The sequence below is a fragment of the Carlito syrichta genome, unplaced genomic scaffold, assembly GCF_000164805.1.
Source record: "Carlito syrichta isolate Samal-C Ts95f unplaced genomic scaffold, Tarsius_syrichta-2.0.1 Scaffold308998, whole genome shotgun sequence".
NCBI lineage: Eukaryota > Metazoa > Chordata > Mammalia > Primates > Tarsiidae > Carlito > Carlito syrichta.
This window is the reverse complement of record NW_007253094.1, coordinates 51,785-123,873: the sequence shown is the minus strand read 5'-3', so window position 1 is coordinate 123,873 and position 72,089 is coordinate 51,785. Positions and strand designations below refer to the sequence as shown.

The 72,089-nt window shown below is 37.9% G+C and overlaps 3 protein-coding genes across 3 annotated transcripts in view; 1 reads left to right on the top strand and 2 right to left on the bottom strand.

The window, feature by feature from the left end:
* TRIM5 (tripartite motif containing 5) overlaps window positions 1-10,177 on the top strand; it is a 10,248-nt gene extending 71 nt beyond the window's left edge. The window contains exons 1-6 of the mRNA XM_008066531.2: window positions 1-406; window positions 803-898; window positions 1,544-1,774; window positions 8,512-8,534; window positions 9,702-9,802; window positions 10,104-10,177. The exon at window positions 1-406 is cut by the window's left edge and continues 71 nt beyond it. Coding sequence (XP_008064722.1) covers window positions 1-406; window positions 803-898; window positions 1,544-1,774; window positions 8,512-8,534; window positions 9,702-9,802; window positions 10,104-10,177 — 931 coding nt within the window. The remainder of the gene's footprint in view (window positions 407-802; window positions 899-1,543; window positions 1,775-8,511; window positions 8,535-9,701; window positions 9,803-10,103) is intronic.
* Window positions 10,178-30,362: 20,185 nt separating this feature from the next.
* LOC103268946 (tripartite motif-containing protein 34-like) lies at window positions 30,363-40,415 on the bottom strand. The gene is made up of 7 exons (XM_008066530.1): window positions 39,993-40,415; window positions 39,282-39,377; window positions 38,429-38,659; window positions 32,554-32,576; window positions 31,473-31,573; window positions 31,178-31,204; window positions 30,363-30,928 (listed from the first exon to the last, which is right to left on the bottom strand). Exons 1-7 carry the CDS (start codon window positions 40,413-40,415, stop codon window positions 30,363-30,365), a joined length of 1,467 nt encoding a protein of 488 aa, XP_008064721.1.
* Window positions 40,416-63,581: 23,166 nt separating this feature from the next.
* Window positions 63,582-72,089, bottom strand: part of TRIM6 (tripartite motif containing 6) — a 13,290-nt gene continuing 4,782 nt past the window's right edge. The window contains exons 2-8 of the mRNA XM_008066529.2: window positions 70,041-70,530; window positions 69,463-69,558; window positions 68,594-68,824; window positions 66,103-66,125; window positions 64,729-64,829; window positions 64,416-64,442; window positions 63,582-64,192 (exon numbers count right to left, since the gene is read on the bottom strand). Coding sequence (XP_008064720.1) covers window positions 63,627-64,192; window positions 64,416-64,442; window positions 64,729-64,829; window positions 66,103-66,125; window positions 68,594-68,824; window positions 69,463-69,558; window positions 70,041-70,463 — 1,467 coding nt within the window. The 5' untranslated portion in view covers window positions 70,464-70,530 and the 3' untranslated portion in view covers window positions 63,582-63,626. The remainder of the gene's footprint in view (window positions 64,193-64,415; window positions 64,443-64,728; window positions 64,830-66,102; window positions 66,126-68,593; window positions 68,825-69,462; window positions 69,559-70,040; window positions 70,531-72,089) is intronic.

Below are 72,089 nucleotides of genomic sequence, written 5' to 3'. Positions count from 1 at the left end.
GCAGAATATGAAGGAGGAGGTAACCTGCCCCATCTGCCTTGAACTCCTGAAAGAACCCTTAAGCCTACACTGTGGTCACAGTTTCTGCCAAGACTGCATCACTGCAAACCACAAGAAGTCCATGATGAGCCAAGAAGAGTGGAGCAGCTGCCCTGTGTGCCGAATCACTTACCAGCTCGAGAACCTGCGGCCTAATCGACATATATCCAACATAGTGGAGAGGATCAAGGAGGTCAAGTTGAGCTCAGAGGAGGAGCAGAAGGTAGATCATTGTGCACGCCATGGAGAGAAACTCCTACTCTTCTGTAAGGAAGATGGGAAGGTCATTTGCTGGCTTTGTGAGAGGTCTCAGGAGCACCGCGGTCACCACACGTTCCTCATTGAGGATGTTGCTCAGGAGTACCAGGTAGGAATCCAGGATGGAGAGAAGACAGGGGCAAAAATGGTATGTGATGGAAAGTCTCCACTTTGCTTTTTAGTTTGATTCCCTTGTTGTCATATATCTGAGGCCAGTGAGGAGAATCACTGGGGTGGGTTGAGATATAAGTTCTTTTTTTCCTTCAGAATTAGCTTTTTCTTCTAGGACAAAAAAAAAAAATCGGTCTAGGTGAAAGTATGGTAACTTCTGTTATTTGAAACTTGAACATATTTACCACCTCTGGTTTCTTTCAAGTCATAGATTCTAATCATGATTCTCACAGTTTCTGTACATCTTGATCTCTTCTGAGAGCAATCTTTTTCCATGCATCCTCTATCCAGGTGCTGAGAAAGCTTAACTCATAACGTAATTTCTTTCTCCCAGGAGAAGCTCCAGGTAGCTCTGAAGAAGCTAATGAATAAGCAGGAGGAAGCTAAGAAGTTGAAAGCTGACATCAGAGAAGAGGGAAATTTCTGGAAGGCAAGAGGAGATACTTCCTGAGGGAGTTAGCCAGAAATATGGGCAGGACTTTGGGGAGGAACTACCTTCCTCTTTATTTCCTGACAGTTGATGAATTCACAAGTCATTTGTTTACTTCTCTTCTTTATCCTTTCCCTGATGAGGGATGGGGGCTGAAGAATGTGTGTGTCACAGATGAACGTAGCTATCTGAAGGGAGCTATTTACATGGTGAGGATGGCTAGTGAATCCTGTGTTCCATTCTCGTGATGCTTTTTGAGTCTGTGACTCTACCAGAGGAAGACATTCAGCAATGGCTAATTGTTTTGTACTCAGTGTTCAACTTTTGGCAGAGGGGTTTAGGGTGGGGTAAGAAGTAATGCAGACAAACATGAGTGTCCTAGACAGCTGTGTGAAAGCTAAGCCATTCCCAGGTATCTCATTTTGGCTCAGCATTGGCCTCAATATGTCCATTTAAGATCATTGTTTTTAGAATATCATGAAGGGAAATGTATAGAAAAGAAAAAAAATCAGCTTCTCTAAGAATGGCTCCTCTGCTTCTGTTACCCTTCTTTGTGAAAACTCCCCAAAGAAAACAGTTCTTTTTCTGGATTGCAACCTCTGCCTGGTAGAGTAAGAGCCTCTCTTTTCTTTCTCATCCCTGAAGAATCAAATACTCAGTAACAGAGTAAACATCCAATCAGAGTTTGAGCAACTGAGAAATATTCTGAACTCTGAGGAGGACAACGAGCTGCAAAAGCTGGAGAAAGAGGAGGAAGATATTCTGAATAGCCTGGCAGAGTCTGAAAATAAATTGGATCAACAGAGCCAATTGTTGAGAGAGCTCATCTCAGACCTGGAGTATCGGTTGCAGGGGTCAGCGATGGAGCTGCTGCAGGTAAGCCTTGGAAATAAACTTCAGTATCTGAGATTCAGGTAATTGTGAAGACTGTTTTCTTCTCTGTGCTGCTGTGTTCTTTCTAGTGCTGACAGTAAAGTTCTTAGGACCCTGCAGTACCCCTTTCTGAATCAGGTTCAGAGGTTACAGGAATAATTGAATGTACAAGTAGCAAAGAAAAATCCCAGTTTAATTAATTTATCAAGAGGAGTACAACAATTTGAACTTGGAGAGAAGATCATTTATAGCCAGTGATACTTTATAGGCCCATGTTCTCTGTTATCTAGTGTTAAGGATTAATCAGACATCTTTTTGTTGCTCAGTGTAGTCACAGGCAAATAAATGCACTTCAGAATGCAAGAGCTATTTTTATTTTTTTCCCCTCAAGATGAGTTGAGACTTTTCTTTCTTTTTTTATTTCCTAAAAAAATTTTGTAAAGGACTGATATTATTTCTTTTCAAAATATTCAATAGAATTCACTGATAAAGCCATGTTTTTCTGTTTTCTTGTTTTTTGGAAAGGTGTAAAATTTTAAGTTTTTTTTTTTACATGTATTAGGTTTATTTAGGTTTTTTACACTTCTTGTATCTGTTCTTGGTAATATATGTCTCTGTAGGAATTTGTTCATTTCTTCTAAATTGTCAACTTTATAGGCCTACAGTTAGTCATAAGAATCTTTTATTTCTTTATTTTTAACTGTATTTATTTAAATTGTCAGATAAAAATTGTAAATATTGTGTACATCATGTGGTTTTGAAACATATATAAATTGTGGCATGGCTAAATCAAGCTAATTTATGCATTACCTCACATACTTGTTTTTTGTGTGTGGTAAGTTTATTTAAAATCTACTCCCTTTTTTATTTTCAAAAATATAATATATTGTTAACTATACTCACTACATTGTACAATAGATCTCTTGAAGATATTCCTCCCATCTATCTGAAATTGATATCTTTTGACCAATAGCTACCCCAGCTCCCCTCTTTCCCAGCCCCTAGTGACCCCTCTTCTACTCTCTACTTTTATGAGATTATCTGCTTTTACGTGCACATATCTAAGTGATATCATACACTATTTATCTTTTTGTCCCTAGCTTATTTCAGTTAACATCAAGTCCACTAGGTTTATCCCTGTTTTTTGGGCAAATAATAGGATTTCTTTCTTTTTAAAAACAGAATAGTATTCGTGTGTGTGTGTGTGTGTGTGTGTGTGTGTGTGTGTGTGTGTGTGTTCACACATTTTCTTTAGCCATTCAGTCGTTGATGGACACTTTGATTCCATTTCCTGGCTATTGTGAATAATGTTGCAATGAACATAGACTTGCAGATATTTCTTAACATTAATTTCATATCCTTTGCATTTCTACTCAGTAATGGGTTTGCTGGATCATATGATAGTTCTGTTGTTAAGTTTTTGAGGAACCTCCATATTGTACTAATATCTGTACTAATTTACATTCCCACCAACAATGTTCAAAGGATTCCCCTTTCTCCATTTTCTCTCCAACACTTATCTTTTTCTTTTTTATAATCGTGGTTTTAACAGGTACAAAGTAATATCTCATTGCAGTTTTAATATAAATTTCTCTGATAACAGGAATTTTGATCATTTTCATATACCTGTTGGCCATTTGTGTGTTTTCTTTTGAGAAAAACTTATTGAGATCCACTGCTCATTTTTATTAATTAAGATATTTATTTTTCTGCTGTTGAGTTTTTTATATATTTTGGTTATTAATTCATATCAGATATATGGTTTGCAAATATTTTCCTCCAAACCATAGGCTGCCTTTTCATTTTGTTGATTGTTACCTTTGCTGTGCAGAAGTTTTTTAGTATGATGTAATCCTTTTGTCTGTTTTTGCTTTGTTACCTGTGCTTTTGGGTTTGTAGCTAAACAATAATTGTCCTGAGCAATGTTTATAACTTTCCCCCTTATGCTTTCCTTTTGTAGTTTTCTTGTTCTAATTTTTTTTTTTTTTTTTTTTGAGTTGGAGTCTCACTCTGTCGCCCAGACTGGAGTGTATAAATCTTTTATTTAAGTATTTAATTAACTTTGAGTTGATTTTTTTATATGGTATGAGATAAGGATCTAATTTTATTCTTCATGTGGATGTCAAGTTGTTCTAACACAATTTTTTTTTTTGAGTTGGAGTCTCACTCTGTCACCCAGACTGGAGTGAGTGACCGCTCACGGCCACCGCAGCCTCGACCTGCTGGGCTCCGGCTATCCTTCCGCTTCAGCCTTCCAAGTAGCCGGAACTACAGGCATGCGCTACCACGTCCAGCTAACTTTTTGATTTATTGTAGAGATGAGGTCTCGCCATGTTTCCCAGGTGAGTCTCGAACCCGCGGGCTCAGGCAATCCACTCACCTCAGCCTCCCAAGGCGCGGGATTACAGGCTGAGCCACCGAGCCCAGCTATTTTTTTTTTAATTTGGGGTTATTTGTAAATATGTTGCTTAGTTTCAAAGTATTTAGGAATTTTTTAAATGTTTCTTCTGCTGTGGATTTTAACTTTAATTCCTTCGTAATCAAAGAACATGTTTTAATATTAAAACATTTTAAAATGTATTGAAACTTGTTTTATGGCCTAGAATATGATAAGTCCAGAAAAACATTCTATATGCATTTGAAAAGAATGTGCATTCTGCATTCATTGGGTAAAATGGTTTAAAAATGTAAGGTCAAGTTGTTTGATAGTGTTGTCCATGTCTTCAATATTCGTTATGGTTTTTGTACTAGCTGTCCTATTCATTTTGAGAGTAAATTGTTGAAATTTTCTTTTTTTTTTTTTTCAAGTGGTATCATTTCTCTATCATTTAAAAAATTTTTATTTTAAAGATGTAGGGTACAATTCAGGATTAAGTATACAAATGTTCATTATGCAGGTACCCTTGTTGATGAGGTGTGCCCCCCCACCCCCAGCAGAATCCCACTACTGCCAATTTGAAATTTTCAACTATTGTTATTGTTGTCTGTTTCTCTTTTTTAAATTCTTTAAAATTTTGTTTGGGGTGTTTTGAAGTTCTGTTATTAAGTGCAGATGCATTTATATTGTCATATCTTCTTGATGTATTGAAATTTTTTCATTATAAAATAGCCCTCTCATTATCTCATAGTAATTCCTGCCTTAAAATATATTTTGTCTAATATTAATATAGCCACTTGGGTTATCTTATGGTTAAGACTTGCTATATATATGTTTACTTTGGGTTTATTTGTGTCTTTGAATCTAATATATGTTTCTTATAAGTAGTGATAATTGAATCTTCCTTTTTTATCTAGTTTGCCTAACAATCTCTGCCTTTTGATTGGGTTATTAAGACTATAACATTTATTGCTATTATTTATATGGTTGTATTTGAAATATCATTTTGCTAGTTGTTGTCTATATTTCTCCTGTCTTTGTTGTTATTGTCATTCATTTCTTTCTTTTTCACTGACTTATTTTGCATTAAATAAATATCTTCCAGTGTAAGTTTTTAGTTTTTCTTTTTTTGAGTTCTACTATTTTAGCTATTTTCCCAGGGGTTGCTCCAGTGATTACAATATTCATTGTGTTCTATTACAGTCTACTTCAGATTCATACCAACTTAATTTCAGTATAACACAGAAACTTGCCTTCAATATTGCTTGATTTTCTTCATCTTTTGTAATCTTATTGTCATATGTATTATAGGCATATAGGTATATAGGTTATAAACTAGCAGTATAGTATTTGGTTATTGTGTTAATAAGCATATGCATTTTAAAGTTATTAAGACAGTGAAATATAAAATAAGCTATAGAGTATTATTAACTTTTCAATTTATAGCATTTTCTTATTCAGATTTATTTATGAATTTGAGTCTATCATTGGAAGAGTTTTTGTTTCAGCTAAAGAACTTTTGCCATCTGCAGCAATAAACTGTCTCAATCGTCATCTAAGAATATATATTTTTCTTCAGTTTTGAAGACGGTTTTTGCCTTATGAAATTCTGAGATGACAATTTTCTTTTAATGCTTTCAATATGTCAATTTAGTTCTTTCTAGCCTCTATTATTTTAGATGAGAATTCAGCTGTTAATCATATTGAAAACATTCCTTTTATAATAGCTGATTTTTTTTCATTTCATTTCAATTTGTTTTCTTTGATGGAAGCCTGCAGAAGTTTGTCTATGATGTGTTTATGTGTGGACCTCATTGAATTTATTAAACTTTTTGTTTATTGAGCACAAATGATTACATTTTTTATAGATTTAGAAAAAAATTTTTCCTAATTATTTTTTTTCAAACTTTCTCTCTTCTTTCCTTCTGGAAGACCATGTTTGTTGCTATATTTGATGTCATCCCACATATCTCTGAGGCTCTTTTTATGTTTTCTCTCTGTACTTTAGATTAGAAAATTTCTATCAATGCAGCTTCAGGTTCAATGATCCTTTATCTGCTATCTCTAATAAATATTTCATTTTTGTTATTTTACCTTAAAAATGTTAAAACTTTTATTTCTTAATTATTTATGTCTCCTTCCTGATAATATCTATGTTTTGAATCTTTGGGGTTTTGTTGTTCTTATTGTTGTTTGTGAGTTGTAGCCTCACTCTGTCACCCAGACTAGAATGCTGTAACAAGCTCACAGCTACAGCTGCTTTGAACTGCGGGGCTCAGGTGATCCTTCGGCCTCAGCCTTCTAAGTTGCTGGAACCACAGGTGTGCACCACCATACCTGGCTTAGTTTTTTGATTTATTGTAAAGATGAAATCTTTCCAAATTTCTCAGACTGGTCTCAAATACCTGAATTCAAGCAATCCTCTTGAGTTGGCCTCCCGATGTGTTGGAATTATAGGCATGAGCCACTGTGCCTGGCCAAATCATTGTTTTTATGCTTTAACTTCTCAAGCATAGTTATCTTTAGATTTTTAACCTATTTACAGTAGTTGCTTTGAAGTCTTTATTTTCCAAATCCAATGTGTGGGGTCACTCAGATATATTTTCTATGTATTGTTTTATTTTTTACACGAGCATGGGTTATACTTACTTGTTTCTTTGTATGTCTCATACATTTTTTTGATGCTTGATTTTTTTGTCTAGGTTCTCATCACCCTCTCCACCCTAGTAATAGGTGTGTTTTTATTTCTTAATTTAATAACTTCCTTTGGCTGCTGCTGTCTCCACTGAGTTTAAATAAAAATAAAATATAATTATCAGGTGTGGTATCCTAGCTTTCTCCTGTGTGTCTTTGTATCTTTGGTTGGCCTTTAAACTCAAATAGAAGCTATGCTCAATCCCCTCAAGGCAGTAAGACTTCTGTCCTCTCCTGGTGGATCTATACTTAAGTAAGTATGTTCAAAGTTCAGTCCATTTTAAAATTTGCCGTGATTTACTCGCTGATGGGTTGTTTTATTTCTCCTTTCCATATGTGTGTGTCTTTAACATAGCTAGGATTATAACATCATTTAATCCTAGTTAAATCAGTTCATGCAATTCTTGTGTTTCCAGTGACAACACAGGGCTGCTTTTAAGTTGGGCGAATTGATTCACTGCAGACAGATACTATGCAAGCCAGATCATTTTTGTTAACACTTTGAAGTTCTCCTTTCTGCTGAGGTTTATATCAGCATATTCACATTTTTTTTTCATTTACTCAGAATAAAATCAATTTAGAAGAATATATAGAATTTGGAAAAGGACGTAGACCACATCTTGATGTTAAGGTTTGGGCTTCAAAATTCAACTATGACCAAGGTTGTAATCACCCATTTCAAAATCCTTTTTACCACTTCATCTAGTTTTATTTGGTCTAAAAAGTCCTAATACAAGAAGCAAAATCATTTGTTTGTATGTATACCCAGCAATTGGCCTAGTTCTTGGAGAAAACTTAGACAAAGAAAGCAAATCAGGGGTAAAGTAGACATTGGTACATATCTGTTCAAACAGAGTAAATATTATCTGTAGTGATAAAGAATAGATAACTTAAAACCGTTAAGGATGTAGACTAAACTGGCCTGATAGTAACTGGAGTTCAGGTTAAATAGTGTAGTTTTTAGGACAGTGACTAAGTAGATACTGGTAACATTACAAGCAATGTAGTATGAAAGAGAAGACTGGTTGGTGTTACATATTAGACATCCTCAGCTTCCGGTCCTTGAGGCTCCTGCACCACTGAATATATTAAACTGCCTGTAAGTGACAAATTTGAGTAAGAACAGAGAGTTGAAAATCATTGCACATATGTGTGTTGAACTTAAAGAAGTAAACAAGGACAGTTGTAGATAATGTATAGAATGAAAAGAGAGAAGCTTGAGAATCACCTATACTTGTTTGCTTGTACCCTCAGCAAAACCTGTGTAAACGTTTTGAGGATGATTATTTGTCTTTGATTCTCCAAAGACTAGCATAATTCATGGCAAATACATTTACATATATTTTGAATAAATCAAATAACCATAAATATTAAATCATCTCATGGACAGATTTAAAGGAAAAATAAAATTGCAAGTCTCTTGTTTTCCTTGTAAATATGACCCATCTGCAGGAATCAGAAGTCTGATGCACAAGGCTGAAAGCTTTTTCTACTTTTTCTACTGAGTCTTTTTGGGATGATTTCCCTGAGTCTTACCTGTATTTTTTAATCTTTCACACTGAGACCATTTCTATTCTCAACACATCAAGGGCTGAAGAAAATGTGATAAACTTTTGCAAATGAGGAGAGACTACTATTTCTTAACTTATGTTTTCTCTCTCCTCCCTAGGATGTGAATGGCATCATAAAAAGGTAAGTGAGGAAGACTAGAGATGGTTCTTTTATGCTATGAGAGGGGATTTGTAGCCACTAGAATTGTCTGATTGTCAATTAATATAAAACATCTTCCAGGACATAAAAATTTAGATATAGTGTTATCTTAAATTTCTGGTCTCAAATCAGGGCTTTAATATTCTATAACTATTGAGAATAGACCAGATTCTATTGTAAGAAATTTGGGTGGTGGGGAGTCACAGAGTTTGGATCAGTAGTGGTATTAGAGATAAGGTGTTATATTATCAGACTTCTATGGTATCAGCATTTTATTTCCAACATCTAGCTCTGGTTCTGTATTTAATAAATACTTGATTTATTTTTGGAGAGATATATCTTCTTTTTCTGCCAAGTACCATTGGAACGATTCCTATATATTTGTATTTTTCTCCTGGGAATAGAAGAGAGTAGCTCCATCTTTGTGGTTCTGTTTAAGTTTCCAAAATCAGACTTGCATTTCTAGGAATAATATTTTGATCCTGGTGCAAATAATTGCTCTATCTTGGTCACATACTTTGGAAGAGTATGGAAAGGTGGCATCCTTGTGACCAAAATTGCACACCTACCTGGAAGTATCAAGCTCTTTCCAAATACTTGAAGTTCAGACTAGTATTAATAATTTGGTGCTCATAATATCTCCTTTGCCAAGTGTTCATAATTTTTCCCAGAAAACCTAAAACCTCAGATAACACTTGACCTTGCTACTAGGAACAGGCTTTGAAGATCCTGAGTCTCTCCAGATAGGATTCCCATATATGATACACCCAGGAGTCAGGTTCTGCAAACTCACTTTCTGATATAACAATGAGGTGTCCACACATTTTTTTAAATCACCAAAGTTTTGTGATCCATTATTTTATCATGCTGTATTTGTTTAAGGAGGGGGATGTTAATTATTTTATTTTAGAAGGAAGAAACTATGCTTCTGGGAGCTTAAGACCTTCTTAGAGTCACATGGAAAGTAAGTAGGGAGGTGGATATGAACACATGTTGTCTGGCTTCAGGATCAGGAGTCTACCTTTCTGTTTTGGGGAATCCCAGAGAAGAAAGTTCAAATGCATCAGTTGAGTGAAGTGATAAAAAGTCAGTGATGGTTAAGGGACACAAAGTCTTCAATTTGGGGACATCAATTTTTTTCATTCTTAGGAGTAAGAACTTAACCTTGAAGAAGCCACAAACTTTCCCTAAGGAAAAAAGGAAAGTGTTTCGAGCTCCTGATCTGAAAGGAATACTGCAAGTGTTGGAAGGTGAGGAGCACTAAATGAAGTGTGTGACTGTGGAATTCTAGTGGTGGCAGGGCTAACTGGGAAAGAAGGTGCTGTTTCTAGGTGTGGATAGAGGAGATAAGGGAGGATGAATATTGTATGTTGATGATGAGGTCCTATTTAATGGAAAATGTTCAGGTGGCTATTTCATTCTGTCACTTAGATGTTAACTCTCCTACCAAAGTTCCTTCTTCTTCTAATCCTTCTAATCTGAAGAGGGAATGGACTTCAGTGCTGACTCCTTTGCCTGTATTCAGTATATTATTTATTTTTATCATTCCAGAGCTGACAGATGTTCAACGCTACTGGGGTAAGGAGAAATCACAGTATATAAACCCCCCAAATCATAGTATATAAGCCCCCCTATTGTCATTATCTTTCAGAATTTTGTCTTCTCTAGTCTCATGTTTTAAAATCCATTATCTCCTTCCAACACACACATACCCACCCCTCCCTATAATCTCTAAACAAGCCTCCTCCCAGTTAACTCTCAAGTTCTTTTCAAGAGTTATCTCATAATATTACAGATAAAGCTATATCATATTTCTCACTTTGCCCTTTAATTTTGTTTACAGTTAATGTGAAACTGACTCCAAGCAACAATCCAAATTTTGTCATTTCTGAAGATAAGAGACAAGTGAGATATGTGTGCAATCAAATGTCAAGAGATCATCAGTATGAGAATAATTGTTATGGCATCCTGGGATCCCCAGGTATCATATCAGGGAAACATTATTGGGAGGTAGATGTGTCCAAGAAAGAGAATTGGATTCTGGGAGTATCTGTTGGACAAGACCTCCAACCCAATACAACTGGTGTTAAACAAGTTTCCCATAAGCACGCCGCATTTAATTTTGGACCAAGCTTCCGAACCAATATGCAGTGTGGTTTTGCACAAGACCTCAGTCACTCTTTGTCTAGTGTTTCCCCCCACCAAGTCATCAAACCTGTTGTTAGTAAAGGTGTCATTTATCAACCTCAATATGGCTACTGGGTTATAGGATTAAAAAGTAAATGTGAATATCATGCTTTTCAGGATTCTTCCTCTTTTAATCCTTTGATCGTGACTCTCTCCCCAGCTGTTCCTCTTAATCGTGTTGGAGTTTTCCTAGACTATGAGGCTGGCACTGTCTCATTTTTCAATGTTACAAACCATGGGTTTCTCATCTACAAGTTCTTTACATGTCAGTTTTCTAAATCCGTTTTTCCATATTTCAGTCCTATGAAAGATCATATTCCCATGACTCTGTGCTTGCCAAACCCTTGAACTTTCTTACATACTCAGCCACTTATGTGCAACACTTCTTGCCTGAGAGTACATTTTATATACCTGAACTCATCTGCATCATTTTAATCATCTTTTCCTCAATGTCACCTTTCTTTCTATTTGAACATCCTTTACTCATCAATAAGGTGTGCATATTGTTTTGGTCCATATTCTTCCTAATATTTTATTTACATTTCACAGCAAATATTTTTTATTGTTTTCAGTTCTCCCAAGGAATAATGACTGATCCCTCATAAAATGAGATCAGTATTGAGGTAATATCTCTGTCAAATCTTTATAACCCAATTCTCTGAAACACTGACTAACAAGAATGAAAACTTTTTAACAACCTTTCTATCATTGTGTAGAAGTCACTCACTAAAGAATGAGTCCTTAGAGTTATGTCAGTTTACCCATGATGTCCCTTATTCATCAGAGTTACGGAGAAAATGTCATAAATGTTATACACCAAAAGCAGAGGTTTTGTATCTAGAGTATCTGAGATCAAATCCTGTCTCTTCAGCTGTATAATTTTGAATAGCATACTTAAAAGGCTATGCTTATTTTCTTAAAATAATTTTGCTATTAAAAACTTCGCATAAAATAGGTTCTGATGTTCTGTTGCATAGTAGGGTGATTAGAATTAGCAATAACATATTGTATATTTCCAAATAACTAGAAGAGACAATTTTGAGTGTTCTCATTACAAATAAATAACTAATGTTTGAGGTGATGAGCATGCTAATTATCCTGATTTGATCATTACACAATGTATACTTGTATTGAGATATCACACTCTTCCCCGTAAAATATACAACTATTGTGTGTCCATTAAAGACAAAATTAAACTTAAAGAACTTCACCTAATATGTTAGATCATTATGAAAAAATAAATTCATGAAGTATAAAGCATCTAAGTGTCTCAAGTTAATAAGTATTTGCTCTACTAATTATTGAAAAGTATAAACTGTTAGTGTCATGGAATAGGTTGTATCTTCAATAGACCTAGGGTTGATTTACTGAATTCTTATTTTTTAGGTCTTGAACAACACTGTTAAGATTATGGCAGTTCTGCCTTTGATATATATACACATACTTAGAATATTATTATAATTCTAGCGTTGCTACATATAAGCTAATTTTTAAAAATTTTTTATTTTAAAGATGTGGGGTGCAATTCAGGGATGGGTATACAAATGTTCATCATGCAGGTACCCTTGTTGATGAAGTGTGCCTCCCACCCCCACCCCTGGAAGTTTCCCACTACTGCCAATCCCTTTCTTATAGTATTACAATAATAGTTTACGGTTCATTTATGAGTGGGAACATGTGGTACTCAGTTCTTTGTTTCTGTGATAGATCACTCAGTATTATAGACTCTAAGTCCATCCAAATTGCTGCAAAGTTCATAACTTTGTCCTTCTTTATGGCTGCATAATATTCCATCATGTATATGTACCACATTTTTTTTTTAATCCAGTCTTCTTTTGATGAACAGCATGGTTGGTTCCAAGTTTTTGCTATTGCAAATAATGCTGCAGTAAATGTGCATATGCAGGTATCTTTTTCATGGAATGATTTGTGTTCCTCTAGGTATATTCTCAGAAGGGGGATCCCAGAGTCATATGGAAGGTCAATTTTTAGATCTTTTAGGAATTGGGAAACTGTTTTCCACAGAGGTTTTACTAGTTTACACTTCCACCAACAGTGTAGAAGTGTTCCCTTTTCCCCACCTCCTCTCCAGCATCTGTTGTTTTTTGAGTTATTGATGATGGCAATCCTGGAGTTAAGTGATATCTCAGTGTGGTTTTAATTTGCATTTCTTTGATGACTAGGGAAACTGAGCATTTTTCCATGTATCTGTTGGCTGCTTATATGTCTTCTTTTGAAAGTGTTTATTCTTATCCTTTGCCCACTTTGTAGTGGGACTGTTTGTTTTTTCTCTTTTCCACACATTGAGTTCCTTGTAGATCCTAGATGTTAGGTCTTTGTCAGATATATAGTTGGAAAATGTGTTTTCCCAGTATCCCTGCTCTCTTCATGGTTTCTTTGGCTTTATAGAAACTTTTCAGTTTGATGAGGTCCAACTTGTCTATCTTATCTCTTATGGCATGGACACTTGGGGTTTTGATTAGGAAATGGTTGCCAGTTCCAAGTTCCGTAAGGGTGTCTCCTGCATTTTCTAAGACTCTTACAGTTTGAGGTTTTACGTTTAGGTGTTTGATCCATTTAGAGTTGATTTTTGTGTATGGTGATAGGTAAAGGGTCTTGTTTTAATCTTCTGCATGTGGCTAGCCAGTTTTCTCAGCACCACTTACTGAATAGGTTCTCCTCTCCCCAGTGGTTGTTGGTGGAAGCTTTGTTGAAAATGAGTCACTTGAGAAATTAAGGTTTTGCTTCTAGAATCTATTCTGATCCATTGTTCTATATGCCTGTTCTTGTACCAATACCAGTGTGTATTGACTATTGTAGATTTATAATAAAGTTTAATATCTGGGTGTGTGATGCCTCCTGCTTTGTTTTCTTTCTTTCTTTTTTTTTTTTCCTGAGGATTGTTTTGGTTACTCATGGTCATTTATGTTTCCATATGAATTTCTGTATTGTCATTTGCTGGTCTGAGAAGAATGCTGCTGGTAATTTAATGGGTATTGCATTAAATCTATAGATTGCCTGGGATAGGATAGACATCTTAACAATGTTGATTCTTCCAATTCATGAGCATGGAATATTTTTCCATTTGTTTATGTTATCTTTGATTTCTTTGAGCTGCATTTTGTACTTTTTGTTGTAAAGGCCTTTCACTTCTCTGGTTAGGAAGATGTCAAGGTATTTAATTTTTTTGTGTCTATTGTGAATGGGATTATGCTCTTTATTTGGGTTTCTGTTTGTTTATTGTTGGTGTATAGGAATGCAACTGTCTTTTGCACATTTATTTTATACCATGAGACTTTTCCAAAGTCCTTTATCAATGCACGGAGGTTTTGGACAGATTTTCTTGGGTTTTCAAGGTATACAATCATGTCATCTGCAAAGAGGAACAACTTAAGTTTCTCTTTTTCTGTTTGAATACCCCTGATTTCCTTCTCTTGTCTGATTGCTCTAGCTAGGATTTCCAATACTACATTGAACATGAGGGGTAAGAGTGGGCATCCTTGTCTTGTTCTAGTTTTTAGGGCAAATAGTTCCAATTTCTGTCTGTTTAGCAGTATGTTGCTTGTGAGTTTCTCATAGATGACTCTTACTGTTTTGAGGTATGTTCATCTATGTCTAGATGTTTGAGGATTTTTATCAAGAAGGGGTGCTGGATTTTATCAAACTTTCTGCATCTAATGATATAATTATGTGGTTTTTGCTTTTACATCTGTTGTTGTATTTAATTACGTTTATGGTCTTGTGGATGTTGAATCAGCCCTGCATCCCGGGGATGAAACCTACTTGGTCATGGTGGATGATTTTGAGATGTGTTGTTGGATATGGTTTGATAGAATCTTGTTGAGAATTTTATCATCTGTGTTCATCAATGATATTGGCCTATAGTTCTCTTTCTTTGTTGGATCTTTACCCAGTTTGGGTATCAATGTGATATTAGCTTCATACAGTGATTTGGGGAGAGTTCCATCTTTCTCAACTACCTGGCATACTTTCAGTAGGATTGGTATCAAATGCTCCTTGTATATTTTGTAGAGTTCTGCTGGAAAGCTATCTGGTTCCGGGCTTTTTTTTTTTTTTTTTTTTTTTGGTAGGTAGTTTTCTTATGACATAGTCAATTTCCTGGGTTGTTATTGGTCTATCCAGGGTTTCAATTTCTTTTGGGGAGGTTGTGTGATATCAGAAAGTCCTCCATTTCATTTAGGTTTTCAAGTTTGTTTCCATACAAGTGTACATGGTAATCTCTGATAATCTTTTGTTTTTCTTTGGGGTCAGTTGTGACTTGATCTTTTGCATTTCCGATTGTGATTATTTGGGCTTTTTCTTTCTTGGTCAGTCTAGCTAGGGGTCCATCAATCTTATTTATCCTTTCAAAGAACCAGCTTTTTGTTTTGTCGATTTTTTTTTTTTTGTATTACATTTTTGTCTTTCTTGTTCTCAATTGGGCTTTTTTTTGGTGATCTGGATTCTTCTGCTGAAGTTACGGTTTTGGTGGTCTTGCTTTTCCAGCTTCCTTAGGCAATTTGATAGCCTGCTAACTTGTGATCGTTCCATTTTCTTCATGTGTTTTCATAGAGATATGAATTCCCCTCTTAGTATCACTTTCATGGCATCCCAGATATTTTGGTAAGATGCTTCTTCATTTCATTTGTTTCCAGGAAACTTTTAATTTCTGTTTTGATTTCCGTGTTGACCCAGTTGTTTAGTGTCATGCTGTTTAGTGTCCATATCTCTGTAGGTTTGTGGGGGACTTTGTTGGTGTTGATTTTTATTTCACAGTGGTCTGAGAAGGTGCATGGCAGTATTTCAATATGATGAAATTTGTTCATGCTTGATTTATGGCCGAGGGTGTGGTCAATCTTAGAGTACATTCCATGTGGTGATGAGTAGACTGTATATTCCATGGTTGTTGGGTGGAGTGTTCTGGAGGTAGAGTGTTCTGTATGTATCAATTAAGTCCATTTGGTAAAGCATCACATTAAGGTTTCGAATCTCCTTATTGATTTTTTGTCTTGATCTGTCTAGGGTTGTGAGTGGGGTATTTAAATTACCATCTATGACAGTGTTAGAGACAATATCTATCTTTAGTTTACCTAAAAGCTGCTCTATGTAAGTTGGTGCTCCTATGCTGGGTGCAAATATTTTTAGGATGGATATTTCTTGTTAATGGATTGAACCTTTTATCATGTAGTGACCGTTCATATCTTTTAAAATTTTTGATAACTTAAACGGTATTTGTCTGATATTAAGATTGCAACTCTTGCTTCCTTTTGTGTTCTGTTCACCTGAAAATTTGTTTTTCATCCTCTTGCTTTGAGTCTGTACATGTCCTTTCTGGTGAGATGAGTCTCTTGGAGACAACATATTGTTGCATCATGATATTTTATCCAAATTGCCATTCTGTGTCTTTTCAGTGATGCATTTAGTCCATTCACATTCAGGCTAATTATTGAGATGTGAGAGCTTATCCCTGTCATGAGGTTCTTATAGAGTTTGTTGTTGCTGCTGTTTGTTTGTTTGCTGTCTTCTTTTTGATTTTTCAGTTGATTTATGTGTGTTTTCAGTCTTTTTCCAGTATTCTTGGGAAGGATATGGTCATTCTTTTTTCTTTCTTCTGTGTTTAATACTTTCTTAAGTGTTTCTTGTAAAGCTGGTCTCGAGGTGGCATAAACTCTCAGGGATTGAATGTCTGGGAAGGATTTTAATTCTTCATTGCTGATGAAACTAAACTTAGCTGGGTAGATAATACTTGGTTGAAATTGTTTATCTTTGAGAACTTTGAAGATTGGACTCCAATCTCTCCTAGCCCTAAGTGTTTCTATAGATAAGTCTGCTGTTATTCTAATTGGTCTTCTCTGGTAGGTAGTCTGACCTTTCTCTTGCTGCCCCTAGGATTTTTTTTTAATACCTACTTTGTGTAAGCAGATTATTATGTGTCTAGGTTTGGCCTTTTCATTTGTTGTCTTGTAGGGGTTCTCCAAATCTCCTGTGTTTGGTCATGTCTCTGATGAGATTAGGGAAGTTTTTAGGATAATTTCATTGAATGTTTCTTCCAGGGTGGTCTCTGACTCTCTGTCTGCCTCAGGGATTCCAATTAATCTTATGCTTGGCCTCCTGAAATACTCGCTTATCTCTTGGATGCTTTATTCTGTCTTTTTAAACATCTTTTCTATGTTTTTAACAGTTTGGGTTTGTTCCATATTTTGTTCCTCACACTCTCAGATTCTTTCTTTTGCTTGGTTTATTCTGCTTTCCATACTTACCAGTTTGTTATTTATCACATTCACTGTTTTCTTTATTGTTGTTATCTCAACCATTAACTCCTTGATTCTTTCCTCTTCTCGCTCATTTATATTTATTTTCTCTATTAATATCTTGATATCTGGATTTGTGGTTTGAGACCAGTCATTCTGGGCTCTTCAGTGTTTGAGTTCTGAAGTTATATTCTCAGTGGTTGTCCTCCCAGGGGTCTGTGTGAGACCCATATTCTTCTTTTGGTTTTCCTTAATTTGTATAGGTTTTCCTCCCTCCTTTTTTACCTCTTATTTAATTCTGTTGTTCAGTGATAAGGGGAATAGCTTTTACTTCTGTTTGCTCAATCTCCTGTTTTTCCTTATGTAGATTCCGAAGCTGGATGGGGGTGGGGGACTGAGCTTCTTGCAGTTTTGAGATTTAATTAAGGGAGAAGCTATGATTCAGAAGTTCTCTGCAGTTCCCAGTATCCACTGACAGGTGTGTGGGCCCCCTGGAACCCTCTTCCCATTGCCGTGCAATCTGCCCATGCAGTGAGGTTATATGTTTCTCCCCTGTAAGCAAAATGAGGTAAGAATAAGAAAAAGTATGGAAAAAGGAAAGAGGATGATGATAGGAAGGTGGAGAGAGAGAATGCAAGAGAAAACAAACAGGTATACCAACTAACAAGCAGAGAAACAAGCAAAAACATACAGACAATCATACAAGGAAACAACCCCCCCACCCCCGTTGATGTACTCTCCCTCAAAAATACCCATTCACCAATAGTAAGTCTAAAAAAAAAAAAGAAACATTAAAATAACAGAAACAAAGCAAGTATGAAAACATAAACAAAAGCAGACAGGAGAAAAAAACAGAAACTAAAAAATAAAATGAGAAAAAAAAATTGCTCTGTGCCTGTTTCTGTTACTCCAGGTTCCTTTTGGCTGCTGCCATGGTCTTAAGAAGTGGCTCTGGTCTCCAGGCCCTCCCCTCCGCCTTCAGTAAAGGTTGATAGAGTTGTTCTCAGTGTGGATCAGATACCCCACAGTCTACTGTGGGAGGAGGATGGATCAGATCTGGATTCACCTGACTTGCTGCAACTGCTGACAAATCTCCCACTCAGATGTAACATGTCTGTACCTGTTCCAGCATGGAGGTGGGCTGTCTGTCTCTGAGTCTGAGAAGGGGATAACTTTTTGCATCCCAGGTTGGAGGCTGGGTGGGGCAATGCAGGTCTCTGTCCAGTCCCAGAACAGATAGATGGCATCAGTCAGCATCTTAGTCACCGGTGGCAGGGCTCCGTTCTGGATTTCCATGACCTGCCTTCTCCATGGTTCCTGCTGCTCATGTCCAGTCTGCTACCACAGGTGGTGACATGGGCCAGTTGGTTTGGAGCAGCTGTTCTCTGCTGCCTCCTCTCAAGAGAGCCCCAAGAACAGCAGACAATCCTGCACGCTGTGGGCTCTAATCTCGGGGCAGTGGTGGGTTGCAGTCACTTTGGAGGAGATCCCTGGGTACATGAACACAAGTCTACCCTCAGATGGACTTTCACTCAACCTGACACATACCAACTCATGCAGAGAGTCTTTATGGACATACATTTTTGTGGAGACTCATACTCTGACCTATTCCACTGCCATCTTGTCAAAGTCCCCTGATCATATATAAACTTATCAAGTAAAGTAGATTCTATAGGAGTCAGTTTATTATTTGTAGAAAAATAGCAATAACAATGAAATGTACCTGATGTAGTATTGTAAAAATTAAATAGAATATTTTTAATAACTTCTCCCACTTTTAGCACATAAGCAGTAATCCAGTGGGGTTTCCCTCTTTTTTGTTTCCCTCTCACTGTGACAAAAATTATTACCTGGCGTGGTGGTTCATACCTGGAATCTCAGTACTTTGGGAGGCAAGAAGAAGGGTCACTTGAGTCCTAGAATTCAAGACCAGCCTCAACAACATAGCCAGACTCTGTCTATTAAAATAAAATAAAACAGGCCAGGCATGGTGACATGTGCTGGGAGATTGAGGCAGGAAGATGGTTTGAGCCCAGGAGCTCAAGGCTGCAGTGAGCTATGATTGCACCACTGCACATCACCCAGGTTACAGAGAGAGACCTCAGACCTCATCTCTAAAAAAGAAAAAGTTATACTTTACTTTCAAAATTATTATTCTCAATTTGTTTTAAAAGAGAATAATTTGATTTAGAAATCACAAGTTCTAATTTTTAGAAAATTTTAAAATAAATGTGTCTAAATAGAAAAAAAATCTTCACTTTTATTGACTGCATAAATGCCTGGTCTCAAATTTCTTTTTCATGTTTATGAGCAATTCAATTTTATTGATAAACTTTTTATCTGCTTTCCTACCTTTAAAAATGTATTATGCACATGATATGGATAGAATCAACTCCCAATTACAACTTGGGGAGGAAGCACAGAGAAAGCTGGTGTTTAGAAAAGCAGGAGATATTTGAAAAGTTCTCTACAGAAAATTGAGTGAAGAATGGGAGCTACCCTTAAGAACCAATGGTCAGATAACAACAACAACAATAATAATAATGAGAGAATTATTGGGGGTTGGAAAGAAAATATCCTCCTGAAGAACCAGTTTTGACACTGCTTATCCCCAGACAAATGCCTTTTTTCACATTCCAAAAGCACTTATGCCTCAGGCAAACACCTCACATACAGGATCTGGAGAAAACCATGTTTGGTTCACTAAGATCCAGGATGTGGGATCAGTTCTAAGTTTCAAAGGGAGAGAAAAGTAAAAAAAACTTCATGACCTCTACTGGATAGGTGGAATGGAAGAAGTATTAGAGAAGAGGTCTTTTGATCAGAAAACTCATGTTTTTGACATTGCAGTCAATACTTCTACCCAATTCTGTGCTTGTTACACAATAACAAATACTCTCTCAGCTCTTTAATCCCCTTTGATGTTAATAAGTTATATAAATTAGTCATATAATGTGCCTAAAAATACATCTACTCTTAATATCATTTTATTAACCACCATACTCCATACCACCATCATTTTCTTTCTAAATTACATGGGGATGTAAAATATTACAACCATGTAGAAAAATATTTAGCAGTTTGCTATAACAAGAAATTCTAAAACCCAGCAATTTAACTTATAGTTAGAATTACCTAGAGTGAGAAAAACTGATGTTTTACTTCCACTAGTGAAGGTATAAATTCTAATGAAACAGTTCCTCTCACCCATAGATCAACACTGGAAAATGTAAAAATAAATGTAAAAAGTCAAACAAAGAAAGAAACCTGAAGACAGAGTCAGAATGTTCAGATTCATAAATACTTGGAAAAATATGACAGAATTGTGGGAGTTTCCTGCTTTTGTGCCTTTTCACTTGAAGGCAGACCTCAGGTGGTAGTGAGTAGAACAGTTAAGAGTAGTTAACGAAGCCAGGCTCTGTGGCTTAACCTGCAATCCCGCGCCTTTGGGAGGCTGAGGTGAGTGGATTGCCTGAGCCCACGGGTTCGAGACCCGCCTGGGCAGCGAGACCTCATCTCTACAATAAAAAAAAAATCAGCTGGATGTGGTAGCGCGCACCTGTAGTTCCAGCTACTTGGAAGGCTGAGGCAGAAGGATCGCCAGAGCCCAGCAGGTTGAGGCTGCGGTGGCCGGGAGCGGTCACTGCACTCCAGTCTGGGTGACAGAGTGAGACTCTAACTCAAAAAAAAAAAAGAGTAGTTAACGATATAAAAATTTATTTGTTTGAAAACCAGGAAAATAAGGCTTTCACGGAAACTGGAAAATGATGGCAGAATACCTGTAAAAAAGAGATCCAGTAGAGTAAACACCAGATTGTATATATAAACTCTGACCAAATGTCTAAACTACATATGTTTGAGATGAATGTCAAGCAACTCAGAATAGGCTACAGGAATTACACAGAGATTTCAGCTGCTGCATACAACAGAAAAAACTTTAGAGCTTGAATTCAATCAAGTTAAATGCCTGAGGGGGAAAGAACTTTAGAGAAATACAGAATCCAGAGTTTCTACAGTCTAAATCACATTTCTCAGGAAAAATCTACAAGTATTCAACATATTGCTACTATTACTAATAAAAATACAACATACCCTATCTCAAGAAAATGTCAGTAAATAGAAAACAATACAAAAATAACCCAGATGCAGCACTTTCCATCCATGAGATACTAGATGAATCACTTGGTCAAGGACAGTTTACATTACTTGACAGACATGGTGGAGGGATGATGAATACTTAGATAAAAACACAACAAGAAGCAAGTAGGATCCGGCATCCATAGATTTTCCACTATCATCCTTGGGATAAAAGGATTGTCATTAGAATCCCACGCCAATGAGTGCAGATCTCAAAAAGTCACCAAGAAATGAAGAACTGCAAAATTTCTGAAAAAATGGACATTGGGGCACTCATTCTTTGGTTGAGTAGCCCATTTTTCCCCCAAGTTCATAAAGTATGTTTAAAAATGGTTGGAAATGAAAATGTCAAAACAGGGATAACACAACACGCTGCATGAATACACTGCAGCAGAACTTTTCCTCCTGTCTTACTGAAGAAAGAAATATTTGATTCATTTCTGATAACTGTGATAGCTGCTCCTCTCACTGGAAAGAGTGACTATTAAAACAACAACAACAAATAGATTGAGGAGTGACATCAGCAAGATGATAGATTAGGAGTTCCCACTCTCTTAATGCCCCCTCCCAAAAAATTATTTAACAATTACCTACCAATGAAAGTAGTTCTGAGAGAGATCTGGAATAAAGAAGCTGCAGCCACTCAATGGAGCAAAAACCAAGCAAAAGCTGAGAATGGTCAGACAGGAAAGTCTGGGAAGTATTTTACACAGGACAACTTAGTGCCAAGAGGAATTCTCCAGGCATAGATTTCCCCCATGGTAAGCAAGAAGAGCAGGAAGACCTTAGAAGCCTTCTCCACTCAGAATCCCAGCAGCCACACAACTGAATGGACACCTGCAGCATTTGCCACCAGGGATTTCCACAGTTCCAACACCTCTTTACTATACTGACCCCAGGTGACAGAACTGCCCAGAGTTCATGCCACCACAGCCTTTGGAGAAAATACCACTGCTGCTTCTCCCTGGACAAAACACCCATCACACATACCTGGCACCATAACACATGTTATATTACCAAAGGACTGCTGCTGCTCTGTGCACACTCACACCTTAGACACTAGAGCTGCCATTGCACATACACACATGCCATAGACCCTGGTATCGCCAATGCTACTGCCATATCTATTCCTGTGCCCTGGTTCCAGGCACCATCACCAGTGCACACAAGCCTAAGCACCAGACCTCAGTGCCAGTAGGAATACTCTTGGTCATGACTTGCCTTTATGGAGAAAAGAAAAGGAGAAGGCTCCAAGAGCCTTCACCACTGAAGACCTCCCCAAACTCTCTTCACTACTGTGAACATAATAGCCCTAGTTGCTTAGGGCCCCCACAATCTCTTACATGATTGCTGCAGCTTATGGAGCTGCCCAGAGGTCATGTAGCTACACATTCCCCAGAACTGAAGCTGTTGCACCCCACGCAGCTGGTGACCCTGTATCCACCAATAGGTGAAAGTCTTTTCTATCAAATCAAATTCATAAAATCTGAAAGAAGAGACCTTTCCTTCAAATACACAAAAATCAACGCAAAGTTACAAGGAACACAATAAAATCAAGGAAATGTGACATCACTAAAAAACACAATAATCATCCACTGCTGACCTTAAAGATATAGAGATTTACAAATTGCTTGACACATAATTTAAAAACTCTTGTTTCTTTCTCTCTCTCTCTCTTTGTTTTTTTTTTTTTTTGAGTTGGAGTCTCACTCTGTCGCCCAGACTGGAGTGCACTGGCTGCTCCAGGCCACTGCAGCCTCGACCTGTTGGGCTCCGGCGATCCTTCCGCCTCAGCCTTCCAAGTAGCTGGAACTACAGGCGCGCGCTACCACACCCGGCTAATTTTTTTTATTTATTGTAGAGATGAGGTCTTGCCAAGTTGCCCAGGCAGGTCTCGAACCCGTGGGCTCAGGCAATCCACTCACCTCAGCCTCCCAAAGCGCGGCATTACAGGCTGAGCCACTGAGTCTGGCTATTTTTTTTTTTTTTTGAGTTGGAGTCTCACCTGTTGCCCAGGCTGGAGTGCAGTGGCATGCTCATGGCCACTGCAGCCTCGATCTGCTGAGTTCAAGCGAGCCTTCCACCTCAACCACCCAAGTAGCTAGAACTGCAGGCATTTGCCATCCTGTCTGGCTAATTTGTTATTTATTGTAGAGACAAGGTCTCACTAAGCTGCTCAGGTTGGTCTTGAACCCCTGAGCTTAGGCAATCCTCTCGCCTCAGCCTCCCAAACTGCTGGATTACAGGTGTGAGCCACCACGCCCAGCCAAAAAGCCTTGTTTTAAAGAAGCTCACTATCTACAAGAGACCACAAGATTACAAGAAGGAAAAAAAAGAGAGAGAAAAGGACAAAAGCTTATTTTAAGAGATAATGCCTGAAAACTTTCCAAATCGTGGGAGAAAAATGAACATGCATATGCATGAATATTAAAAAAATCCAAACAGGATTAATTCAAAGAAGACTATACATAGACACACTATGTATAATCAAATTGTCAAAAATCAAAAACAAAGAGAAAATTGTGAACGCAGGATAAAATAACTCATTGCATATTTTGCATATTCGGGAATATTCATAAAGTTATCAATGGATTTCTCACTAGAAACCTTGCAGGCCAGATGAGAGTGAGAAGATATATTTAAAATACTGAAAGAAAAAAGAACTGCCAACTAAGAATAATAGGCCTGAAAAAAAATTTTTTAATGAAGTGAAATATATTATTTGCTATACCTCCCTCAATTAAAAAAGAGGGAGTTTATCCACTCGAAATGCCTTAAAATATATGCTTAAGGGAGTTATTCAAATTGAAATGAAGACACACTAAACATAAATACAAAAGTAAATGTATGCAAGAATCTTTCTGGTAAAGCTAAATATATAGACAATTACAGACTAATACAACCCTGCAATGGTGATGTATTAATGACTTTTGCCCTCATATTAACAGATTAAAATTTGTTAGTGGTTACACATGTAAAAAAGAAGCAAACTCCGGCTAAAAGAACACTAAATGTATGTTTTGCAAGGAGAAGCAAGAGAGCGTTTTTGTATGTGATTAAAGTTAAAATGCTATCAATGTAGAAAAGATAATCATAACTACAATGCATTCTAGCAAGACTCAAGTTAACTACAAAGAAAAACATATAATCGATACACAAAAAAGAAATAAAAATCAGACAAGTACTACCAAAAATTATCAACATAGGAAGAGAGCAAGAGAGAGATAAAATTGCTACAAAACAGGCAGAAAATGAGGAAAATGCCAATAGTAAGTCTTCACCTATAAGTATTTTAAATGTGTAGAGCATCAAAGGGCATAAAGAGGTTGAATATAAAATAATATCTAGCAATATGTTTTCTACAAGAGACTCATATTAGATTTAAAGACAAATAGGATCAAAGTAAAGGAATAGGAAAAGTTATTCTATGCAAAAGGTGAGCAAAAGAAGAGAGAGATAGCCAAGGGTGTGGCCAAGCGACCATTTGATAAAAGAGTTATTGATAGGTAGAAGCCAAGTGTTCTTCAAGAAAATGTGAGAATGACCACAAAGGTATTTAAGAAATTTTCAAGACTGCAATGCCCATTATAGGCCCTGAGATGCAGTGCCTCGAGGTCAGAAAGGTTTAAAGAGAGTGATCCAGGATCCCTGTGAGACCTCAAGGCTGACTGCCCAAAGCTGTCTCAAGTCTCTGCTTCCCACATTCTGGCGCAGTGCTCCTCATTTGCCCAGCTGTGACCCAAGGTAGCCCAAATGTGAGTTGGGCAGCCACTCCACTCCAGAAGGTGTAAGCTATGAGCCTTGATGGCATTCACATAGGAATTAATTTTGCAGGCATGCCAGGTGAAAGACCTGTGGCATGGCTACCTCTACATACATTTCAAAGAATGTCTAGGACAGCTGCAGAGACCAAGAAGACACCTGTTATGGGAGCAGGGTCATCGCAGACAGCTTACCCTAGAGCAAGTACTCAGAGGAATTGTGGGGTGATGGCTGCTAACAGCATGTAGTACCAGCCTAGGAAAGTCACAGGCATGCAATGTCAATGTGTGATAGCTGAAGCTGGGGTTGTGCCTAGGAAAGCCATGAGAACAGGGCTTCTCAAGGCCTCGGGGGGTCAAAACCAGTGTGTGTGATATGGGACATGTTCAAAGAAAATTATTCTCTAGTCTGAAGATTAAATGCTGTTTTCCCTGTTGAGTTTTGGACTTACGTGGGAACGGTTACCCCTTTTATCTTGCTTATGTCTTCCTTTTGGAAAAGGCATGTCTATTCTCTGCTTTTCTAACCATTGTGTTTTGGAAGCACATAACTTTTTTGATTTCCCAGGCTCACAGTTGAAGGAAAATTTGTCTCAGGATGAATTGTGCCTTGAGTTTCATTCACATCTGATCTAAATGAGACTTTATGGTTTTGGGAGGTGGGGCCCAATAGGGGGTGTTCAGGTCATGACATCTCTGCCTTCATGAATGAATAAATGCCACTATTAAAAAGACTTCTGGGAATGGGTTCACTCTCTTCAGCTCTTCTACCATGTGAGAAACAGTTTTTCCCCCCCTCTCAAGGATATAGCATTCAAAGTGTCATCTTGGAAGCAATGATGGAGTCCTTGTCAGACAACAAATCTGTGAGATCTTGATATTGGACTTCCCAGCCTCCATAGTTGCAAGAAACAAATGTCTATTTGTTTGTAAATTGCCCAGTGTGTGGTATTCTGGTATAGCAACAAGACAACAAACTAAAACATCTCTCAAGAAACTAGAAAAAGAAGAACCAATTAAACGCAAAGTTAGTACAAGAAAGAAAATCAGAAAAAATAAAGCAGAAATATACAAAATGGAGAGTAGGAAAAAAACAGAAAAAAATCAACAAAACTAAGAGTTGGTTTTTCAAAATGATAGACACAAACTTTTAGCTATACTAAGAAAAAAAATGGAGAAGACTCAAAATATAAAGTAAGAAATGAAAAAGCCAACAGTACAACAGATACTTCTAACACCACAATAAATGGGAAAGAAAAGCACCTTGAACATTTCCCCCCTAAGATCTGGTATAATGTAAAGATGTCTACTCTCACCACTTCTATTAAACATAGTAGTAGAACTTATGGCCAAAGAAATTGAACAAGAAAAAGAAATAAATATAATAAAAATTGGAAAGGAAGATGTTACACTGTCCATGTTTGCAGGTGACATGCCTATATACATAGAATATACAAAAATCTGTTAGAGTTAATAAAAAAATCAATAAAATCATAGCATATGAAATCAGTCTACAAAAATAAGTCTCATTACTACAGAAAAATAATAAACATCTAAAAAGGAAATAAAGACCATTCTATTCACAGTAACTTCTTCTGCAGACCAGCATCTTTTAGCTTCTCCCTTCTACCTCACATCCTAAGGACTCTGGCTGTCTGGGGATATACCACAGGGAGGACATCTGTCCCGGAGAAACATAGACTTCTAATCTTACCTCATCTACTCATTTTCTGTGAGATGTTGGGGAATATCTTATACATTTATATATTCTATTCACTACATCATAAAAAAAACTTCCTTATATAATAATGATTAACTGGGATGAAGATACTCTATGTACAACATACTTATATAACTATTTTTATATATGTGCATATGTATTTATGTGTATATGTATATATATGTATATATGCCTGCAGGTGCTCTGTGTCTCTTTTAGTGTATATTTATATGCCATTCCCAGGCCAAGCACTTTCTTTTTCATTCTACTAGGAAAGGCTATTCCCCTCTGTATCTACAGACCTGTAAATTGATATGAGATCTGTGTAATACTCTGCCTTTGTTTTTACAAATAAGGTCTCACTCTGTCACCCAGGCTGCGGTTCAGTGGCATGGTCACAGGTCCTGCAGCCTCAAACTCTTGGAGTCAAGCAATCTTCCCACTTCAGCTTCCTAAGTAGCTAGGACTATAGGCATACACTACTACACCGGGTTAATTTGTTATTTTTGTAGATATGGGATCTGGCTATGTTGCCCAGCTGGTCTTAATTCCTGACCTCAAGCAATCTTTCTGCCTTGGTCATCCAAAGTGCTGGGATTATAGGTGTGAGCCACCATGCTCAGCATCTGACCTAATGCATACGTCTCTTTTAAAAAAGTTTATAACTTTGTTATCCTGGCTACCTCTGTTGCTCATCCTGAGTTTGAAATTAGCTTTTTAAAAAAGAAAAAAAAATACACACATACACACACACACACACACACACACACACACACACACACACACACACAGTATAAGATGATAAATACAGTGGCATATTCAAGTGTTTTACCAAAAGAAAGAGTTCTAAACATCAAAAGGGTAACCCTTATAACAACAGCTTTTCCTAGGCATGGCTACATTTATAGAACAGGTTATAGAGAATCATATTTTTGCTATTTTCTAATCCATTCCCATAAAGGGTCCCCAAAATAGTCAAAATGTATTAATGACCTAAACAAAGTCCTAAAACAATAAAATTTCTAAAAGAAACATAATGAAGGTTGGAAACTCAGAAGAAGGAGAGTGAGCAGAGATGAAAAAAATCACCTATTGGGAACAATGTATGCTAGTGGAGGTAACAGGTACACTTAAGACTCAGATTTCTTCACTACTATGCAAAGCATCCATGTAACCAAAAACCATTTACATCCCTGAAGCTGTTGAAATTAAATAATAATAATAATAATAATAATAATAATAATAACAAAAGAGCTCTTTGACACTGGTCTTGGCAATGAAGTTTTTGGATATGACCCCAAAAGCACAAACAGCAAAAACAAAAATAAGTGAGGCTACATCAAACTAAAACGCTTCTGTATAGCAAAGGAAATAATAAACAGACTAAAGACAGTCTACAGAGTGTGAGAAAATATTTGCAAATCACATATCAGATAAGAGGTTTATATCTAAAAATATATGAGAAGCACACACAACAAGAAAAAAGCAAATAAATGAAAAATGAACAAATGATTCTAATAGACATTTCTCCAAAGAAGATATAAAAGTGACCCACAGGTACATGAAAAGTGCTCAACATCAGTAATCATCAGGAAAATGCAAATTAAAACCACAATGAGGTGTCACCTTAAACCTGTTAGAATGGTATTTTTTAAATGACAAAAGATAAAATGTATTGATGAGGATATAGAAAAAAAGGAACTCTTGTACACTGTTGGTAGAAATGTAAATTTGTGCAGACTTTGTGGAAAACAATATGGACGTTTCTAAAGAAATTGAAAATAGAACTACCATATGACTCAACAATCCCTCTTCTGGGTATATACCCAAAGGAAATAAAATTATCACCTTGTAAAGATATTTGGACTCCCATGTTCACTGCACATAGGATTCACAACAACCAAGATATAAAATATAATTCACAACAGCTAAGATATAGAAACAACAGAAGTGGTAGTCAACAGATGAATGGAAAAAGAAGTTGTGGCATTTATATATATATGTGTGTGTGTGTGTGTGTGTATACACACACACAATATAGTATTATTCAACCTTAAAATAGGAGATCACGCATTTGTGAAACCATGAATGAACTTAGAGAACATTTTGTTAAATGAAATAAGCCAGAGAGAAAAGCAAAAATACTGCATGATCTATCTCACTTACATGTGGAATCTTCAAAAATGATAATATTTGAATATACAGAATAGAGTAGAAAGCTGGTTACCAGGGGTATATGTGGTGGAGTTGGGGGGAGGAGGTTGGAATGGGGAAGCATAAGTCAAAGTGCACAAAAATGCAATTTTCTCAGGTGGATGAGTCTAGGGATCTAGTATACAGTATGAGGACTATAGTCAATAATATTGTATTGTATACTGGGATTTTGCCAAAAAAGTAGATATTAGATATGCTTGCCATGAACACAAAAGGTAACTATAAAATATGAAGGATATGTGAATTTATTTGACTGCAGTAATCACTTCATTATGTGTGTGTATGTATTTTTTTGTATATAAACATCATGTTGTATATCTTAAATACACAAAATAAAATATGAAAAAACAGTCCCACTCTGAGTATAAAAGTTTCTATCAAATAAAACTAGAACTGGTGTGATCTAGACAGCAGAGTCTGGGAACTTAAAAAATGAAATGTCAATAAAATCAGCAACTATTTTTCTGAAGGGCACAGAACTGTTGCACAGAATATTAACACAGCTTACACTTTTCCATAATCATGAGAGCAAATATTTATTATTATGTACAAGACACTGAAAGATGCTTTACACTTAGTGACATTTCGTTTTACACAATGACCTTAAGAGTTAAGTGCAGTTTTAAATCTCAGTTTGCATTTTAGAAAAAAGAAACTGAGAATGTATTCATAATTACACAAATTATAAAGAAAACAGTTTGAACTCAAACACTCTGGACACCATGGATATATATATTGCTTATTTTTTCCTCTTCTCAGCTCCTTGATTATTCTGAGGTATTCTGGGCAACAAACTAACAAACATTCAAAAGACTCCTTAGCTGATGGTGGTGGTGGTTACAAGGGTGATTCCTATGTACTGTCCCAGATAACATAGATGGTGGTAAACAGGCTTACAGGGTTCTCCAAGTCTCTTTAGATCAGTGATAAAGAAAACTATGGAGAAATGGGAGGGCAAGGATGTTATACCAATGCTTCCCTGTTTTTGTTTTGTGTTTTGAGTTGGAGTCTTACTCTGTCACCCAGGCTGTAGTATGGTAGCATGCTCATGGCCACCCCAGCATCCACCTGCTGGGTTCAGGTGATTCTTTCACCTCAGCCTTCCAATTAGCCAGAACTATAGGCGTGCGATACCACACGTGGCTAATTTTTTGATTTATTGTAGAGCTAAGTTGCCCAGGCTGTTCTCGAACCCATGGGCTCAGGCAATCGGCTCATCTCAGCCTCCCAAAGTGCTGAGATTACAGATTCAAGCCACAGCACCCAGCCCTCTGGTTTTTTGTTGTTGTTGTTGTTTGTTTTGTTTGGGGTTTTTTATAGATATCTTTCTTTGAAAACATAAAAAAGTAAATGAGTAAATAACCATCTCTGGAAACTTGAGCCAAATACACAGTATATCCTAAAAGTGAGTAGAAGTTCTAAAGTAAGGAAGAGAGACTATAAGGAAGAAATGGTCAGAATGGTGGGAATGAACTCAGATACGGGAGATGACCCTTAAGACTAGGGGTACTACAAGAAGTAGGTGAAGGAATTAGGAAATTCAGGAGCTTGGAGGGCATAGAATCATAGGGACTGGACAGTTCCAAGGATTGAAATACGGATAAGTAGGCTGAGAAAAGCAACATTTAGAGAACTTGTAGATGAGTGACCCATTGTTTGTGACATTGAAAAATGAGACACTGCCTGCTTCATGGTCTAGGAAAACCCCAACACGATGAGGAAGCACAGCCATGGAGAGAGTCAAAATCTTAGGAACAATGGAGGAAGAGTCCTCAAAGGCACTGTACTTAAGTTTATTCTGTAGCCCTATAACCCAGTAGCCAAATAGAGGTCTGTATTTGAAGTAAACATTTTGATGATTTGTACCTCTTCCGAAACCAAACTTTATATTATGGGAACGTGTTCTACAGTATACCCCCAGAATCCAGGCAGTCTTGTTGGACACATCTATTTCCCAGTAATGTTTCCCTGAAGAGAAATATTGGGATCCCAAGATACCATAATTATAATACTTAACAGGCCAAATTGGTACAGATATAACTTGTCTCTGATCTTCTGAAAGGGCAAGATTTATACTTAGGTTGACTGAATTCAGTGTGACGTCCACTGCAAAAAAAGAAGAAAATTGTGTGTATACACAACACATACATGCATATGACAGACACTGTGTACTTGGGAAGTGACTGGGGAAAAATTGTATTGATTAATTGGGTGAGGGGAAGAAACACGCTATACATATGTGTTAGGAGGTATAGAGAACATGTGAGGCTAGGATTATAAGATCTCAGTGAAACCACAAACACTTGAAAGGTGATCAGAATACAGTAATGTAAAGCCCTTGTAACTTATTCTTACCCCAGTAGCATCGGGCATCTGTTAGCTCTGAAATGATAAAAGATTCAATGGTTGGTTAGACATAAAGGAATAAGCACTGACATCCTACTCTTCTTTAGTGTAGTTGCAGGGGAGGGGAGTACTGTGAAGTTGTGACCAGTGAATAAGCAGATGCTATCTAGCTATTTTATTCTCTCCATCATAGAATATCCCTTCTTCTCTGACCTCCTTTCTCTTTTCTAGCCACACTTTTAAACTATATCAGCTACCTAGTTTGCTCCCTGACACCACAAGAACTTTCTCTGTCCTTTCTTACCTCTAAACATTTGCAGCATCCTACTCAGATCTGGAGCTCGGAATATAGTCTTCAGCTTCTTAGAAACAGTTTTTGGCTTTTTTAGTGTCCAGATTTCACTCCTGAGGAATGACAAAAAATTTTGATGCCCACACCTCTCATCTTGGGTCCATCCCTCCAACACCACTGCCTTTCTTTTCTTCCACATCATGATGTTTCCAGGTGGGTTGACAACTTTAGACACAAGGACTCCACTTTTCCATATGATCTTCTAAAGTATGAATGAGAAGGAATTAATTATTGACACCAGGGTCAAAGCCACAGTCTACAGGACTCAGGTCTGCTTTTAGAAATCTACAGAGAGCCGGGCTCGGTGGCCCAGCCTGTAATCCTGCGCCTTGGGAGGCTGAGGCGAGTGGATTGCCTGAGCCCGCGGGTTCGAGACCCACCTGGGAAACTTGGCAAGACCTCATCTCTACAACAAATAAAAAAAAAAATCAGCTGGGTGTGGTTACGCATGCCTGTAATTCCAGCTACTGGGAAGGCTGAGGCGGAATGATTGCCGGAGCCCAGAAGGTGGAGGCTGCAGTGGCTGGGAGCGGCCACTGCACTCTAGTCTGGGCGACAGAGTGAGACTCCAACTCAAAAAAAAAAAAAAGAAATCTAAAGAGAACTTTGTAGAATGACTTAATCTCTTCTATTCTTCTGTGAGCAAAGTAACTATAAAGGAGTTGTCCCCATGCCCTATTTTAGGACTTGACAAGGTCTTTTATATAATATGACAAGCACCTAAACAAAAAATCCAGAATGGGATGCAGGGACAGAGGGTGAATTACATAAGTGAAGTCACAAAAGTTGATAGTAAAAGCGCTCATCCCTAATATCCTTTCTGGCTCTAACTCTGACCTTCAACCAATTTGGTCTTTTCTGAATAGATATAAAACACTCAAATCCTCATCTGTGACCTGCATTTTAAGATAATACTACATCCAAATTTTCTTACTCTAGGAGATTTTTATTCTGATCAACAGCCAAATAACTCTAATAGCTACCAACCCTTCTCCATAGCATAAAAGCGCTACTCCTGGCCACTCATACGCACCATTTCATGATTCCACTCATGTCCTAAGAAGAAGAGAAAAAACATCAGTCAAAGTATGTAAATATTGGAGCAATACTGAAGACAGAAGGAATAGAAAAACAATAGAAAAAAATCACAGAAATAAAATGTGAGTTATCTGAAAATATCAACAAAATTGATAAGCTTTTAGCTAGATACGTCAATAACAAATCAGGAATTAAAAAAATGGAACATTACCACCAATCTTACCAAAATTAAAAGAATCATAAAAACTATGAACAGTTGTATACCAACAAACTAGATAAACTAGATCAAATAGACAAATCCCTAGAAATACAGAAACTACCAATACTAATTAAAGAACACATAGAAAATATGAATGAACCTAAAACATGTAAAGAGATTGAATTGGAAATACAAGATTTCCTGTAAAGAAAAAGCAAGACCCAGTAGGCTTCACTGGCAAATTCTGCTAATTTTTAAAAAAATCAATACTTCACAAATTATTTTTTTTTAAAAAGTAGAAGGAACATTTCCTAATTCATCACATGGGGCTCATCCTACCCTGATAATAAAACCAGAGACTTCACAAGAAAAGAAAACTATAGACCGATATTCTTTATAAATATAACATAAAATTATTCAACAAAATACTAGAAAATAAAATCCTGCAAAATATTTAAATATATACATCAAGGTCAAGTAACATTTATCCCAGAAATACAAGGTTGGTTCAACATAAGAAAATCAATCAATTTAATATACCATATCAAAAGAATAAAGAATAAAAACCACATGTTGATCTTAAAAGACATGAAAAAAATTGACAAATTTCAACGTATTTTTATAATCAAAGCAAAAGAGAAATAGTAACAAACTAGGAATAAAAGAAAGCCTATTCCTCAGCTAGATAAAGGACATCTATGAAAAACTCAGGTAATAGTAATATCTACTTCATGGTGAAAAACTGAATGCTTTTGTCCATAGATCAGGAAAAAGACAAGAATGTACGCTCTCATTACTTTTATTTAACATGACACAGGAAGTTCTAGACAGAAAGTTAGTCACATGAAAGAAATAAAAGTTGGCCAGGCACAGTGGCTCAAGCCTGTAATCCCAGCGCTTTGGGAGACCAAGGCAAGAGCTCAGGCGTTCGATACCAGCCTGGGCAACCTGGTGAGACCTCATCTCTACAATAAATAATAAAGTTAGCCGGGTGTGGTAGTGCACGCCTGTAGTTCCAGCTATTTGAAAGGCTGAGGCAGAAGGATCTCCTGAGCCCAGTAAGTCAAGGCTGCGGTAGCTGTGAGCATGCCACTGCACAACAGTCTGGGCGACAGAGTGAGACTCCCACTCAAAAAAGAAAGAAAGAAAGAAATGTCATCTATACTGGAAATAAAAATATAAATCTTACTCTACTTGCAGATGACATGGTCTTATGTATAGAAAACTGCTCTATCCACTGCCTGTAGGTGACCTCTTACAATCTTAATTTTAACTTACACATAAATGTTGTTGATTTCAAACTTTACATTTCTAATCATCTTCTCTTGTCTCTCATCACGTTTCTGGGATAATACATTCCACAAATAAGAAGGAATAGTGGTCAGCAACTGAGATCCTATCTAAAATACAAACTATTATTCTCCAATCATATTGTTTCCTCTTTTATGCTCAATTGTAAAAAATATTACCATTATTCACTCAGTCCCTGTCCCAGACACTAAAACATCTTATTAGGCTAATTCCATCCACCTCTTTAACTTCTGTTAGCCATCCTCATTTCTCAGTCATCTTTATTATGGATTCGTTTTGACTAAGATGTACCAATATATGCAGACTTACTCCTTCATGACACAGCTGGGTGTACAACCAAATAAATGATTTTGCTCTTTGTATTAGTATAGTTTGGTTGTACATGACAAAAAACAAAACCAAAAACAAACAACAACAACAATAAAAAACAACCAAAAATCAGAATTGCCTTAGCTGGAAATAGAAGAGTTGTGACCAGAGAAATACTACTTTAGTCACAGATGGCTCTGGAAACAACTTCCTATCACAGTTCTGGCCTCTTTTTGCCTATTAATTCTCTTTTCTTTCCTAATTTTAACTTTATTCTTAGACTTCAGTTAATAGCAACTTGAATCTTTGGATTTGAATTATCATCACTGATATTACTTTCTACAAGCAAGGATAATTTTCCTTCACTACAATGACAATACAATTCTGGAACCTGTAAGCATCAAGATCAGGTCATATGTCTAACTTAAAATAATCACTGTGTAATTTGTGGAAAGGTAGACATTGAATAGGTTAATTTAAATATGACTAACTCATCCATCCTGGATTTTTCTGATTTTCTTACTACCAAACAAGTACAAAAATGGAAACAGACCATGCTAAAGTTTTCTCAAAAAGTAATTCCAGATATTGTTAGCAGAAAAACAGGGAATGGATATTTAGCAGATGAAAATAATTGGTGCCATCTTCAGTCCATCATTTACTGCCTACCATCTCATCATCCATCACTCCATCACAAAATTTCAAAAGTAAAAATGACCAAACACAATAAAACTACTTCAGAAAGCATTAACAATAAAAGTATCTCCTTTGAAAGGAAGAGAATCTAAAATCATATCTGATTTTTGCATCAACTTTCAAGCTCAGAATTTCTCTGTCTAGATCATTCTTCCCAGTAAGTGCTGAACTATAGTCCTTCTGCAAGAACAACAGCCCCTCTGCAAACAAATTATATATATATATATATATATATATATATATATATATATATATATATATATATGATGACATGATCTATCCCAATCATTACAATAAGGATCTAGATAGAAGAAAAGCTGATATAGAAACTCTCAGGAGATATGACGAGGAAGTATCACAAATAAAACTGCCTATATCTTAACATGTTGGAGGGGAATAGCTAAAGACCCTAATCAGATTAAAAAATAATAATAATAAATTTCTTGGTTGTCTGTCTGCTGTTCTTTGAAACTAAGATCTAGATGTAAAATGCTAATTCCACAAAATTTATAATTTTTGATCTACTAATTTTTTTTTTTTTATTGCAAGTAACCAAATACTAACTCAAACTAGTTTGAATAGAACAGATGCCTGGACAAGTGTCATAAACACAATATTTGTCTTTTGTGAAGATGGCAATTCAAAGGCTGTGAAGAACTTATGGAGAAGGTATACAAAAGGGCCTAGAACCTTTTTGCCTTTGTTTTTACTGAGATATAATTCAAATACCATAAAAATCACCTTTTATTGTGCACAACTTAATAGGTTTTGATATGCTTACAATGTTGTACAACCCTTACTTATTTTCAGAACACTCTTATTTAATTCAGCCTTACTTAATTTAATTACCTTATTTAATTGCATTGTATTTAATTTCAGAACATTTTCATCACTCCAAAAAAGAAACTGTTCTCATTAGCAATCACTTTTAATTTATCTTTCCCCAGAGTCCTGGAAACTACTAATTTAATTTCTGTCTGTATGGATTTGACGTATATAAACTTTCATATAAATGGAATTGTACAAAAAGAAATTTTGTGTCTGCCTTCTTATGATTATCATAATATTTTAAGGTTCATACATATTGTAGCATGTATTATCATGTTCTTCCTTTTATAGCCAAATAATATTACATTGTTTGTATATAACACATTTCATTTATCCATTCATTAGTAAAGCAGGCTTAGTTGTTTTAATTTTTGAGCTATTATGAACAATATGCTATGACTTCCATATACAGTAAGTCTCCTGCATACGAACCTTCAAGTTGTGAACTTTCAAAGATGTGAACTTGCATTTGCATGTCCAATCACGTGAATTAAAAAATTTTTTGTTTGCTTTATTTTTTGCTTTAATTCTTCCTTTATTTTATTTTTTGCTTTATTTTTTGTATTTTTAATGTACTATTTATGTGAAAAGTATTATAAACCTATTACAGTATAGTACTATATAACTGGTTGTGTTAGTTGGGTACCTAGGCTAACTTTGTTGAACTTCATGAAAAAAATTGTACTTACAAATGAGCTCTCAGGTTGAAACTCATTTGTATGTAGGGGACTTACTGTATAAGTTTATGCATGTATATGTTTTCAATTCTCCTAGATATATGCATATGATTGGTATTGCTGGGCCATGTAGGAACTCTATCTTTAAGTTTTGAAAACTGCCAAGCAGTTTTCCAAAGTAGCTTCACTATTTTACTTCCTTACCAGCAATTCATAAAGATTTCAATTTCCTCATATTTTCCTTGATGCATGGTATTGTTTATCTTTTCTATTATAACCGTCCTAATGTGTAGGAAGTATTTCATTATGACTTTGATTTTTTATTTCCCTGATGGCAAGTGATGTTAAGCAGTTTTTTATGAGCTTACTGGCCATTTATATATCTTCTTAGGAAAACTTGTGTATTCAAGTACTTTACCCATTTTTAAACTGGGTTACTTGTCTTTTTATTTTTGAGTTGTAAGATATAGAAAAGTAGGTAGATAGATAAACTGGAGGCTAGACCTTATCAAGTATATGATTTGAAAATATTTCCTTCTACTCTGTGAAATGTAGAGTAGAAGACACTTTGTTCATAGTGTTCTTTGTGGCACAACAGTTTTTAATTTTTATTAATTTTAATTTACTTTTTTTGTTACTTTAGCTTTTGGTATCATATCTATGAAACTATTGCCCAATCCAAAGTTATATACATTTTATTCTAAGAGTGTTTTATATATTTTTTGCTTTTACATTTAGTTTTATGATCTTGTTTGTGTTCATTTTTGTATGTGGTATGAAGTACGGGTTCAACTTCATTCTTTTGTATATAGCTATCCAGTTGTCCCAGCTGAAGTTGTTGAAAAGACCTATCAGTTTTTACCCAAATTTATTTTGTGTTACAATCACTTGGAGGACCTGGTAAAAGTACTCAGGCTTGAATCCTGTCTTATTACAACAGGCCTGAGTATCCAAAGTCTTTATAAAGCACTCCAGGTAATTCTATTACACTAAGAAAATATGTTTACAAACTTCTGTTCCAGAGTAATCTGAAATAAGACAAGAAGATAAGAAGTAACAGGAATAAAAAGAAGCTGAGATGCAAGTACCAGAAACAAAGAAAACAATTCGACAAATAAAAATCAGTTGTCTTCCTACTTGGTACCAAAATTTTAACAATAAATGTCTGGTGATTCAGCAGAGAAAGGGAAGCCCATAGACAAGAAGTCAAGCAAAAATGCTTTGAAGAAAAATGTTGCTTACATTTTAACTTTAATTCAAGTTGTTCCATCAAGTCTGTAGACTTGTACCAGTATTTCTTCCTGGTCAACACATAAACACATGCATACACAGCACACACACATACACACACACACACACACACACACACACACACACTCCTCAATTATATCTTTGCCTGTCCATATTTTTGCCCACCTCTCCCCCCAAATGGTTCAATATTCTATCACTCTATGTTTGAAAAAATTAACAAGAAACATTTACAATAACAAATATGCATATTTTAATTCATTTTAAACACAGAAGAAAACATTTCTTAAACCTGAAAATTAATTTGTTTGCTTGACAAATACCCAACCCAGGATCACAGATAACAGGGGCCTGTAGAATATAACTGGATACCTTGGATCTTCTCTACAAGGTTAAATATGTTCCCTTACTTTATAAATTAATCAGAATGGGACACGGCTCTAGAATGCCTATATTCATTGATAAGAATAGAATTGATAAGAATAGACAATGCAAGGCCAAAGGAACCCCTTAGTATCACCACCGGGATAAGAGCCCCAGGACACAGAAGAAAGGGTAATAGAATGTTTTTCCAGAATTTTATATTGCATGATCCTTCTTACCTGCAGCAGCTCCATTGCTGACCATTGACCTCGACGCTCCATATCTGAAATGAGCTCCTTCACCAAATGCCTCTGCTCAACTATTTCATCCTCAGCATCTGCCAAGTTATCCAGAGTTGTCTTCTCCTCTTCTTCCAATCTTTGCAGTGCTCTTTGCTCCTCACTGTTCAGGATGCCTCTAAGCTGCTTAAATTCTTTTTGTATCCTTTGTCTCTCAGTTTGCACCTGATACTGCAAGAATGGACAAGAGAAGGGGTAATAAGTCTGTCAGGTTGAGTCCCTACTGTGCGAGGGATTAGAAGACAGGGAAAGAAATATTTTTCAGGGAGTTTGAACCAGTAGGGGAGTAGACACAAGAGAGGAATTTTGGGGTAAGCTGTTTTTCCCTTCAGCACTTGCCAAAACAGTGACCTAATACTGTCTTATCTAGGCCAACTCTGAGAAAAATGTAAAATCCAGGGTTTAGTTTATAGACAGCTCTCCAGGACACTCATGTGACTTCCTTAATTATTATACTCCCAATCTGAACCTTGAGGGACATCTTGGTCCTTTGTCTAGGGTCTTTCACCAGAGGTGTCAGATCTACATTGGAAAAGAGCAATAGAACACAGTACTTTCTAGCCTTCCTCACAATACAGTCCATCTTTGTTCTCAGTTCTAAACATCTGTGTGTACTTGTAATATGCTCACTTTTCAGACCCCACAGAGACAATACAAGGGATAGAACTAAACAAATGACTTCAGGACTCATCCAGTGTCAGGGAACAAAGAGGAAGAAGCTGCCTTGGATTAAGACCAGGGGTCCTGCCAAGACTTCTGTCTCAGAAATTCTTCAGAAAGTATCTCCTCTTGCCTTCCAGGAAGTTCTCTCTTCTCTGATGTCAGCTTCCAACTTCTCAGCTTCCTCATGCTCTTTCCTCAGCCTCTTGAGAATTGCCTGGAGCTTCTCCTGTGAGAAAGGAATCACAGCAGAGTCAACTATGAGCTTTCTCAGCACCTGACTAGAGGACAAACAAGAAAGAAATCAGGTTGGTCCTAGAAAGACCAGTTTACAAAAACTGTGAGGCTGGTGAATAGAATTTATGATATGGAGAAAAATCTGAGGTGGTGAATGTATTTCTTATTCCTGGGTGATGGAACACTACCCTTTCACCAAGAGTAGTCTAATTCTTTCTATCCTTAAAGTACCCACCCTGCAGAAAGAAAAGTCCTTTCCTCTTATCAATGCTCTTTTCTCATTCAATCCACAATGTTCTGTATTGTCTTGCTGAGAGGAGGAATGAGTGCTAACCTTGGGAGGGACTTCACCAACCACACAATGAAAAAAAGGGAAAAAACACTCTCACTCTTGGTCAAGAGACTGTACTCTAGATGCATTCTTTATGTAGATAGAATGAATACACAGGATTGTATTCCATGCATTGGAAGCGGAGCACTGGGTAAAAGACATACACAGAAAAGACACAGAACTCAGAAGTGTGGTGCCAAAGGGGTAGAGAAGGATGGAAAGTTGATGTTTCTCAAGTCCATCTTCTGTCCCATCTCCTTCCATCCAGGGCCCTACCTGACATTCCTTGACTATTTCCTCCGTGAGGAACGTGTGGTGACCACGGTGCTCCTGAGACCACTCACAAAACCGGCAAATGATCTTTCTATCCTCCTTGCAGAAGAGTAGGCATTTTTCTCCATGGCGATCACAGAGATCGCTTATCTTCCCATCATTTGGGCTCAACTTGACCTTTCTGAGTTGTTCCACTATCTTGGCCAGATGCTGATTTGTCTGTAGATTTCTAACTGAGTATCTGATACCACATACAAGACAGTTGCTTTCCCCTTCTTGACCAATCATTGCCTTCTTGTTGTTCACAGTGATGCAGGCTTGACATAAGCTGTGGCCACAGACTAGACTCAAAGGTTCTGTCAAAAGTTCCAGGCAGATGGGACAGGTCACCTCCTTCTTTATGTCAGGTAGGATTTCTGAAGCCATTGCACTTCTTTGGCTTCTTTATATCCTAACTCCGGAGGCGTTCTCTTCTTGTTTAAAAATTCCTAGATGGCTGAACAGATTGAAAGGGGATGGTGTAAAACTTGTACAAATAAAAAGGATTCTAATTGCACACACATAAAAGACTAGCCAAGATTGCAATGTTGAAGGACAAAAAAGAAGAGGGAGACTAACCATAAATGGAATCCTGGGACCTTCTTAAGCCATGAATGCCTCATGGCTTTTTCACTTGCTCACTGCTCAGCATGGAATGACCCCCCTGTTGATATTTGTATGACTTTTGCTTATACTTCATTCAACTCTCTCCTTTCTATCATCAGAACGACCTGATCTGATTAACTTATCTATAGGACAACCACAAAACCATCACTTGGTGTACATTTGCCATCTCTTTCTTATTATCACCATATATGACCTCTATCTTTAAATATCTACCACCTCCTTCTAAAACGTAATTCACACAGATTAGGCAGTTTTGTTTTGTCACTGTTGCATTCCTATTGTCTAGAAGATACAGAAACATACTATTTGATGATTATATGAAGAACCGCCTCATCTCTTCAGAGATGATTATCTCATTCTGATCAGTGTTTCGTTTTCTTTCCATTGCTTAAAAGTTCCTCAGAAGCGGTGCTTGGGACTCTAGATATTGTTTCTAGTAAAGAATTGTTTACCTCCTAATACACCTACCCACATAGGATCCTCCCATGCCCCCACTCACTTCCTAGAGATACCCACAGAAATAGCAATGACCACAATATGAAAATAACCTAATCACCAACAATTTCATAACCAGTTACAATTTAGAAATCAGTTAGACCTTTTCTTCCTTCTCCAAAATCCTGGAGAAAGAAGTGTTCCCTTTTTCAGATGAATAAACAGAAACAAGTGGCTTACAAAGGTCACTAAACTCAACAGGTAAAAACAGAGAAACATAACATTCTCAAGGTCCTCTTTCAAAGGTCTTCATGCTACCCCATATTTAAACAAAGACAAGCAGTAGAACCTGAAAGAAGCAGGTTGATATCCAATGCTATGAGTACATAGATGAAAAGGAATCCAGACAAGCTGGGAAGAACTGAAGGAGGTCTTGTATTTGTAGATGATGCAATTTCATCTTGGCCTAGAAATATGCCAAGGATGTTGATAGGAGCCTGAAGATGTGTATTTGTAGGGAGGAGGAAATGGTACACTTAAATCATGGATTCATATCCATGTCAGATAACCTAGAAATAGAAATATCAATGAGATGGCTGTTGGTTGTGGAAGAGAAATCTCAATATATAATGTAAGGCTACATTTTAGAGGGAGGAAGTTCTGTTCTTTGTTAAATCCACATCCACTAATTGAATGACAATTATTCATTTATTCTTTCAGGAAATTCTCACTGAAGACAGATTATCTTCAGTGATTAAAATCCAGGAAATGGAGTAAAATCCAAAGTTGAGTGTAAACAGGTAGCGTTAGTCATAATAAAGTTAATAGCCATCTAAAGAAGATAGAAGTGAATTAAATAATTATTTATAAAAGTATAAAATGGCAGATATAATAAACACTATTATACAGAGCTATATGATTTTGGGAAATCAAATAATTTGCCAAAAAGAAGACTATTCAAGAGTTCAATTGAAAGCTAGGTGTTGAGAAGGGAAAATGGAATGAGAATTTAATAAAATATTTTAGATAAAAGGAATCACATATTAGAATGCCCTGTTGATAGAGGACACAGCATAAAAAGTTTTCTCAAGTTTTAAAGTGTGTGGTGGGTATGCACAAAGCATTAGGCCTTTGGCATTACATGAACCTGTGGAGACCTGGATATGTGACACTTCTCAAATGATGTTAAAGTTAGGGTCTCCTCCCAATTAACAGAGAGCAGGGGCAATGAAAAGATGATGTAGGACAAGTTAATGTTGGAAATAGAAGCAGATGAGAACAGAAACAGGGTGAGGTAAAAGAAGCAAGATTGGGAGTCAGACAGGCTGTGTGGAAAAAAGGGTTTCATTAGGCTTAAGTCCTTTCTTCCTGTAAAAAGGACAATGGCATTGCCTTCCCCTAGTATTTTATTTCATTATTTTTTAGTAAGCACAGATCTCAGCTTCCACAAAAGGGTTGTGACTCTTGTAACAAAATATTCACTGTAGGGCTGTGGAAGCCACATTCATGGCCCTTACAAGGTAATCTGTTGGGGTAGGATTTACCTAAACTGCTTCAATTCCACACACAATCCTTTTGTCTTGTTCTCTTAAAAATGACTTGTTACCAGAGGGATGACAGTCCTCCAATATCACCATGGCAAAAATCCTCTAAAAGCTTACATGAAGCAGCCATGCCAACATGCTGTGTCTCTTGTCCTGTATTTTCCTGTGAAGTTTAAATTGCCTATGTGGGAATGGTAAACCAAACCTGAAACTATTGCTTGTGGTCAGTCGAAGGATACATCACGGAGTAGTGGCATGGTGAATCAATACTAACTCTCATAACCTGAACTCAGTTGAGACAAAGGGGAAAAAAAGGTAGATCTCAGCAGATATTAACATCTAATACTTGTCTAGTAAATTGAATTGTATTTCACACAAAAATATGTTCACCTGTGAATGTGACCTAATTTGGAAATCAGGTCTTTGTAGATGTAATCAAGTCAAAATGAGCTCAAACTGGATTAGGAGGGGCCACTAAATCCAATGTCCTGTGTCCTCATAAGAAGAGAGACACACAGACATACAAGAAAGAAACCATTGTGACAACAGAGAAAGATATGGAGTAATATAGATATAAGCCAAGGAATGCCAAGGATTGCCAGAAGCCACCAAAAGCTAGGGAAGAGGCAAAGAACAGAACAAACCTTCCCTTACAGTCCTTGAAGGAACCGTCTGCCACCACCTTGATTTTTGCATTTCTGGACCCTTGAATTGTGAGACAATAAACTACTATTTTTTGAAGCCATCTACTGAGTGATAAGCTAACTGAAAAGTTTTGATAGTGAAAGAAAGATCTGTTATATGTGACAACGTGTAAATCTTCCCTGCCCTAGCTCTGGAAAAGAAAGGGTAGGGCATAATAAAAGCTGAATGGAGATCTTCTGTTCATCTCTTTAAACATCAGAGAGAAGATTCCAGTTCTTGCAAGATAGAAAACCAAAACTGTAGAATAGGAAGGTGGTGAAAAATAAGATCCTTTCAGAAAACAAAAAAGGCCTTCTGTCTCTTTAACATTCCTTTGAAGGCTGTCTCTCCCCAGGTTCCAGGCTGCAGCTCCTCTGCACACACAGCAGGAAGCCAGCAATTGACTTTTCCTCCCCTCAGAGAAGAGCAGCCACAGAGCCATAAGCTAAATTCACCTGACTTCCTTTAGAATTTTCTTCCCATCTTCTACCCATACCCCTCCCCCACAAACCTCCTCACACACCTTCAGACCAACAGAGCTCCGGGTTGAAGTGGTGAAGAAAAGCCAGGGGCAGACGTGGCCGAAAGAGCGGCTTCTGTGTGAATAAAATCCTCCCTTCTGAGGAGGAGCTAGCTGAGAAATGAAAGTGAAATTCCTGGGGATAGCAGGAAGAGGAAAGGGGAAGAAAGAATCTTCTAGAAGAAATGACTTGCACTCCTTTAGGGTCTCTGGACAGAAGGTAGTGCTTTAACCCAGTGTTACTCAAGGAGAGAAGAGAGGATTTGCATTGGAGGGGACATTTGACAACAACTGAAGAGATATTTAGTTCTTAAAACCAGGGTATGCTACTGGCACCTGATGGGTGGAGTCCAGGAATTCTGTTAACCATTGTACTAGTACAGGGTAGTTCCCAAAACAAAGGATTACCCAGTCCAAAATGTCAATAGTGCTGAGTTTGAGAAGTCCTGTTTTAATCCTCTCTGCTGCCCAGGTCAGCTGGATCCTAGCACCTCCTGTCCTACCATAATTCATGGCTGTGAATGGCCCCTTGAACCATTCTATCAATTTTAATCCACTTTTACCTTCAATGTTCCATTTGCCACATCCACCAACCCCCAAGCACTACGTCACCTTCTAGGAGATGGGGGATGGGTGGAAGAGGGCTGGATCCTATGAGAAAGGTTAGCTACCAAGGACTTAGGGAATTTTTTGGAGGGCTGGAAATGTTCTAAATCCTGATTGTGTGGTAGGTACACAGGTTTAAAACTTTTTCAAAACTCATAAAACTTCATGAGTTTTTCAAAACTCATAAAACTGTAAAGTAGGAAGCTAGGGTGGTGAGACAGAAGGCTAGGCTAGGGTCTTGGGCTGAAAAAAAAATCTGATAGACAATGAAAGTTAAACCACGCCTTGGTTACCGCCCTGACCGCACCTGTACCGCCCCCCAAAAGCAGAACTTGTGGTCAACACATCCTGGAGGGAGAAGGAACTAGGGTGCATTGGGGAATCCCCCAAAACAGCACATGCTCAAATATATAAATCCATGTCCTCTCAATGACCCCTTAAGTTTATTATACCATTATTATAATATTTGGATGTGGTTTAGCCCCACCCCCCAGGGCTTTTGTGGCGGATTATGGGTAAGAGCATGCATAGTTTTATAGTTACACAAGAACACAAAATGCCAATCATAACTGTCAATCATTAGGAAAAGACCAACCACTCCCCCTCTCTATAGAAATAAAAGATTACAAATTTTGGGAAATAGGGTCTAGGGAGCCACTTGTACTCTTGAGCCGGCTCCTAACTCTGTGGAGTCTATTGCCTTTATTGTTTAATAAACCACTCTTTGCTTTTGCAATAGGTGTGTTTTGTCCAATTCTTTGTTCCAGACATCATGAACCTAGACATTTCATTTTGGTAAGTCGATGGTCCTGCAACAGGTGTTTATTTTTGCACATCACATGTACCTCAATAACATTGATTATAATAAAAATATGTTTTCTAGGTGACTCTTATGTAAATCTGAGGCTGAGAACCACTGGCTTTACGTGGTAGATCAAAACTTTTGGGCCCTGGACATACAGGTCTACGCTGCAATTGAAGTAACCTTGGAACCACACTCAATAAGGAAGAACCTTGAGCAAGAGAGTTAACCATACTTCTTGGACATTGTGCCTTCGTGAATAGCATGCTCTGTTTTCATGAGAAAAATAAGTCGTCTTCTGTGTTGTATCCATCAAAACAGTCTCCTATTTCTTGTAGAGCACGTTACATAACAAAAGGTGCCCTTCTGGAAGCTGCCTGACAAAGTACATTTGTCTTTTCTGCTCTCTCCCATCGTCTGACCCGTGCAAGGGGATCAAGGACAAGAACCACACAGAGGACAATTATAAACTTGCTGAAACAACAACTTTCTCATTAAAAATATCCATATCCAATACATTTGAAATATGCTTTATCTACTTTTGAGGGAGTTAATTATTACTTTCCCATTCAGATTTCTTCTCCTTAGTTTAATATTGGTAACTTGTATTTTGGATAGTAAAGCATTAGACAGGTTTGCTAAGTCATGAGTTGAAATGTATAAATTACCTTAGCCCATCAGTTGTGTGTGCATGATGTTCAATTGCTATTCATTAATTTTGTTCATTTGTTTTTTTCTCTGTTTTTAGAAACTCATTTCTCTATGAATTCAATAGACATACAACTATACCATGCCTTTAATCTCTTTTTGTTATTTTCTGAACTATTTACCAATATTTAACATGTTAAAAATCACCACTTTTGGAAACCATCTTAGAATATCAGGAATCGCTGTGGTTCCTCACTTTTAGCTGAGTTGTGCTTCTGGGTGGCAGAAATGACATGGGCAGAAAAATGAGCAAGTATGGTGAATTCAAGAATCTTCAAATATTTCCATGGGAGTGTACTTGGAACTCTAGGTAAACAGAGGGGAGGTGACTAAGGGTCACTTCTCTTGGAGCTGTAGGTAAACAAACAGAGGTGGGCAAAGGTCACACCCTCAAGGGTCATTTACATAAGCAAAGAAACTGAGCTGGAAAATTATCTACAGATACTTGTGCGGAGTAAAGCATCAGATTGTGGATTGTATGAGAAGGGTAAGCTACAAAGGAGCTAGGGAATTTTTTGGAGTGACTTTACTCATACTATTTACCATAGTCCCCAGGACCAGCAGGGCTCTCTTCTCTGCCAGCCTCTTCTTGCAAAACCGATTCAGAAGTCTGGACCACCACAAGCATCAATAGGTACCCTGTATATCTAAAAAATAATCTTGTACGTCTTATAGTTTTTATTTTCTTATGAAACATTTCGCTTTTTGGTAAATGTTAGACATTTTTATTTTTTTACTTAATTTTTAATAGAGAATCTAAAGCCTATTAGCATGGAACTGTGTCCTATGTTTTAATATTGTATTTGTATTTATTTATTTTTTGAGTCGGAGTCTCACTCTGTCACCCAGGCTGGAGTGTAGTGACACGCTCACAGCCACTGCAGCCTCGACCTGCTAGGCTCAGGTGATCCTTCCACCTCAGCCTTCCAAGTAGCTGGAACCACAGGCATGTGACACCACGCTTGCCTAATTTATTGATTTATTGTAGAGACGAGGTCTTGTCATATTGCCCAGGCTGGTCTCACATCCCTGAGCTCAGGCAATCCTCTCGCCTCTGCCTCCCAAAGTGCTAGGATTACAGGCTTGAGCCACTGCGCCCGGCCTTAATATTTTAATTTTTGGTAATGAACCAACTTTATCAGTTTGTGTTAACTTTTGCCTTTCTTAGATATGTGCAAATGTTCATTTACTTTGTCTACTGAAAATTACTTTAATATATTTTATTTGCTATTACATTCTCTCAAAGAGCAAGTCTCTCCTGTATGAGGGGATACAGCAATTTAGAGACAGAAAGGGCTGGCATACTTCCCCAAAGCTGAAAGCTTGCAGTTGCCTTCCCTTGTGACATAAGTTAGTGGTTTTTTGAGAGTGAATAACTCAGAGGGGAAGAAGAAGGCTCAGGGGAAGAGAACATGCTGTAGGGCCAGTAACCCAACACAACTTGTACTTTCAGACCTCAACCTTGTGGATAGATGCAGATCTAGTCCATCCATCAGTGAAGAGCGTTTGAACCTTCAATATTCAGCAGCAAAAAGGAGCACATTTACTGAAATGAGAAGGAAAATCTGAGGCCTTCAAGAACATGTGAGGGCCACAGATGCCACCTGTAAAGCAATATCTGTTGACTTGAGCCTTACAATACATTAAACAACAAAAATGTACTCATATCCCATATTAAATATTAATATTCTAAAGATGCATGCATTTGTTAAAGAGGGCCACTTGACATAATGGCATGTTTGGTAGAAAAATAAAATTTATTTATCTACTCTAAAGTGTTTTTCCCCTCCATAGTTGAGAGACAATATGAGTTTTGTTATTAAGTCTCCAATATTCTCAAGAATAACTTAAAGTAATTTGAGTTTTAAAATAACTTAAATCACTTAGGTTTAAAGATTTAGGGTCTAGTACCATAAGTGTACTCATATGGTCTCAGTGGCAAAGCAATCCTAAGGAGAAAAATCATTCCTCTTGTCCCCCAAGAAGTGTAAATGAATCTCTTGAACTGAGAGGGTGCCTGCCTCGAGAGAGACAACCAAGAGAGGGAAGGGTTGAAGGTACTGAGATTAAAAACAAAACAAACAAGATACCAACAAAAAGAGGTTTGGGGTTGAGGCAGAATCAAAAGATTACCCAGCATTGTCTTAAGGCAAATGAAAGGTAACTGGGATCTCACACAATAAGGATTTCAGATTCCCAGAGTTAAGAAACTTTTGGTCACCATCTGGTGATGGCTCCAAATACTGCTTCCTGCATATTATCTCACAAGCCCTGAGATTCTCCTGAGCTCACCCAAACTGTCAGCAATGGATGCTGCAGTCCTAATTATGACCCAAACAGTCCTAACAGCCCAGAAATATAAGACACCATGACTGTCACATATACCTTCAGAGACCATGGGAAGAGGGGAGCCCTAGAGCTGATTCCTGGATGGTAAGAACCCACACTTAATATCAATCAACTCTTTATTTTAATTTTTTTGAGTTGGAGTCCCACTCTGTCGCCCAGCCTGGAATGCAGTGGCACACTCACGGCCACGTCAGCATCAACCTGCTGGGTTCTGGTGATCCTTCTGCCTCAACCTTCAAAGTAACCGGAACCACAGGTGTGCTATCACACCTAGCTAATTTTTGATTTATTGTAGAGATGAGGTTTTGCCAAGTTGCCCGGACTGGTCTCGAACCCGTGGGCTCAGGCAATCCATTCAATTTGGCCTCTCAAAGTGGTGGGATTACAGGCTGAGCCTCTGAGCCTGGGCAACTCTTTATTTTGAATCCAGATTCCTTCCTTCTCTTATCTTTGATAAACCCACAGCCAATAGTTTGCTTAGTGGGCAGAAACTGGAAGTATTCTCCTTAAGAACAGGAACAAAACAAGGAGGCCCACTCTCACGTCTCCTGCTCAGCATAGGGTTGAATGTCCTAACCAAAGCAATCAGGCAAGAGAAGGAAAAGAGGGTTATATAAATGGGAAAAGAGGAAGTTAAGCTCTCCCTCTTTGGAAATGATATGATTTTTTTTTACTTTGAAGACCCTAAGGAGTCTGTCAAAGGCCTCCTCTCACTGATAAGCAACTTTGGTAAAGTCTCCGTTTACAAAATCAACCTGCAAAAGACAGTTGAATTTCTATACACCAGCAACAAGCAGGCAGAGAACCAAATAAAAAGCACAATCCTGTTCACAGTAGACACACATACACACACACAAACAAGGAAACACCTTCACATTCACCTAACTAGAGAAGTGAAAGACCTTTACAACAAGAACTACAAAATGTTGCTCAAAGAAATAAAAGATGACACAAACAAATGGAAAAATATTCCATGCTCATGGATTGAAAATAAATCAATATTGTCAAGATGTCCATCCTACCCAAGACAATCTATTGATTCAATGCAATACCTATCGAATTACCAACATCATTTTTCTCAAACCCGAAAACGACAATACAAAAAAATATGAAAACAACTAAAAAAGAGCACGGATAGCCAAAACAATTCTCAGCAAAGGAACAAAACAGGAGGTATCACACTTCCAGACTTTATTACAAGGTTTCAATAACCAAAATAGCTTGGTATTGGCACAAGAATAGGCACAAAGACCAATGGAACAGGACAGAGATTTCAGGAGCAAAAACACAGTCTCACAGTCAATTCATCTTCCACAAAACCATCAATAATAAACTCTGGGGAAAGGAGACCACATTTAGCAAATGGTTCGGGGAAAACTGGCTGACCACATGCAGAAGAATAAAATGACCCCTACTATCACCATACACAAAAATCAACTCAAAATGGATAAAAAACCTAAACATAAAACCTCAAAGTATAAGACTCTTAGAAAAAACATAGGAAACATCCTTATGCACATTGAGGTAGGCAATAAATTATTGACCAAGTCCCCAAAAGCGAATGTCATAAAAACTGAGATAGACAATTGGGACCTCATCAAACTGTAAAGCTCAAGAGAGTAAAGAGATAATCCATAGAATAGGAAAAAAATATTTGCAAATTATGCATCTGACAACAGCCTAATATCCAGGATCTATAAGGAAATCAAATGAAGTAAAAAGAAAAATGAAGTAAAAAGAAAAAAAAGAAAAAAACAAACAACCCCATTAAAATGTGGACAAAGGATACGAACAGACATTTCTTGAAAGAAGACATACAAGCAGACAACAGACATGACAAAATGTTCAGTCTCACTAATCATCAGAGAAATGCAAATCAAAACTGCAGTGAGATACTACCTATCATTATAAGTCAAAAAACAATATATGCTGGCACAGGTGCAGGGAAAATGTAATTCTGTATGTTTTTGGTAGAAGTGTAAGCTACTACCAAACATGTTTTCTATGGAAAACAGTGCGGTGATTCCTAAAAAAACTAAAAATTGACCTTCCATATGATCCAGCAATCCTCCTCCTGAGAATATACCCAGAGGAACAGAAATCATTCTACAAAAAAGACACCTGCACACACATATTTATTGCTGCTCTATTCACAATAGCAAAAACATGGAACCAATTCTACTGCCTATCGAAAGTGAACTGGACAAAGAAAATACATACATCTGATGGAGCCATAAAGAAGAACAAAATCATGAACTTCACAGAGAATTGAATGGAGTTGGAGACTATTATACTAAGTGATACATCAGAGAAACAAAGAACTGAATAGCACATGTTTTCGTTCATAAGTGGGACCTGAACAATGGGTCATATTAGCACAAGGGAGGGATCAGCAGTGCTAGGGGAGGGAGGGAGATAGGAAGGTGGGTGACACATGACAACACAAAGGGTACCTGGTTCAAAACCAGGGGGAGTGAGACACAGTTAGAAGCCCAAACTTCAACTGCATGCAGCCTGCTTATGTAGTTAATTGTCATTTGTACCCCATAGTCCTATAAAAGAATAAAACACAAAATAAAAATAAAATTAAAAAAAAGAAAAGTTGGAAACAACTTATGGACTTCACAGTCTTGCCAGCAGAGGGTACCATTTCTGAGGCCAGGGGGCTCTGTTAAAAAAGGTGATAACCCTTAGTGTGCAGATTTTGTTTGCATTTGCTATTTCAAGTCTTTTCACCCTCCCCCTTCCTTTGGTAACCAGTTTCTCACCTTGAACTGAGGGACTAGGTATTCTGAGAATTAAATTCATGAATATCCCTAAAGAGTTATCCATCAATTATGCAAGAAAATGCAGATGTCTGTGTGACTCAGAGCCCCTTGTAGCAAAGGGGTAATGATCAGAATGCAGGGGACAAAGGGGAATTAATAGAAATATATTTCCCCCATGTTTCATGGATGTGTGTTATGCATAAAGAAACTGGATGTATCTGAGTGGGAATCCCTTCCTCCACCAAAGGTCACCTAGCTATATATGGGGGTTAAAAATTTTCCAGCAAGGCTGAGATCAGAGCAAAGACTGCTTTGCCAGTTCAGACATAGGGAGAAAATAGTTGGCAAAGAAAATGCCAAAAGCCATGGGGACACCACCATGTGCAGCGTGAATGCCGTGCAGCTGTTATTACCCTGCTATGTCACTAGAGATCAGGCTTTACTTCATTCCTGAGGGTGACCAAAACCTTTCACCTCACTGGAACAAATGAGACTAACCAGGAGAAAGGAAACACAGACCAATGGCTGTGAGACCCCATGACAACACTTCTGACCCTCCCACTATCACTGTAAGTCATAATGTGAGCTAGCAACCTGCAAAACAGAAATTCAACTAGACAGACAGGGAAAGGGGTTTCCAAAGAAAGAGAGTTACTACAGAAGGAGAAAAGAATACCAGAAACTTCCAGTTTTAGTTTCAACATGTAAAGGGTTTGATGCTATTACTCCCATCCTTGCAACATGAAAAAAGCTGAACTAGTTAAAAATCAATGACTTTCCTTAGTCTCAATGGAGAATTAAGGTCACAGGACAAATTGTCACCCTGAAATCTGGAGATAGATAGGCAAATTCAAAGGATAATAGCTTAAATCTATTTACTTGAAGCACAAGGTGTGAACAAGCCATAAACTGGCAGGAACCCCTAAATAGTAATTTTGAAAAGTTGCTTAAGGCTTAATGTGAACTGGCTTGAGAGTGAGAAACTCCTGGGACCACAGCTGCATGGGGTTCCCCCACTTTCTTGGAATTTATCTCCAAAAACCAAATTGGGTTTCTACAGTGAAAAGTCAAGAAAAAGATCCTTTTTTTCCCCTCTAGTAGGGCTGGGGGGCAGGGGGCTAAAAGAACCATTTTGAAAGATGTTCAGAGCATCCCCCATAACAAAGGCCTATTCTCCATTGGAAAGAATTTTACCAGAACCTAACTTCAACGAGGGAGGGCATTGCTTCCACGTTCTTTAACCTAATCTTTACTGCAGCAGTACCCGTGGACTGAGGATAGTATATTCTTGTAGAGTTATGTGATTACCATCGAAATAGTTTTAGGGATATCAACATATTAATGATGACAGTCTGTTGGGTTTTATGGTACAATGCCTGGAGACAGGGGCAACTATTTCATATCAAGAGTAGTTGTCAACTTTCGTCAATATGTACATGTAGAGCTTCTGTTTAGACAATCAGAGTACAAAGTCCTCTTGCTATACAACATAAGCCATTTTTCCCAAGAAGCACATATGTAGACTCAGGCTAACCTTATGTCACCATTGGCACACTATGCATTGATTCACACTTTCTCATTGTCTCCAGAATTACTTTGAATGTTTCCTTGAAGATATAAAACTTGTCACCTGGGGATATAAAATGACTTGCCTGTCAGCTAGGTTAATGTTTCCCAAAGAAGTGATGGGCTAGCTTTGTCACTATTTCCTTCCAAATTTACTTTTGATGAGATCTGTGTCCTCTGTTTATAACTGTACAAAGCTTCCAAAGGAATTTCCTTTTATAGTCTAATTTTTCTCCCAGCATATGCACCATTTGATGTTCTTCATAATCCAGACTCAAGAATCAAAATAATCATGTACTTGTCTCCATTGTTTTATAATAGGCTAGTCAATACGCAATATATACAGTTCACCATATTAGGCTGATTTACTCACTTCTTTTACCTTATATATCCACTGACATTCCTGATTGTGGTATTAAAATTTGCATATAAAATTATTTTATTTTTTAACATAAACGTTAATTTTTTAAATTTTATTTTAAAGATGTGGGGAACAATTCAGGGTTAGGTATTCAGTTGTTCATCATGCAGGTACCCTTGTTGATGAGGTATGCCCCTCCCTTCCCTGCCAGTTTCCCTCAACTGCCAATGCTCCCCCCTCCCCTGGCAGTTTCCCACTACTGCCAATCCCTTTCTTATAGTATTATGATAATTGTTCAAGGTCCACTTATGAGTGAGAACATATGGTACTCTGTTCTTTGTTTCTGTGATAGATCACTGAGTATAACATAAGCTTTAAACTTTCATTTTTCATCATTACCTTAGTCAACATGAACTAAGACCCAATTTTCATATTTCTTAGTATTATTTATGGGCAACATAATGACAGGAGTCTCTTTCCTCATTAGGCCTGAAACTACAATTTGAATATTATCCCTTTCTTTTGACTATTTATAATATTTATATTTCCAGTGGTTCTTTGACCTGTCTTGAAATACCCATGTTTGGCCCAAACTAATAGAAAATATTCTAATAGAAAATAAGTTCAATAGTCAAATATTCAGTGGCCACATATACCCAAAAGGATGTTTTTCCAAGACTCTGTATGCTCATTATCAGATTGCAAAGCTCAAAGTCTATTTTGTGCTGCCACCTCATGGTCATTGCTATCAATGTTAATCATTACCTTCCATGTCTCTGACATGTAAGTCACAGGGATCTGAATTTATTACATGATTGCAAAGGCAGAGCCATCTGAACACTGTGCTATAGCACAAGGGATGCTCCTTTTGCTCTAGAGGCCACTGAAATGGAGCGTCCTTGTTATTTGGTGTTTAGTAGCTATCATTGGGTGATAGCTGTTGTTTCCATAAGTCAAATATACCTACTAACTGTAGCTTGCAGGCACTACTAAATAGAACAACTGTTTTCTTCCCACACTAGGTGTATTCTTGGCCTCACTCATTTCTGGTACTAAGGGAAATTTTACTGCCTGAGCAGACCTTGTCTTTACTTTGGATTTACATTCTGTCCATGCAGCCTTACCAACTATACCACCTTTTCTGATATAGTTTGTGCTAAGTTTCATGCAACTCTCAGAATGTCATGCACAAAATTAAATATAGAAAAGGGAAGTCTATCATGAATTTTACCTACTAGATTAAGACAGTAAACAGGAAATTCTAAGTAATCCTGAAGTAAGCTTATAAAGTCATCACATTCTAAGCCCAATGAAGACAAAATTGTGGCATTACTGACAGGCATACACACACATGAAAAAGCATTATTCAGATAAAATGTGTATCATCCCTTTAGTTTTATGCTATAAAGTCATCAAACATGTAGCACAACTGACAATAATCCATTGACGGTCTTATTTAATTCCTCTCAGTCCATTGTCACAATTCAAAACGTCTTTACTGGTCACACAGATTACTTAAGAAAGATAATTTATTAGCTGAGCCCAGCAGGTTAAGGCTGCGGTGGCCATGAACATGCCACTGCACTCCAGCCTGGGTAACAGAGTGAGACTCCAATTCAACAATAAAAAAGAAAGATAATTTATAATACTTCAGCTCTCAGCAGTCCTTAATACATTGTGCAGTTTCCACTATACCTTATGACAATTTGTATTGTTTTACCTGTACAACTTGTTTTTGGCTTTGGTCATGCTAGCAGGGCAATATGCAAATGTCCTATATTAATGGGCACTGAATAATTATCAAAATTACCCTAACTCAGAAACTGACATCGACTTTGTCATAGCAGTACATCAAATCAAAAATAAAATCAGTGGTCATGATTTAACATGTGTGGGTATTTAAATTGTGTGGGTACGCTTTTCCTTGGGGAAGCTGTATCAACAAAACTTGCTATCACCACATCTTTATATCAAGAACATCTCTTGATATTACCTCCTATAGAGTTTTACCAATTGTAATTTTGTCCTCCTTCTCTCAAACATTTAGTAGAGACTTTGTATCCCTTCTTATGAATATGGAGTTATCTTTATTAGTAGTAAATAGAAACTCTGAATCCCTTCTTATGATATGACATTATCATATTAATAACTTAAGAGAAGCCAGAGGAAATTTGGCCTGTCTCCTATTTTGTTTCAGTAACCATTTTAGTTTATTGATATTCAGCTCCTTTAATTATTTAACATGTACTTCTTCCCCTTTACCTTCATGATTCACTAAATGCACATCTATTTCTTATTTAATAAGAATAACTTTGCTGACCAATTATATTTCTTCCTCCTTGGTCTCTTTTTAAATATTTCATGCCTTTATATATCTTCATAGCTCCAACCCCCATTGCTCAGCACTCTTTAATATTTTAATCTATGCCAAGATCTTCCCTGGCATTGGTAAGATGAAGGACAGAACCTCAAAAGTCAGCCTAATCTGATCATAGAGTATTTGTTCCAGATTTGGCTTTTCCCTTCCTTCCTCAGTCTCCTGATATATTCTCCACCAGTTTCATTCATCTTGTTCTATCTCCTTTAACTTACAGTCATATGATCATTTGATCTTAGCTTGGCCTTTAATGTAAAAAGTGGATTCTAATACTGTAGTCCAGGCCCATGTTCATAACAGCAAAATATCTCCTGCCAAAAAGTAGATCACCTTTATTAAGTCCTAAATTTAAACAAAAGAGAGGGGCTTTGGGGTGAGAATTGTTAGCATCAAATAGCACCCACATTACATATAACCTTTTCTGCAGAATTTATACCTGGCAAGTTCTCCCCAACTCTAACCATAATCTCAATTTCATGAATGACATAGTGGAAGGTAGGTGTATGTTAGATGGATATAATATGAGCTTGACTTAATTATGTTCTGTAGTCTCCTTTTCACTGTCTCTCCATATACAAGTCTCTGCTCTAAGTCAGGATTTTTCTCATTTATTCTCTGATTACTGTCATACCTGTGGCTCATCTTTGTAACAGCACAAAGCAGTACAGAGTAGTAATCAGCAAATTTCTTGGTAAAATGTAAAATAGTAAATATTTTAGGTTTTGCAGTCTCTGTTACAATTAGTCAACACTACCACTGAAGACTGAAAGCAGTTACAGAAAATACATAGTGACTATGGCTATATTCCAATAAAATACAATTACAAAAATAGGCAGCAGGTAGAATTTGGCTCACAAACTGATAATTGTGGATTCCTGAGATAAATGGATAAAAATATGTCCCCTGAATTTTGCTGCTTTGTTTTGAAGACTGATTCTGCCTCTTTGTAGCTGTCTAGTTTTGAGCAAATAGTCTCATCTCTCTGTGACTCTGCTTTCTCATTTTTTAGAAAACAGGATAATGATATTCTCATAGGACCACCGTAAAGACTAAGTCCATACATATAATGTGTTACTGTCTTCATAAAGTTCCGTCCGTGTTCAAGTCAAAGACAGATTCAACTGAACGTTGTGACCTTCGGTTCAAAACCTTGCAGGATTTTCTTTGTTCTCTTGAAAGAAGGGCCAATGCTCAGCTGAGATGGAAATAATACCACAAGCATGCAGCCCTGTCTTTCTCTCCTAACATTTCTCTTTTGCTTTTTAAAAGATTTCAAAATGAACTCCAACTGTTTTCCTAATTGTTTTTTCATATTTTTATCCCTATCGTTTGCTATTTGAATACTAGTATGTTTTCAAGATGGATCAGAATGAATCAACATTTTATTCATTAGTTGATTCCTTATTTGACATGGGCCTGTGCTGAAGCCAGCATTAAGAAAAAAAATTATTCTTGACCTCAAACATCACCTCCCTCATAAAAACCAGAAACTATCCCTTCACCAATCAAATGTAATGTTGAAAATCTTGGAAACCTAGAGCCTTAAATTTGTTTCTTTTCTAAAAGATGGTTGAAATAAACCTTGCACAATGCGTGCCTTTGTTTTATCCCCCAATATACTAAGTCTCTGTGAAGACAAGGGCTAGATTGAATACACAGCAGATGTTTGAAAAATTGAGAGTCCGTGGTAATCGAGATCATTTCTGACAAAAGGTGAAGTAGTAAATTATTTAAATTTTAATTAAAACTGGGTTAAAATGCTAACTCAAGCACTAACTTGTTGGGAAAGATGACCATAGGTGTATCATTTACCTATATCAACTATATGCCGCTTACAAGAAACATTATTTAAATATAAAGAAGACACAAATAGGTTAAAAGTAAAAAGATGAAAAGATATCCTATGACAACAATAATAAAAAGCTTAAATGGCTAAATTAACATCTGATGAAGTAGAGTTTGGAGGAAAAGATATAAGTAATAATAAACGGGGTTATTCCTAATGGCATAAGGGCCAATTCTTGAAGAGGACATAACAATCCTAAACGCATATGCTCCTTATAAAAGAGCTTCAAACTTCAGGAAACAAAACCTTACAGGAATACAAGGAGAAATAAGCAAACCCACAATTATAGTTGGAAATTTAGGCCAAGCACTGTGGCTCACACCTATAATTCCAGCACTTTGGGAGGCCAAGGTGAGAGGACTGCTTGAGCCCAGGAGTTCAAAACCAGCCTAGGCAACATAGTGAGACCTCATGTCTACCAAAAAATAAAAAAATTAGCCAGATGTGGTGATGCACACCTGTATCCTAGCTACTTGGGAGGCTGAAGCAGAAGGATTGCCTGAGTCCAAAAGTCAAGGCTGCAGTGAGCTGTGATTGTGTCACTGCACTCCAGCATGGGTAACAGGGTGAGACCTTCACTCAAAAAAAAAAAAAAGAAAGAAAAGAAAGAAAAAGAATAACATATAAAGGAGCAAATAAAATACAAAAAAGTAATACAGATCAGACATCAGTGAAGTGGCAAAAAATAAACTGAGAAAATCAACACAATCAAAAGCAGATTATTTATGATAATTTATATTAATAAACCTTTAACTGGACTGACTAAAAAGAGAGGACACAAGTTATCAATATCAAGAGTAGAACTACAGGTATTAAATGAATAGTGAATATTACAAATAATTTTATGGTAACAAATTAGACAGCTTAGATCAGGGGTTGGCAAACTATACCATGTAGGCCAAATCTGGCTTTTAACACATTGCTGTTTTCACAATACTACACAGTGGCAGAGTTGAATAGGTTTAACAGAAAGACTAAATGGCTCACAAAGTCTAAAGTACTTACTATTTAGTCTTTTACAGAAAAAGCTTGCTGATACCTGACTTGAATGAAATAGGAAAAATATTTAGAAGGTACAAGCTACCAAAATCCACTCAAGAATAGATAACCTAAAGTGTTGATATTTGGTAAATAAATTGAATTAACAAACACCTTCAAGTATGGATGGCTTCACTGGTGAATTCTACCCTACATTAATGAATAATATAATAATGTCAAACCTACATATTGTCAGAAAATTGAAGAAGAAATATTGTATAACTTATTCTATAAGACTAGTATTTTTTGATACAAAAACCAGACAAAGGCATTACAAGAAAACATACAACCTAGACGTGGTGGCACATACTTATAATCCTTGTTCCTTTCAGGGTTGAGGCAGGAGGATTGCATGAGACCAGAAGTTTGAGACCAGCCAGGGCAATGTAACAAGACTTTGTCTCAAAACAAATAAACAACAGACTATTCCTCATGAACTTCAATGCAAAAAATAGTTAACAAAACTTTAGTAATGAAATACAACAATATATAGAAAGAATAATGCATTATGACCAAGTGGGGTTTATCCCACTGATGTAAAGTTAGGCTAACATTTGAAAATCAAGTAATGAGCCGGGCTCGGTGGCTCAGCCTGTAATCCTGCGCCTTTGGGAGGCTGAGGTGAGTGGATTGCCTGAGCCTGCGGGTTTGAGACCCGCCTGGGCAGCGAGACCTCATCTCTACAATAAATCAAAAAAACAGCCGGGCGTGGTAGCGCACGCCTGTAATTCTGGCTACTCAGAAGGCTGAGATGGAAGGATTGCCGGAGCCCAGCAGGTGAGGCTGCGGTGGCCAGGGGCGGCCACTGCACTCCAGTCTGGGCGACCAAGTGAGACTCCAACTCAAAAAAAAAAAAAGAAAATCAAATAATGTATGGAAAACAGTGTGACCATTTCTAAAAAACTAGAAATTGTGGGGTGCGGTGACTCACGCCTGAAATCTCAGCACTTTGGGAGACGGAGGCAAAAGGATTGCCTGAGCCCAGGGGTTCAAGACAGCCTGGGCAACTTGGCAAGACCTCGACTCTACAGTAAATCAATTTAAAAAATTAGCTTGGCGTGGTGGTACATACCTGTATTTCCAGCTATTTGGAAGGCTGAGTGTACCACCGCACTCCAGCCTGGGTGCAGACTGAGAATCCGACTCAAAAAAAAAAAGAGAACTAGAAACTGACCTTCCATATGACCCAGCAATCCTCCTATTGGGAATATACCCAGAGGAACTCAAAGCATTATACAAAAAAGATACTTGCACATGCATGCTGATTGCAGCTATTCTATTCACAATAGCAAAACCATGGAACCAACTGTGCTGGCCATTGAAACTATACTAGATTTTTAAAATGTGGTACATATACACAATGGAATATTACACAGTCATAAAGATGGACAGACATATGGACTTTGCAGCAACTTAGATGGATTTAGTCTATCATACTCAGTGATCTTTTACAGAAACAAAGAACAGAGTACCACATGTTCTCACTCGTAAGTGGACCCTGAACATTTACCATAATACTTTAAGAAAGGGACTGGTAGTAGCAGGATACTGCCAGGGTGGTGGTGGTGGGAGAACACAACATCAATAAAGGTGCAACTAAGCAAAGTGGGGACCAAAGGGAGGCCAAACAATATTTGTAATAGACAAAGACTGGAAAAAAAATACCCATTTTGCAAAACCAATGAAGGGATAAATTGTTGCATATACTTACAGTGGAATACTATTGGCAATAAAAAAGAAATTAACATTTGATACAAGCAACAACTTGATGAAAGAAACCAGTCAATACTCTATGATTCCATTTATATAAAACTCCAGAATATGCAAACTACAGTGACAAAAAGCAGAACAGTGTTGACTAGAAGATAGCAGTGGGATGGGAGGGAGAAAAAGGAGGAATTACAAAGGACAGAAGGAAATTTTGGGAATGGTAGGTATCTATATCGCTTTTTTTTTTTTTTTAAAGAAAGCAGGATTAGCCAGGCTCGGTGGCTCAGCCTGTAATCCCAGCACTTTGGGAGGCCGAGGTGAGTGGATTGCCTGAGCCCGCGGGTTCGAGACCCATCTGGGCAACTTGGCGAGACCTCATCTCTACAATAAATCAAAAAATTAGCCGGGCGTGGTAGTGCGCACCTGTAGTTCCAGCTACTTGGAAGGCTGAGGCGGAAGGATGGCCGGAGCCCAGCAGGTCGAGGCTGCGGTGGCCGGGAGTGGCCAGTGCACTCCAGTCTGGGTGACAGAGTGAGACTCCAACTCAAAAAAAAGAAAAAAAAAAAGAAAGCAGGATTTATTGAGGGGACAGAAAAGTTCCCACAGTGGGAAGGGACCCGAAGGGATTACCCAATATTGCTTTGATGGTGATGTTTTCTTAAGTCAAAACTTATCAAACTGCATAATTAAATATGTGAAATTTATTGTATATCAATTAAATCACAATAAAGATGTTAAGAAAGTCTCCCTCTCAAAAAAAAAAAAACAAAAAAATTTTCCTTTGAAGTTAGAATCAAAATTAAATGCCAGCTCTAGCAAGCATTCACTTGTTGGGAAATATTAGGATAAAGGTACCACATGCCTAGAAATCTGATGACAGAAATGCTGTTTTCCTTTATAAATGGACAGCTATGGAGTGAAATTAATGTAGCTCCCCAAAAAAGATGAGATCCTCAATCCTTTATAATGATAAAGGGTTACTTATGGATCCTGGCACTCCTTCTAGTAACCCCTGTAACAAACCACTGTCTCCACCTTGAAATTTGATTGTTAATGATTACACAGGGCTAGAAATTTAAAAAATCTGTTTTGCAGTTAGGTAAGGCCCCATGGCTATTCTCAACAACAGACTAAGCAGAAACTATTAATCCCATCTATGAACTAAGGATTTAAAAAGGAAGTTGCCTCCTCAAAGTTTTCTTTACCTTTCTGCCTGCTTGATGCTGATAAGGATGTCCTAGGTTACTGCCAAGCCCATGAATCCTACATGGAACTGTACCACTCATTCACTAGTTTTGGTCATAATTGAGATAAATAAATTAATTAAAAAAATATATATATATACACATTTTTTTTACATACACAAGAAATAAGTGTTTTTAGTATTTGATCCATTGTATGATTTTGGATTTCTTTTTCCTAGTGGTTTCCTCTACCTACCCCTCAGGAAAAGGTTAGGCCTGCAAACTTACAGTAATAATTATTACATGTGTCTTAGGTTGGGCAATCTTCCCCAGGTATTACCTACAGAATGTGACTAAGTATTTTTGCTTTCATTATTATCTAAGGCCACTCACTTCTTGGATGCACCAAGTGGATTTACTTGAGGTTTATTCTACAGATAGAGGAGAGCTGGGATAGCTCCTTTACTGCAGGAAAAATAATCTGGAAGGACATAACCACTCAAGCAGATCTCTTTCTCCATGAACTTCCACCAGCTCCACGGGCCCCAGTCTGCCTGCTCCATCACCTTTCCTGTTTTTTCCAATTGAAGTGCAGACAATAAGTATGCACCTAGTTTCTGAACTTCCACAGATATGATCTCCCAAATAAAATGCTGAGCATACCAGTACTGGGCTTTCACTATAACTTGCACTTCTTCATCTCACCACAGACACCAGAGCTGGGTCCTAAGAAGGAGTCGGTATTTCCTCAAACCAGGGAGGGGTTTCAAGTGCCCAAGACACTGGGGACAAAAGGCAAGGGCCAGAGTAGGCAGAATCATGTTATCTGGCCATGATCCCTTCCTAAGATCTTCCAAAATTCTAACTTCTAGATAAGCTGAGATCTTTGTCTCTCTGCCATCACCTTTAATGAAAAACCATCTTAGGGCAGATATGGGGTGGTACGAGATGTAGAGATGGGTATATGTATCTCGAAGCCTCTCTGTACTCAGGGTCCATAGGGCTCTCTTAAGAACAGAAATTTCATTGCAGCTCTAGTTGTCTAATAGACATAAAATGTGAGCCACATGTGTAATTTTAGATTTTCTAGAATTCACATCAAAAAACTAAAATGGGGGGGGGACAAAAAAAAAAAAAAAACTAAAATGGAAGCGCTGAAATAAATAATATATTTTATTACAACCAATAGATCCCAAATATTTTCATGGCAATGTACAGTGTAAAAGTTATTAGTGAGACACTTTGCATTATTTTTTAGCTAAGTCTTTGAAATCCAATGTGTATTTTACACGTACATCACAGCTTAATTCAGAATAGTCATTTGTGAAGTCCTTAATCACAACTGGTATCTTCTGGCTACCATATGGGACAGAGAATACTAGTATTCTCCTTGGATTTGATTCCATCCTTTCATTCATCTCAGAATTTCTTTTATACTTGTCTCAAAAAGCATATAGCACCTCTGCCAAAGTCAGAGCAGCTTATTCACCAGTTATTTGTGCTTGAGCATAAAGAAAAGGGGGTGTGGAGAAGCTGGAAGAAATCTTCCTCTTCCTGTAAGTGCTCTATGTTAACCATATTTTCTTTTTCCATTTTCTTCCCATTCTGAAAGAAAAATCTATATTGGATTTACTCTTTTCTTTTTTAACTTCAAGTCATTTGAAAAAATACATTTTATTTTTAAATTTTCAATTGCTACTCTTAAATTTATAGATAAAGGTTGAAGCACTGTGGGGGAAGCCTGTGTGAAGGCTAGAGTTAAAATCTTTCTTCAATTTTTATTTAAAATAGCCCAAAGTAATATTATAATGGTTTGCTCTTAGATAGCTCAATCCTACATATATATACTTACACATACACACACACAAAAAACCCACAGCAATTTCTTTGCTCATTATTGCATTTTATAACACCCGACAAAATTATAGGAATGTAAAATTGCAGTTCAATATATTTCACTAACATAGAGGAAAATAAAACCTAAATAATGTGCTAGCAAAAACAAATCCATAATTGCATATAACAAATAGTTATGGTTTATTTCAGCAATTTGTGGTAGATTTAACAACTGAAATAAATCAATGTACTCAGTCACAATAACAGAATAAAAATGACATACAATTATCTAAATAATTTTCAAAAAGGACATCTAAATAATTTTCAAAAAGGACATCTGTTAAATTCAACTTCTGTGTACTACAAAAACTAGTAGTATATTTAATAGGAGATAATTTCCCAAGTTGATCCCCTGCATCAACCCAAAAGCCTCCATCAACTATGCTTAATGACAAAATGTTCAAAGCTTCCCTACCCACCTCTAGACCCCCTACCCACCTCAGGACCCATCATCGGTAAGGATGTTCACTATTATCAGTAGGTGAATCCTAGTAAACATTCAAAAGTAAAGATGTGAGAACACCCCAAAACGGAAAATCAGGGTACTGATCAGATGTGGATGCGAACAGCAGAATGTTCATGAGTTTGGACGGCGCAGGGTCATTGGAACTACACAGTTGCAAGGATTAAAATATGGACAAAGGGTGGTGGGGAAGTAATATTTAGAGAAAGTGTAGATGGGAAAGCCATGGTTTGTGACATTATAAAAAGAGACAGTGCCAGCCTCATAGTCTAAGAAAATCCCAACACGGCGAGGGGGCACTGTCATGGAGAGGAGCAGGGAAGCGGAAGCATCCTCATAGGCCCTGTATTCATGTTTATGCTGTAACCCAATCACCCAGTATCCACTCTGAGGTTGATATCTGGAGTAAGCATTGTGCTTGCTAGCAAACTGGTTGAAAGAGAATGTAGCTCCCACTGAATGGCTGCACACTCCCAGGATCCAGTTGGTCTTCTTGGCCACATCTACCTCCCAGTAGTGCTTTCCTGAGGAGAAATGCTGGGAGCCCAGGACACTACAGTCAAAATGCTCTTCCAGACAAGAAGGCCCAGACATCTTAGCACCCACAAATCTCACCTGTCTCCGGTTTTTAGACAGGACAAGATTTAAATTAGCCGTGTGTGGATTCAGAGTCACATCCACTGTAAGAAAAGATACAGCATTATCAGATGAGAATGATTATGTGGGTCTCTGGGTGCTGAGAGCGGGGAACACAGGAAGGGGTTGGAGGCATGGAATTACATGGTGGGGGATGAGAGAGATAACAACATATTGGATCTGAAAATGTGCGTGGGTATGTTTTAGGAGGAGTGGTAAAATGGGGTCAGAATGTGAAGGCTCAAAGAGGTCATGGTTCCTACTTACCCCAGTAGCTTTGGACATCTGTGAGCTCTGTAATGATGAAAAGAGTCAATAATGTTGAATAGGAACAATGGTTTCTGGTCTGATCTCTCCTTATCAGATTGAAGGAAATGGAGAGGGGATCCTGGGAGGATGTCAACTGGCCATTTTACCTCCCCTTAAATTCATACTGCATCTTCTTCAGCCCACCATGTCTCTTCCTCTGGGACCTCTCTCTTGGCTGCTATTCCCAAGTATGGACTACATCCTTCATTCTGTTTATTGTTTCCCACAACAGTAATTCCACATCCAAACTCTTTCCCCTGAATCTCCTTACCTCTAAACACTCGCAACATCTTTTTCAGATCTGGGGCTCGAAACATACTTCTCAGCTTGGTGGGGAGAGCTTCTGGCTTCCTCAAAGTCCAGAACTCACTCCTAGAGAGGAAAGACCTATGAACCCTCACACTGCTGACTGTGGGTTCCTCCATCTCTTCCCCTCACTCCCCAGGCCAATCAATAATTCCAACATTCTTTCCTGAGGAAACTAAGCATCATTTTGCTAAAAGCCTTGGCACTAGAGCCAGAAGACCTAGACTAGAAACTAGCTTCTCACCACCAGTGATTTAACCTTTTAAGGCCTCATTCTGTTTGTTTCTTTTTCTGTTGTTGTTGTAATAATATACATATGTATTTTCTTTTTTCTTTTTTTTTCTTTCTATATCCTAGAGATAGTATGAAATTAAGTAAAATAATGGCCAGGAGATCCTTTGCCACCTATTAAAAAAATACAAAATATTTAAAATCAGAGGGGCCGGGAGGCTGTAGATGTCTGGGTTGACAGGCATAACACCAGGAAACTGCTTCTGGGACTTTGAGAGTATCAAATGAAGGGTTTCCTTTTGAAGAGCATGTGAATTTAGGCTCTCTGGTTTCTCAGAAACCCAATGGAGAAAGGCCTTCAAAACAGCATCTTGGAATTTACTGTTTCTGAGTACATCACATTAGCAGGAGAAAGGAGATATCTTCATCTCCAAACGGAGAGTGAAGACTTCAGAAGGGACAGAAGGCACCATATTTCACATGTCTGTGATGAGCATGAAGGTATTATACCAAGGATGTGGGCAACTTTAGATGCCACCTTGTTAGATGAGATTTTAGAGTATATGATAGAGAAGAGAACATGTTTTGTTCCAGGGTCAACACTACTATTATCAAGAACTCAGGTTTATATTTTACCTGTATCTAGACAAAAGGAATCTGAAGAGAACTAGGTAGCAAAACCTGGGAGAAAGAGAAATTTAAGGTAGATGCTCCAAGAAAAAATTCTTGGACCTTGATAACCAATGGAGAGGGGGATTTTCCTCTGATGAAATACAAGGGCAGAAAAAAAAATACTGTGTATTTTGAGATAGCTATAATCTATGAGAATCAGGGCTAAGAGCAGGGCACTTGGGGAGTCACTGACACTGCAACCCTTTCTTAATGGCAGTACTGTCCTCAATTTGTGACCTCTCATCACCCAAATTCTCCTACCACAGAAACCAATTCATTCCCTTTATTTTGTGATCCTCAAATTCTTATGTGATGAGTAATTTAAGACCACAGTCTTAAATCTTCCCTGCCCAATAAGTTTTTTTTCCCTTCCCCACTGACCATACTGAAATTATTTTTCAATCCAAAGGAAACAACTCATTTCTCTTAGACGTACCTTTTTGTGACATCACTCACATCCTACAAAGGAAAAAGACAGGTTAAGTCAAGGAATAATAGGTTGCATTCTCATCCACATTACCCATTCCATCTCCACCACCGTATAATATGATAGAATAAAGATAATCCCAAAGTGGAGGTCACAAAATAGAGATAAAAGCTGAGGGCAGACTGAGAATTCCCAGGAAGACATAAGAAAACAACCAGATTGACTCATTAATACCTTTATTTTTACAATTGTGTGTGTGTGTATGTTTGTGTGTGTGTGTGATGTTCTGTATGTACAGCATCTATTACTTGTCAGGCATTGTGTCTGGCCCAAGAGAATATCAGACAACAAAGTCATGATTTCTGTCCTTGAGTAGCTTACATTCTATTCTGGTTGCCAAAGATAAGCTCACAGGCCTCAAATGTGGTTGTTTTCAAACCTTACCTCCTCTAGCCCTCTGTCCTACTTTTACTGACTCCATCCATTCCCTTCATGTCAATTTACATGTGTTGATGATTCCCAAATCTGCACTTCTTCTCAGACCCCTCTCCCTTATGATCCAGATCAATACATACTCCAGCAAATGAACAGGAACCTCACAGTCATGATGTTTAAAAAAACTTATTTCTGTAACCATGCTGTCTCTTATCCTCCTGAATAACCCTAGCATCCACTGAGTCACCAAATTTAAAGACATTTTTAAAAACTAGCATATATTCATCCTGTCATCTCGTCTTTGCTCAAGTCAGTCCATTTCACACCTTAACTTGTTTAGCCACCTGTTGTTCACCTTCATCACCACCACTCCTGGTTTTAGTTCAGTAGATTTACCCAACTGCCTTCTTTTTGATTTCTCTACCTTCTGCTCAGTACACCTAAATAACCCTGGGAAAAAAGTCCAACGTGTGATCCATAAAACTCAAAAGTAACTATTTTTTCTGTATTGAGGCTACTTATGGTTGCATTTCATAAGCACAACTCAGACTGGCTTGAACACAGAAAGTGGTAGAGGTGCTGGGTGTGTCAATTTGCACTAAATACAATCAATCTTAAATTGTGGCTACACAGAGGAATGTGAATAATGAAATCTGTGTGCCACTTCATGGCTATTTCACTTATGTTGGCTTTATGTCAGCACCTGCATTTTGAAGCTCATATCCTGGTTATCAAATTTGAATGGGTAACAATATCACACAGATATGGGGAAGAGAAGGAAGAATATGTCTGTGACAGAAGAACTTTAGGATATTGATTGTTAGATAACACTCAAGTTAAAATGTCCATGGGGAGTCATACTGACTGTCTGAAACTAGCAATATAAATTGATGATTTGTTTGCATTTAAGGATAAATATTTACAGTTTGAGGAATCTGTTGAGGAACTACAACAAAAGGGTGAAGGAGAAAGTATTAGGGTAACTTAATATCAAAGATGAGGACAAAAAGGCAGGAAGGACAAAATGAAGATGCGAAGCAGGAAGGAGTAGATGAGGAAAAGCTCTAACAGATGAAAAGTAACTACCACATGGCCCCAATAAGGAACCCAAGAACAAGTAAAGAAATAATTATTCCACCAGCAAAGAAGGGCAAGAGGAAAGCCAGAAGACAAGAAACAAATAAGAAACACCCTGAAGGTTCCAAATTATCACATCACACCTCAAATTCACAGCCACACTATTCATTCTATGTAGGAAAACAGCTGCTCAACCACAGTTCAAGTTCCTCCCTCAAATCTCTTTAGACTATGTATCTTGTACCCGTCAACCCATACATGTAAAGACCAGAGCTCAGTCCCAAAGACCTGATCAAATACCTATTACTGCAAAATGTTAAATTATTCTGCCCTAGAGAAGATCTTGACTCAAAGCAAAGAAGGGCTGGTACTTACATAAAGAAGCTCAAAAAACTTGTGTTTGGCATGTGTTTGCTTGTGACTAAGCTGAGTAAAAAGCCCCAACATATCCCCAACACAGCACCAGTGTCAAAAGGTACCTAATGAACAGTGGTTCTCAGTTGGAGGAGCACTGTGTTTTCCCTGTGGCTGTACGGAACTGTCTGGAAGGGTTTTCGGTTGTCACATCTAGGGTGGTGGTGCTGACATCTAGTGGGTAGAGGCCAGGGATGCTGTTAAATATCCCACAATATATGAGAGCCCCTCGCAGCAAGGAATTATCCAGCCCCAAATGTCAATAGGGCTGAGATTGAGAAACTGTTCCACAGGACATCACAGGTTACAACAGACCTTCTTTACAGTATTAAATGAATTTTTGAGCCACCCTTTATAAATAAAAACAAGACTTTCCCTTAGCATTTGTGCTCTGAATTATCTTATACTTTGCCTCATACCTCTGAACAATTTAACAGGGGAAAGGCCCTACAGGGTCAAAGGAATTTTTGTGCTTGTTGCTCTACCAGGATGTTAGTCCTGTGTCTCAGAAAGGAAGGAAAGCGAATCTCTCCTTTGTTTGACTCTCAGACCCAGGCTCCTTCACAAGCCTTACCTGCAGCAGTTCCATTGTTGACCCCTGACATCGACGCTCCAGATCTGAGATGAGTTCTCTCAGTGACTGGCTCTGGTGAACCAGATCATCCTCAGCCATTTCTATAATACTCAGTCCCTTCCTCTCTTCCTCCTCTAGCTTCTTCAGTTCCCGCTGCTCCACTCTGTCCAGGATGCTTCGCAGTTGATTGAACTCTGTCTGGATCCTGTGTTTCTCAGGTTCCATCTGATTCTGTGGGAACAGGGAAGAGGAGGATGCTAGTCTACTGGGTTGAGGATCTCTTCTACAGGAGTCAGGGAAGTCAGGCTCAGGTTTGTTTCTTGGGCCAGGCCTCCCTGGGAGTGGAAGGGTAAATGCCTGCAGGAGAAAGCCTGTGGAACCTGTTCTTTCCTTCTTTTCTTTCCCAGCTCTTCCCAGGCTCCCTTATCTAGGCCTTGTAGATATATAGACTGTGATTTCTGGGTGAGGTTTTCCAAGCAGCCTCCCTGGTCTCTGCATCAGCCTCCCCTTTCCAATTTTGAGTACTGAGCTAGGAATTATTGGCCTGTGACTAACCTGTTATTCCCAGGAGGCCAAAGAGACTGAAATTGTAGAATAAAATCCAGAAATATGAATGAGGGACTATTCTGGCCATGATTCCTCTCCTATATGATTATCTCCAAAAACATGGTACACGCACTTTTGCTATGTTTGCTATGTAGCTGACCCCCTCTCTTCCCTGTTTGGAAGGGATGCATCAGAGGACCAGGCAAAGGAAAGCTCTTCTAGTCATAACAGGGGACAAACAGAACCAGGATCCCTTTGCACTTGGCTGCCATGACCTGCCCCAATTCCTGTCCCAGGACACCCTCAAGAAGAGTCCCTCATACCTTCCAGGACAACCTCTTCTCTCTGATAAAAGCTTTCAACTTCTCAGCTTCCTCCTGCTCTTTCTTCAGCTTCTTTAGAGACTCCTGGAACTTCTCCTGGAAGAAACACATCAGATTAAGAAGGGTCAGGCTTTCAATTGTTTCAGGACCCAGACATGGAATGAACTGGGCAGAGATTATGCTGACCTCAGAAGAAAACTGTTCTCGACTAGGATGAAAAACTGAAAAGACCAATGTATCTCTTATACATAGGGAATGGAAACCAACAAGAACAGGCAGGCTGTCCTAGGGAAAGTGCCTGATCACAAAGCACTTAAATTTCTTTAGCCTCATTGCCAATATATCTCCCACATTCAACCCACATCCCCTTTTTGCTACCTGAAACTTTCTCTACTCAATCTTGTGCAGAAAGTAAGAGATAAAATCTCTACTGTTTGGGGGGGAGGGGCAGTTTCTAGGTTTATCCTCTAGGTAAATGAAAGGACTACCAAAAAATTAGATCATAGCATGATAAAAAGTTAAAATCTTCTATCAAAGACCCTGTTCCTCCCTGTCTTCCTTCCATCCTGGGCTCCTACCTGGTACTCCTGGGCAACCTCCTCCATGAGGAATGTGTGGTGACCACGGTGCTCCTGGGAACGCTCGCAAAGCCAGCAAATGACCTTTCCATCGTCCTTACAGAAGAGCTGGAGTTTCTCTCCATGGTCAGCACAAATAAATACTTTCAGTTGCTTCCCCGGGCCCAATACTACCTCTCTGAGCCTCTCCACTATGTTGGCTAGATGCCGATTAGGTCGGAGGCTCCCAGGCCAGTAAGTGGTCTGGCACACAGGACAGCTGCTTTCTCCTTCTTGGCTGATCATTGATTTGTCACTATTCTGTGTGATGCAGGCTTGGCAGAAGCTGTGGCCACAGTCTATGCTCAGGGGTTCTGTCAGGAGCTCCAGGCAGATGGGGCAGGTCACCTCCTCTTGGATGTCCACCAGTACTGCTGAAGTCATTGTAGCGACTCTCCTGGCTCCTGCCTGCCCTGCCCTGATGTCTAAGGTGCTTCCTAGTTGTAGAACCCTAGGTAAGTGAGCAAACAAAACAGGGTCAGGATAATAAAGAGGGGGGAATAAAGGGATGCTAACTGTCCCGTCCTGAATAAAGAAAGAGGTAGGACATCTGGGGTAACAATGGCTTTTCATTCTAATTTCCAAAATCCTTCTGCCCCCCATCTCATAGTAGACACCAATTTCCACCCTCATTGGAGCAACGATTATGATTTCCTTTTAATCCTATTGGGTGGAGGGGCAAACTGAGGCTCTGGGGAGGAGGGGTCTTGTGTCTGACTTTTCCTCAGCTCACCAAAACACACCCTCAATGTCAAAAGCACCAAAACATACCACTGTCTCAGGATTTTTGCATTTGCTGTCCGTGGCACAAAGGCAGACCTTCACCCTGATATCTGCATGACTCACTCACTTCTTACTCATTCCCTTTCAGAAGGGTCTGCTCTGTCTACCCTCTCTAAAGCACAGCCACCATACAATCACTCTCCACAGACTTACCAGCTTTGTCTTTCTGCTTATCACCACCTGATACAGATCTTTACTTGTCTGAATCCTCCCATTGGAATGTAATCTCCATGAGCCCAGAGGCTTTATTTTTGTTCATGCTTGTATTCTTAGCAGCTAGCACAGCTTTTGAGGCCAGAACCTCCTCATCCTCCATGGATGATCAGACCTTTCTCTCCTTCATCTCTAACACAATCCTTGCATCACTCTCCAGCATCTGATCTCTGAGATCAAAGGTCTTGCTAATTTTGCAGACACTTCCATCTCCTAACAGCTCTGCTCTACACAAGAAGAACCCTCCCGCCCTCATGCTCCCCTTCCCAGAAAAATCCAATGAAACAGTAATAACCTGAAAGAAGGTAATATTTTTACAACTCACTCTTCTGTAACCAGATGTGATTTAAAATCACATTCTCCTGCTTTCTTTCCCCTTCACAGGACAACTCTGCATAAAGAAGCATATTCTTGGTCTTTCAATGAGAAGATAGAGGCATTAAGTGATTACAAAATCATGTAACTTATAAGTTGTAGAGTTGTCATAACTCAGTCTTTTTGGGGTCATAGTTCAAACCTCTGTCTTCAACCTCATAACTTTAACCAAAGACAGTGAGTAGAAAAGGCTGTAAAAATCAGGCACACACCCAGTGCTTTCGGGACCTTGCCGGGGCCTGTCATAAAATTTGACAGGATCCTTGGGGGCCCATGTATAAAGAGAAGAGGAGTCAGGTAGGGCAGCTTAGACCTTACATTCTCATTAAGAAATACTATCTTTATTCTCTATTCATTTTTCTTGAAAGTTTTCAGTTGTTAAATTATACTTTGTTTGAACTCACACAAAGAAAACGTCTTTAGACTTTTTTTTAAACTGTTTTCATCACTGAGTCATTTTCATTGAGAGTCATTTGCTCTGTTTGCCTTGCTGGAGGCATGTTTGGGCCACCAAAGAGCCAGCTGACACCGCATATTTGAAGATGCAATAGCCCTGGGTCCCAAGTATGACCCTGTTGTACTTTACAGGCCACAGAATGGCCAGGAGCAGGTAGAATCCTTCAGCTTTTCTTTGGCTGG

Bases quoted from the DNA above. Each gene is read 5' to 3' on its own strand.
- LOC103268946 (XM_008066530.1), bottom strand. From the start codon at position 40,415: ATGGCTTCAGAAATCCTACCTGACATAAAGAAGGAGGTGACCTGTCCC. The intron at 32,577-38,428 runs GTAAGAAGGATC...TCTTCTTCTTAG, and splicing joins CAGCAATGGAGCTGCTGCAG to GACATGAGTGGAATCATGAA. The intron at 31,574-32,553 runs GTGCGTATGAGT...GTCATTCCTCAG, and splicing joins ATGAGTGGAATCATGAAATG to GAGTGAAATCTGGACACTAA.